The following is a 72,089-nucleotide window of genomic DNA, read 5'->3' on the forward strand; positions in this document are numbered from 1 at the left end:
ATGAGGTAAATAATCTTAAATTAAGCTTATAACCACCAAAACAGGAGAAATATTAGATTTAACTACATTTAAGATCATTTTACTTGATAAGACACCATTTTTGCTGTGTATTTTACTTACGTTCAACTGGATTTTTGTCTTCTAATGCAGTTTTCAAGATTGACACCGACTCCAGAATGCCCGGTCTGATTGTGAAATTGTGCTTGTGTACAGTTTTATCAACTGGACATGCAGGTTCCACATAACACTCGTTAAAGTGATTTTTTTCCTCCATATCTCTAGAAACCACCTGAGATACCTGACCAACTGGTTATCAGCACATTAACAGCCACATAAAACACCGTAACAATCACCTAGCAATACGCGAGCAACAACATAGCAACCGTCTCAAGTACCGAGGCAACCATCTGCCCCCTTTGCAATACGGGTGAGCTGCTAAAGCTCTGCAGTCTCTGCATTTTCATAAGTAAAATGTTTTCTAGTGCACTTCAAGCTGTAAACCAAAGCGCTGAGATGTTTCACAATATTAAAACTATTAAACTGTGCATAGCTCACTGAAGTTAAAGAGGAAAGTTAAGGCCAAAGCTCATTTTAAATGTTTTATTAGTGACCACAGAGCATTAATCTGAACCCCATATTGTTGCTGCCATAAAAGTTTTATTTTTTTGTTTTTACTGATTTTAAAGCTGCTTAAATTCACTTTGCTGCAGAAAACCGTATCTTAGCAAGTGAAGTGATCTTGAATCTAGTCGAGAAACTGGATATTTATCATTTTGAGATGTTTGAGATATTTGAGATGGTTTATTTTACTTAAGAGAGACTGTTAACTTTATTATTTGATTATTTGACTTGTGTCTAGAAATGTTGCACTTTTTTTGTGACTTTATCAAATAAAATGATCTCACTGTATTGGCAGATAATTGTAATATGTTTGAACCAAGCCAAATTATCTGCTAATACTTCATAACTGACTTAAAAGAGATAAGATAAATATCTGGAAACAAGTTAAACAATCTTACAAAACGCCCATTGCATGATGAGAAATACTGGATATATTAACTAGATTTTAGATCATTTCTCTTGCGAAATTACCGTTTTATTGTAGAAACATTGTTGTGATTGCGTTTTGAAGTCCTGCTGAAGTGAGAGAACGTGTGATTAAATGGAAAAGTGTGACATCACTGAGTTCATGTAATGATGTCATGAAGATTGGGGGAGTGGAGATTACGACAGACCTTTTATTTGAGTAACGCTGACAGATTTTAAAGTTACCGTTTCATTGATTTTCAGATTTTCTTACAGCAGCAACTACATTACGCAGTAAACTGTCAGACTGTAGTACTGTGTTTGTGTTGGTTTAGCACGTGATCAAACGGCGTTTCACCCAAACTGAGACACCTAAACCCCCACCAGCTGTTCCTCCCGACTCCAGGCTGCTCCATCACCCCCTCCTCTCTGCCATAAAACTCCCATAATTCCTAGCAGCCCGGGCTGTAAACCACACCGGAGCCGTTAATTAATTAATGGCCCTTCACGAATGCGCCGGCCTTGGCTCAGGAACACTGCAGAAGAGAAGGAACGTGGTGTTTGGCCGAGTGGAGGAGTAAAAAGAGAAAAGGGCAGAAAAGAGAAAAGGAGAGGAGGAGGAATGTAGAAGGGTGTGGATGAGTGGAGGAGAGAAGAGACCAGAAAGCCAGGGAAGACAGGAGTGTGGAACGGACAAGAAGTGGAGGATACAAGAGGAAGCGAAAGGAGAGTAAAAGTAGAAGACTAGAATGAAAAGGAGAAGAAAAGAGTAGATTAGAAAACAGAAGGGAAGAGAAAAGGAGAGAGGAGAGGAGTGGAGAACAGACGAGTGGACCGAGGAGGAGGGGGGGTTTGGCAGCTCCGGCCCAACCAGCCATCAATCAGCCCCCATCGCAGTGGTCCTGCCCAGCGGAGAGAGGGAGGGGCGAGAGAGCACACAGGGACGGAGAGAGAGAGACGATGATGATGGCGTTCGAGCGGCCTGCCCATACTCCTCCAGCCCTGGTGCCGCTGCTGGTCAGCGCCGGGGCGGTTCTGGTGTCTCAGTATTTCTTCAACGCAGCGGCGCAGGTTCCCGACCCCGCGGTAAGATAACCCTCGTTCTGACTGTACCTGCACTCCATTAAACGACACCCCAACACCTCGACACCCACCAGCTCTCACCGTGTTCATCACAACTGTGCGGCAATGTTACAATGTTCATTTAGAGGGTGGAGTATTGATGGAGGCTGAGGTCACAACATCATCTCTAACTGCATCATCTAAAACACGATACAGACACAAACACATTCAGCCACAGCGGCGCTACAGGCAGTAAAACATCACCGAAACAACGCAGACCTGCTTCACTGAGACGCTGTGACAGCACAACCGGCATGTGTGTACAACTAGAAATGCCTTTGTGTGGTGTTCTAGAATGGTTAGTGTTCTAGAATCATTTGGTGTTCTGGAATGGTCTGTGGCTTTCTGCAATGGGTTGGGGTGTTGGACAATTGTTGCCAATTTGTTTAGAGCATTCTCAAATTACTTGGCGCATTCTGGAATGTTTTATGGTGATCTGGAATGGTTTAGAAAGTTCTAGAATTACTGAAATTGTTGTTACATATGTTATTGGTGTGTAACTAGACACTTATTAGATATTAATACAAAGTGGGACCTCATTTACAGCATTCTGGAATTACTGAAAGCTCTCTAGAATGGTTAGATTGAGAATCACATAGAGCACCTGGAATCGCTGAAAGCTCTCTAGAATGGTTAGATTGAGAATCATATAGAGCACTCTGGAATCGCTGAAAACTCTCTAGAATGGTTATATTGAGAATCATATAGAGCACTCCGGAATCACTGAAAGCTCTCTAGAATGGTTAGATTGAGAATCATATAGAGCACTCTGGAATCGCTGAAAGCTCTCTAGAATGGTTAGATTGAGAATCATATAGAGCACTCTGGAATCGCTGAAAGCTCTCTAGAATGGTTAGATTGAGAATCATATAGAGCACTCTGGAATCGCTGAAAGCTCTCTAGAATGGTTATATTGAGAATCATATAGAGCACTCCGGAATCACTGAAAGCTCTCTAGAATGGTTAGATTGAGAATCATATAGAGCACTCTGGAATCACTGAAAGCTCTCTACAATGGTTAGATTGTTTCAGAATCATATAGAGCATTCTGGAATTACTGAAAGCTCTCTAGCATGGTGAGTGTTCTAAATTGTTAAGGTGTTCTGGAATGTTTTTTTTTGTTGCTGTAAACCATTGTTGCCTATTGGTTTAGAGCATTCTTGAATTAACAGGTGCATTCTCAAAAGATTTATAATATTCCTGAATGGTGTAGTTATAGAATGGATCCATGGTGTTCTTGAATGGTTCATAGCTTTTTACACTGTGTTTGTCTGTTGTAGAACAGTTTTGAGTGCTCTAGTATAGACCATTTGGAGCATTCTAGCATGATTTAGAGATTTCAAAAGACTTTCGAGTAGAGAACAGTCTAGACCATCACTGAAGAGCTTAGAGCATTCTAGAGTGACTCTGTTCATTCTAGAAGTGTTTATGGCATTCTAGGATGGTTTAGAAAGTTCCAAAATGGCTAAGGTGTTCTAGAATGGTGTATATCTTTCTACAATGGGTTTGGGTGTTGAAGTGTTTTTGAGTGCTCTAGAATCAATAGAGCAAGGGCTCTCGAACGTTTCCTCCTCAAGGCCCACCTATCTTTAAAAATATAATTTTTGGGAAATTTTCAACAGAGCTATGTTTGTGTACCAACCCTGCAATACATAACACATCAGTAAATATGAAAGAAAGATTAGACTAACGTATGCCAGAAATTCGGCAGAATTGTGGCCAAAAAAGTGGAATGTCAGGGGGAGTGTCTTTTGTTTCTAGAGACAAGGAGCAAAGTTTTTTTTCTTTTTTCTCAGTGATTTTTAGGACATTCAAAAGCCCCCCCCAGAATTGACCCAGTAGTTGAGAAATGCTGTTTTAGAGCATTCTGCTCTGGTTTAGAGTTTTCTAGAAGGCTTTAGATGTGTTCAAATCTGGATCACAAAAATCTAGAACAGGTAACTGGTTTAAAAATCCAGATTTGAAGGCCTCTGTTTTATTACATTCTAGAATTGTCTATAGAATTCTGTTTGTAGAATTTAGTGTTGTAGGTTCTAAGAATCTCTGGATGTTCCACAATAACGGTGAATAAAATGTTTGTTATTGTGATGTGAGATTCTCATATGAGCACATTATTAAGAGCAGCGATGACAGAACGGTTTAAATTAGTGCAGACGCACAGAAGCAGAGTGACCTAATTAGATGCTTCCCTGCTCTGAGCTGATCTCAGCTGGAAGCTCCAAGCTTCTCTATCCTGAACTATGAGCCCATAAAATACTTAAAATGTGATTATTCTGAATTGTGTTGTATGCAAAATACGTAAAAAAAGTAAAATAGCTACTGTAATAACAAACCTGCACCACCATAAGCAGTGCTATAAGCTATAGATTTTATGTACATATTGTGTAGCACTACTGTGCACTATATTCACCAAAAAAAGAAAAAATAAATGTACTTCACTTCTCTAGTGATTGGACTTCTGTGAGGTAATATTGTCTCAAAACAGTTTGTCCTGTATGAAAAGGACAACTGACAGTCACACCAGAATACGAGAATCAGATATCTTCATAAATGTTGTACTTTTAAGGGGTTTTGTTTGGCCATTGTGAAATTTTATATTACAGCTTGTTCTTGTCACTTTTTGCCTTCTGCTACATACAATAGCCTTGGAATTGACTGCAAACAGTGTGCAGTGCGCCACATTTCATTTTATTTTTTTTGCAGTTCTAGTACACCATTGTCTAGGTTTTATCCTTAAATGACTACTATAGTTTATGACTTGAGACATAGTATCTCTCCATATGCAACCACATTTATATGGTATTAGCGTTGTGAAAATTAGAATCCTGAATGCAGAAATCTAAATTTAAATGTTGTGATTTTGAATCTGTATCCTCTGAAATTGGATTCTGAACTGAAACTGAACCTTTAAGGTTGATAATATTCAACTGAACATCTGAAATTAAAGCTTTCAGTTTTTTTGTGAACACATTTTTCAGGTTCACTTTCAAAATAACATTTGTTTGTCTTGCAGGCAAAAACAGTCAAACACTGAACCTTTTCCCCATTTCCACCTCCTAGCTTGTACCTACACTCACTGGCCATTTTATCAAAAACATCTACCATACAGGTCTATTTAGAATTACTGTAGCCCATCTGTGGCTGCATTTTATTAACCCCAGCCCCATCCATCATTGAGAAGAGACCACCACTGAGCAGATATAAGGTGGGCGATGTTCCTCTCTCAGCACAGCAGTAATGCAGTAATGGTCATGTACAAGTGTAATGGCAGATTAGCGCTGCTTGAGTTGACAGTCGGCGAGAAACCTGAACAAAATATATTTGTGGTGTTTTACACTCACATCTTGTGTTAAAATTTCATTTTATGGGTGACGGCCTGCAGCATATCTGTTATAAAACATGCATTCTTGCCTGCTGCTGAAGAGATTTGACACCTTTTGCCTGGTAGACACCTGGATGTTATTTTGAAAGTAAATTTGTAAATGTGAATTAATCAAAACATTATTTAGAAGTATTGAATATGATATATTATTAACCTTAAAATGAATCTTGAGATTTGATATCTCTATTACACACCTTAAAATTCAGCTTCAGATTTGATATCTCTCTATTACAGACCTTAAAATTCAGCTTCAGATTTGATATCTCTCTATTACACACCTTAATATTCAGCTTCAGATTTGATCTCTCTCTATTACACACCTTAAAATTCAGCTTCAGATTTGATATCTCTCTATTACATACCTTAAAATTCAGCTTCAGATTTGATCTCTCTCTATTACAGACCTTAAAATTCAGCTTCAGATTTGATCTCTCTCTATTACAAACCTTAATATTCAGCTTCAGATTTGATATCTCTCTATTACAGACCTTAAAATTCAGCTTCAGATTTGATATCTCTCTATTACACACCTTAAAATTCAGCTTCAGATTTGATATCTCTCTATTACAGACCTTAAAATTCAGCTTCAGATTTGATATCTCTATTACACCCCTTAAAATTCAGCTTCAGATTTGATATCTCTCTATTACAAACCTTAATATTCAGCTTCAGATTTGATATCTCTCTATTACAAACCTTAAAATTCAGCTTCAGATTTGATATCTCTCTATTACACACCTTAATATTCAGCTTCAGATTTGATATTTCTCTATTACACACCTTAAAATTCAGCTTCAGATTTGATATCTCTCTATTACACACCTTAAAATTCAGCTTCAGATTTGATACCTCTCTCTTACACACCTTAAAATTCAGCTTCAGATTTGATATCTCTCTATTACACACCTTAAAATTCAGCTTCAGATTTGATATCTCTCTATTACAGACCTTAAAATTCAGCTTCAGATTTGATCTCTCTATTACAGAATTTGAAACTCAGTTTCAGATTTGACATCTCTATTACACACCTTAAAATTGTATATGGCTCTATTACACACCTTAAGATTCAGTTTCAGATTTCACATCGCTCTCTTGCACACCTTAAAATTCAGTTTCAGTTCAGAATTCAAGTTTAGATGATACAGAAATTTTCATTTAAATTCAGATTTTTAAATCAAATTCAAACTACTAATGGTATGAATGTAACTTGATACCTTTACTACTGCTAGACATTTGACTTTGTGCAAAGCTCTGCCTTCTTTAGTTACTGTTACTATGTCTTTCAAACTTTCATCTCAAGCCACCTGGTTGGATCTGTAGTGCAGGATTCGATGGTGAGGAGTTAAACTTTTGGCAAACCTCAATGGAATAAAGTGAAAAGTTTTCATCGCAAATGTGGGCACTAGTTTATCAAGCAAACCTTCTAGTTAGCTAGCTTTTCTTAACTTAGCTGCTAACTGGTGGAAACACTTTCCTGTATTGTAACTTTTAACCAACAATTTTCTACAAATACACAAGCTCAGATAAAGTTTAGCCTATCTTAGTGTCTGTTAATAGTTTTGGAATCGAGCTGCGAGAATCCAAAACTTTTTCAGCTTCAGGAATGAAATAAAAGCAGCTCCACCCTCCAGACAATCAGGATGGACATGGAGATTAATAATGGAGTCTCAATAAAATCAACTAAATTATGTGAATTCACGAACAAAAAAAGCATGTTAACAGGTCAAATCAATTTAAATAAACAATAATAATAATAAACAATTTAATAAATGTAAAGGTAATACAGACTGTTTACATGCAGTTATTCTAAATAGCATGTTTAACTGGACTGGCTGCATTTTTATAGCAAATTAAGAAAACTTAAAGATTTTTTATTTTTTAATTTCCTAATTTTTTTTTAGGAAATTTTCTAATTTTCCATAATTTCCTAAATTCTTTCAAATCCATTTGACATCACAAAGCTCAAAAGTAGCTTCCATATATGGACTGTATAAACTGGTCAGTGCTCCATTTTAAAATTTTAATAATGTTTCCATTGGATATCAAACCCTTTTAATTAAAAAGGCAATTAAGTGTTTTTTCATGATGTGTTTATGCACATATTTAATAGCAAGAACAGGAAAGTCTTGACAATGATATTGTGTAAATGTGCTTATGAACAGCGATAGGATGTAGGCAGTGGTTTATGGAGGAGTGTGAGCAGACTGCACTACAGCAGCATGTCAGTGATGTAAAGAGCCTTTCACCGGTTGGCACTTCATCTTCCAAATAAATTTATGTGCCATGTTAGTTCACAGGTACACACATAAATGAAATTGGGTTATTCTGAGCCCTGAAGCGGCTGCTTTCTAAAAAAAACACATTTCTGTGCACAATCCAGTAGCTGGAATGATGGATTTCAGTAATTGCATTTTTGAACCGTGTACAGGTCATAAAGCAGGACTTCACTCAGCGTGATAACTGGCTCACCAGCTGAATCCAGCATGTTTAATCAGAGACAACTCAGTGCTGCAGGGCTGTGTCCAGAACCACACCCTGCTCACGACTTTGTGGGCTATTTTAGGGCTGTGTCCAAACCTATGCATTATTTAATATATGGTGTAATATCTTGTGTGTGTGTGTGTGTGTGTGTGTGTGTGTGTGTGTGTGTGTGTGTGTATAGTTATATACACACACTTTACCACTCATTTCTGCTGCAGATAATCATGTTCCCGGCAAGGCACAGCACTATCCATGCATACCACTGTAATTTATACATTGCGCTATTTCTTGATTAATATATATGCTTGTATATATACACTCTTTTGTATTTTTAATGTTATATCTGGCATTCTTAGCGAGGAGCAAAGTAAGCTTTTCATTGTATATAAGGAACCTATTTCCTCTGTACATATGACAATAAACACTTTGAATGTGTGTACATATAAATGCGCCCTGGAGAATATGGCCTGTGCAAAGGTTATGGCACATTTTCTGTTTTACTTTCCCTGATGTGTTAAATTGATAAAGTGTAGAAATTGTGCACTAAAATTTGCATTAAAATGTAACAATTGCATTCTCCATAGACCATGTCTAAACTTATTTTGACTTTGAGAACAAACAAGGCATGGGACAGCGTCTATAGGTTTTTGAAAAGGTTCATGAATACAACATTAGAGGTTTGCGTCTTTTAAGTTGTGCTCTTTTGGCTCCAGATTAAACAGAACTTTGACTACATGCAGTCGAATCTTCAACCTCAATTTTCTCAGACGTGATGGCCTTTAAATACCATAACTTGGGTTCTGATTGATCCCAAATATTAAAAAATGTAGGTGTAAGAAATGTAACAAGCCCCAAAATCTTCACAATGTGCAGGGACTCTACAGTGCTCTGCATGTGCATCAAGGGTGCCAGTGCCTCCAAACTGGCTTCTCTAAGGAAAGTTTAAGACAAACATTGGAGTGGAGTTTCATGAGAGCATTTCAGGTGCGCTCCTGATTGCTGGTGATGACTGTGATGGTGATAACAGGTATTCTTCCTGCACACCCACCGGAGGCTATAGGAAGGCACAGGTGTGATAAACGTTCTCTGCATGAGGCTACAGAGTTAAACAACATGGACAAGCACTGCATCTTACCATTACACCGGGCAGGGGCATCTGCAGAGCCCCGTCAGCTGGTTTAATGACCGTCCTGCAGCGGGGCGCCAGATCAACATCCGAGGTATTTCTGCTTCGTCTCTTCAGGAGAGAAGCAGGTGCTGTGAGCGCCCATCATTATACGTCATTATAACTCAAGGCAGCAGAGCTGAGGTGGAGGTCAGGGTGGACCTGGCTAGCTGTGAATTAGCGTGTTAGCTCGCTGGAAGAGAAGGCCGTGTTGTATATATTTCGGTTTCAGCTGTGTAATTGCCCTAAATGACACTGTGCTCAATAATCCAGGTTGCGGGCAAAATTCTGGTTCTGGCAATAAATCAGCCGAAGTGTTTACAGCACAGCGGAAAAGCAATTACGCTCAATCGCCGTTTGTATCAGGTGCTAATTTTAGCTGCGGCTGAAACGCTGGCTAACCTGTTCAGAGCTCTGCTGCTCTGTCCTGTTTGCTCATTGCACCGTTTCCATTTGTGCGAATACACCTGCAATTTTATTCCTCCTCAAATAAGAGCTGAGAATATTCATCTTCTCTGCTTCATTTAGCATTAGCTAATATTTGTGTTTAAACAGTGCGAATACGCCCCGCCTCTCATTATTGGTGCTCCGGGTGTGCAGTCAGATGTGCTAACACTAAAAAAAAAATGCATATGCAAAAGTTTGGGCACCCCTGGTCTAATTCTGTGTCGTTGTTGATTTTCTAGTTAACACAAGACCAAATGTGCGGAGACGCACTGTTCGCTGATCTGAACAACCTCAGGGAACAAATTAAACCAGGCATCTGCAAAAGTTATGGTGCATTAAATACTTTTAAACTCAGCAAATAAATAGAACTTGTGTTGTAAACGTTGTAGAAGCGAATATCATATTTCAGGATAATCTCTGCAGAGGATCAGTTAGAAACTCAACAACAACGTGGTGTTTGACCGAGTGACCAAACATCTGTGCGTGGCTTTTTATGGAGCTGTATCAATCTGGGTCAGAGTACGTTTGCATGTTGTGAAAATTGAGAAGGTTTTAAAAAATCTGCAAAGGTTTTTATTTTCAACATTTTAATTAGTGTTCATGTTCTATAATAGAAACTTATATATTTTTATAGTTTGCATTTACACTGAAAATGCGTGGGTTTACTAAAACCAGCCGTAATTCATTTCTACATGGCCTGTCTTTGCCCTTTAGAACTGAACAGACTGTTTTCACCCTGCCTTTAAAATGGAAATTATATTTATTTATTTATTTATTTATTTAACATACATGTGTATATTCATTCTAAGATATTTATATATTTATTATTTGAACTGAAAAACCTTTTTACTGTGCCTTTAAAACTAATATGTACATGAGCTCTGTTCTGATTGGCTGTCCTGTGCTGTGCTTTATTCCAAAAGCATTCTGGCCTGAAATGTAAAACAAACTGTAACTGTGAGACTGAAATCTTCGGGACACGCCCCTTTTCACTTCATAAGGAGCGTCCAACAGTGGAGGCTGCATGCTGAGTGGGTGGGGCTAAACACAAAAGCGCAGCTTATTTTCCATAATATTTCAACCTTTTATTAAAAAAAAAAAAGACACGAGGACGGCGCGGAGACGACATCGGCTCCTCAAAAATGTGAACCATGCTGGATTTTGAGCTGCTCGCGCAGCAGCTGTTTGCCGTTAAGCTCCTCTTGCTTTGCAGGGCTCTTGTTAAAGTGCTGAAGCAGAGGTCAGTATGGGTCAGAGAGATAACACAACAGCTTTCTGTGCTGTCGATTGCCTCTCCTCTTCTGAAACGGACGTTGTTTCAGTTGACCGACTGGAACGACAGGAACAGTCAATAATGCTATCAGTCTTTGGGACTGGGACGCTGTTTTAATCTACTCTGGTGGTTAATAGCGCATCCAGGAGCTTCTATTGTTCCTTAAGTCAGCTTCCCAGAGGACACTCGCTTTCTAATTCAGATGCAACCTTGATTTGTGTTTGCGTTGGCCGGCTGCTGATAAGATGTGCACAGAAAATAACAAATTTTGCCCCTCACCCCAAATGTAGTCGATGGGATTTTACAGCCTACACACTTCCACATCTGTAGAGCAGATTTTGTCTGATATGAAAAAGACTGTAGAGTAACTCGGATACGTCATGTGGAGTTGTAATCTCAGACTAGCTGATGTGGTTTCTGACTCTGTGTGACACACTGATGGCACAGACCACATAAGCCAGTCTCTTAAGTCTGAGAAGACTCACGAACTTGGCTTTCATATATAGATGGATGTGTGATGCAGAATTCAGCATTCAGGACGGCTGCTACTGTGATGATATTAATTAAAATAGATTTTTATTCAATCAACGCCTGTCGTCGCCCAAGGACCGGCTCTTGGTTCCTCCTATAAAATTTCCAAGGTAAGAGTTCCAGACCAGTTATCCAGGCTTCGAGTGAGAGGTGAGACTGGATTTGGTCAACGGTCCAGCTGCCACATCCATCAAGAACCTCAGAGAGGACCACAGCCTGGACAGTTCTGATCTTTGTTTGTAGAGACAAATCGTTGCATATGAAGCTCCTTCATCTTTGTTCTGCCAGACGCTGATCTGTATCATATTTCTTGAGTGCTGCATACACTGTTGTTAATAATTGATCTGAGCAGGCCACAGCTGTCCATCACTTCACATCAATGGTAAAGTTCACATCTTTCCTTTTCTCATAACCTCAGTTTTCTTCATACTGCTCAAGAGACCCTTATTAGTCCCACTACAGGGAAATTTCACCTCCGCATTTAACCCATCCATGCAGTGAAACACCACATACACACTAGTGAACACACACACTAGGGGGCAGTGAGCACACTTGCCCAGAGCGGTGGGCAGCCCTATCCACAGCACCCGGGGAGTAATTGAGGGTTAAGTGCCTTAACCCTCAAGGGCACTTCAGTCACATACTATCAGCTCATGGTATTGAACCTTCCGGTCACAAGGCTGGGCTGGTTCCCTAACCTCCAGCCCACGACTGCCCGCATGTTGTGCTGAAGTTCCATCTTTTCACTCAGGTCTTTATCTTTCCTTATCAGAGCCTTACAGCTGTCCAGCTGTTTCCACCATGAGTGTTGAGTCCTCTGAATGTTGAGGTTATTGATGTTTCGTCCACCAATCTTGAATCCTCGATCATCTTCCCCCAGTCCTGCCTCTCTTATCATATGCGCAGCATACAACAATGGTGACAGTGGGCAGCCTTGTCGTGCTCCTCTTCCAATGTGGAACCAGTTTGTCCATTTTCGCTCATGACTGTGGCTTGTTGATTGGTATAACGGTTTCTCATTATAACACTGGGATGCTCTGGTGTTCCCATTTTCTTCAGGATGTTCCATTTTATGTGGTCGGCACAGCTGAAGCCTTTTCTGTTGGCTTCCTTCTTGAGTTCTGGCTTTTTGAATTACTCAGCTACTTTAATATATCAGCAGTGACAGCTCTACAGGCGCGTCATACAGTAACGGAAACTTTTAGAGATACCAAACACCTCCACACAGTAATTTGATTCCATTATTTTCCATTATTATGCTCGGAACCAAAGCGCATAACTAGAGAAGCAAACTTCAGACACCTAATAAACTATGATTGAGGGTATAATAACTGCACTACGGCAGGAAAACGGGGCAAATTATTTTTCTTTAACTGCTTAACTGACCTAAAGCTTTAGTAGACACTTCTATAACCTAAAATGGCTCAGTCTGTACTCACTGAAGTCCCTGCAGTCACTGAATATTAGAAAATGGATAGTTCCAGTCCTAAAATGTGATTGGCTGAGCTGTTTTCTAAGCCTTTGTAAAATCCACGATATACTGTACGTACACCTGTGACCGTCTCGCAATACCTGAACTATATATCCCTATGCAAGGGCTCGAAAGAACCCTTGTGCTCTTAATGGGATGATCTTTGACACTAATGCTGATCACATGGAGCACCAAGTGTACTGATGAAGTAAGAACGTGTTTTTTTTTTTGTTTAAACTGAGGGGCCGATAACTTATGTTCTTAACTAGAACCAGGCTCTTCATCTAGCTAACAGGCTAAAAGAGCCAACAGCCTAAACAGCGCCATCATTAACATCACAGGCTTGAATTAAAGCACTTACTGTATGATTTACTGTAAAACTGCAGATTAAAAGACTAAAGAATGTCACTTCAACGTCTTACAAGCTTCAAAATGTTCATTTTTCCATCAGAAGTTGTGTCAAACTCTACTGCATGGCATAAGTCTGGGATTTTAAAGGCTTAAAGAAACTCTATTTAAAATTAGCACACACTGAAACATTCACATCCAGCAGTCCACCCCAGGAACGTTTTACCTCGGTTCTCTCTGTTGTGGTTATTTGTCTTTCTTTTAAGTGCCTGTCTCTCCTGTAAGTCCATATCCTCTTCTTGTCCAGTCATCTTGTTGACCCACAACAAAAAACCACATAAAGCAAACTGATCTGAGGATCATTCACACCTGTCTGGGTGAACGCAGATAGAGGAGTCATTTTTAGAATCATTTTGCCAACTGTGGAATTAGACGTCCGCATTTAACCCACTCTAGGGGGCAGTGAGCACACTTGCCCGGAGTGGTGGGCAGCCCTATCCACGGTGCTTGGGGAGCAGTTGGGGGTTAGGTGTCTTGCTCAAGGGCACTTCAGTCATGGACTGTCAGCCGAGGGGATCGAACCAGTAACCTTCCGGTCACAGGGCTGGTTCCTCAAGCCATGACAGGAGAGGTGGAGGGAATAGTAATGAGGCTCTGGCAGATAGGAGATTATTTTGTCCTCCTTGTGTGATGTACAGTGGTGTGTCCCTCCCGGCATGACTGAGCCGAGAGCTGAATCTCTCAGAGACCCCCACAGGGAGAGGAATTTAACACATTTCTCCATTATGTGCCTCCAGTGGCCTGACTCTGGCTCTTTAGTGTGCTTTCTAACAGCACCCATTCTCATTCCTTTCTTTTTGTGATTTGTTCTGTTTCTGTGCTGGAATTGATTGTCCTCCCTCCAAAGCAGGTGAAATGACCACAGCAGCCTGGGTTATTATGGGATGGGAAGACACAGCTGTTTATATTGGCGTTTTATATATTTGTATATGGCTACTGTCGGAACAACATCTCGTATCTCCATTTTTGTTGTTTTTCAGTTTTTGACCTAATTTGAAAGCATCAGTTGTCCTTTACACTGCGTGTAAATTTCATGACAAACGGACCAAAGGACACGACCCAGAATGACTTGGAAAAAATGCTGGTTCCATTGACTTACATTCAAAGTAAAGCAGGTTTTTTCCTTCTCCTGTGAAGTTGTTATTTTGGAGATGCGAGGTTTTCTTCCAACAACAGCGATATGTTGTGGTAGAGGTTTGCATGGCCTTCGCTATAAATGAAGCCACCCACTTCAGTCACATAGCATGTCCTATTGCATGTTTAAAATCTAGTGCTGTTCTTACCCACGTACCCACTGCACAATGACCATTTGCATCGGACTAGTTTGAGCTGTGGTCCTTGTAGCCGTTATAGAGCAGCCCACACTAGAGGTCTGCAGTCCCACCAGTATCTTGAGGTGCAGAACTAATTTTCCGTGTTCTCCGCACGAGCGGGCGGGATACCAGCATGCATGAAGAGAAATCCTGCAAATTAATAAATAACCTAAATAAAGTAGAACAAACACTAAATCATACATGTAAATAATATAAAATGATAACAGTAAAAGAGTTCAAACGAATGAAGTCATTTTAAAGAGAATCAGCTGATTATGTAAACAGAAATTGCGTGTTTTCTCCTTTAAGAACAGACAGAACAACAAGAAAATATTAATGTCACCCAATTGACAGAGACAACAACAGTAACTGAGCCAAGGCCACATCCATCAGAACAGTATAGTTAAGAGCTAATAGATAAAAAAAACTAAACAAAGTCGCAGTTCACAAATAAACAGAGCAGCACAAACGCCAGCAAAACGAGTGAGCCAAGAGATGGCAGCGTGAATCCCGCCCCCTCTTGATCCAATCAGGCTCTCTGATTGGTTAAAAGGAGACAACAAAGAGTGACCTTTCAACCCACTTATATGGCAAAAGATACACTATATTTCCAAAAGTATTCAGTCGTCTGGCTTCACACACATATGAACTCGAGTGGCATCCCATTCTTAATCCATAGGGTTTAATATGATATTGGCCCACCCTTTGCAGCTATAACAGCTTCAACTCTTCTGGGAAGGCTGGGAAGGGTTAGGAGTGTTTATGGGAATTTTTGACCGTTCTTCCAGAAGCACGTTTGTGAGGTCAGACACTGATGTTGGACGAGAAGGTCTGGCTCACAGTCTCCGCTCTAATTCATCCCAAAGGTGTTCTGTCGGGTTGAGGTCAGGACTCTGTGCAGGCCAGTCAAGTTCTTCCACACCAAACTGGCTCATCCGTGTCTTTATGGACCTGCTTTGTACACTGGTGCTCAGTCATGTTGGAACAGGAAGGGGCCGTCCCCAAACTGTTCCCACAAAGTTGGGAGTATGAAATTGTCCTGGTCTGCTGAAGCTTTAAGAGCTCCTTTCACTAGAACTCACTGAGCTCCTGAGAGCGACCCATTCTTTCACTAATGTCTGTAGAAGCAGTCTGCAGGCCTAGGGGCTCGGCTTTATACACCTGTGGCCATGGAAGTGACTGGAACACCTGATTTCAATGATTTGGATGGGTGAGTGAAAACATTTGGAAATATAGTGTAGGTAAAACAGAGTGGAGAAGACGAGAGAGAGAGACAGAGAGAGAGAGAGAGAGAGAGAGAGAGAGAGAGAGAGAGAGAGAGAGAGAGAGAGAGAGAGAGAGAGAGAGAGAGCGCGAGAGCATGCGAGAGAAAAAAACACATGCTAACAGCACTCACGTAACACTGTGGTTTAATTCCTGCTTTGTGTTTACTGGGAATAAACAGTGTTTTGAAAAGTTACTCACAGTGAGCCTGATGACCGTGACTGCCGTGTTATTTCAGCTTAGTGTAATATATTTGTGAATAGACTGTCAGATATTGGATGCCGGTTTGCCTTGATGGAACTGTGTGAGCGGATGTGGGACAAAACATTTCGGTTGTGGGCGGGCGTGGCACAAATGACTGATTTTCTGCGGGAACAGGAAGAAAACTTGGGGGACTGAAAAAAAACTCTGATAGCCAAAACAAGTTCTTTGAAACTTTGAAAACACATTCAGATTTCGTGTAGAAGTTCAATTTAATGGAGGCTTAATTATGCATAGGCATCATAAAACATTCACGAACACGTTTTTCTCTGCAGCTCATTTGTTGCCTGCCTGTCTGTCCACATCCACAAGCCTGCCCCTCATAGCGAGCCATATTAACTCTCCTGCCCTCCGCAATAGGTCAGCACCTGTTGGATTACCTGCTATGATTGCAGTGCCACAGAATGAATCCCAGCCACAAATTGACCTTGCCCTGTGCAGACCTCAATATTAGGTCTGTCAAATGGTCAACACAATTAATTGCAGTGAATCACGTTATATTCTGCAGTCAAGTGCAGTTAATTGCATTTGCCCTGTTTGGTGGTGTATATTTAAACAGTAAAACATTAGAGAGAATTTGTTATTGCCAGTGACATAATAGTCGCTTGCAAATATGAGCTAAAGGTGAGCAAAGCAGATCATCATAGCCGTGAGGTAATTCACCATAACACACAGCCTTGAGTGCTCTCTGGCTTTCACACAAAGAATGAATGAAAAAGTAAAGCAAAGAGGACCTTGACTTTGGATCAAGTGCGTTTTAACACTGGCAAATCCTTTCATCACAAAAGTAGTGCCTTTCCCGCATTATGGATCGAGCCGTAAAACTGGATCTGTATCAGTTTGAGCTCCAGTTGAATATTTTCCAGATGAAGCTGAATGTGGTTTTGATTCACTCAGTCTGGAAAGCGTTTTTCAGCCCATCTTTGTTTGCTGGATTGGGTTCTGTTGGTTTCTGGGCCGGTTCCACTACTTTGTTTATTTGCTCAGCTGCCGACTAAACAGCCCGCTTAGGATCAATGCCGGTTTCTGAACTCGATGTAGTCCTGCAGTCAGTCTCTCTTCTTCAGAATCCGATCCAAATGAGCTGCAGGTTACATGTTAGCTTCTAGAAGACAGGTAATAAGTGTGTTTTCTGTTTTTTGTATGCATTTCTTGTTTCTACACTCATTGTCCACTTTATCAGCTCCACTTACTGTATAGCTGCACTCTGTAGTTCTACAGTTACAGACTGTAGTCCATCTGTTTCTCTGATACTCTGTTACCCTGTTCTTCAGTGGTCAGGACCCCCATGGACCCTCACAGAGCAGGTACTGTATGGGTGGTGGATCATTCTTAGCACTGCAGTAACACTGATGTGGTGGTGGTGTGTTAGTGTGTGTTGTGCTGGTCTGAGTGGATCAGACCCAGCAGTGCTTCTGGAGTTTTTAAACACTGTGTCCACTCACTGTCCACTCTATTAGACACTCCTACCTTGTCGGTCCACCTTGTAGATGTAAAGTCAGAGGTGACAGTTCATCTGCTGCTGCACAGTCTATGCTGGCCCTCCTCTAGTCCTTCATCAGTGGTCACAGGACGCTGTTTGCTGGATATTCCTGGTTGGTGGACTATTCTCAGTCCAGCAGCGACTCTGAGGTGCTTAAAAACTCCAGCAGCACTGCTGTGTCTGATCCACTCAGACCAGCACAACACACACTAACACACCACCACTACGTCAGTGTTACTGCAGTGCTGAGAATGATCCACCACCCAAACAGTACCTGCTCTGTGAGGGTCCATGGGGGTCCTGACCACTGAAGAACAGGGTAACAGAGTATCAGAGAAACAGATGGACTAATCAGATTTCTCAATGCTGGGAACTCTTACTCTGATTTCTTTTGGATTTCTCAGTCTGCGCATGAATGAAAACAGACGAAGGTTCCGGAAATAAGTGATCAGCGTCGCCATGAAATGCAGCAAAACACTTCGAGCGACGCTGAAACCAAATGCTTGCTTGATGAAATGAAGGATTTAAAATATTCTTCATCTTTTAGATGTACATCGATATGTTCAGCTAATGTGGCTCAATGTTTTTTTCAAAAAGGATGGAGTTTGTGTTTACATTCTGTTTATGTCACGTCTTCTTCCGTGAGTTTATTGGCTGGTTGTAAAACAGAAATCTGATTACTGTCTGACTCACGTAGACTCTGAGTTTCCCCATCATCGGAGCACATTTAAGGCACTTGGCAGACACTCTTATCCAGAGCGACTTACCATTTGATCATTTTACTCTTAGTGTAGTCTAAATTAGTTAGTGGTCATTTGAATTGACATTATTGTGCTGCACTTGGAACAACACTTGTCTTTTATATGTGCTTTAAAAATCAATGTGACCTAAAGTTGATAAAACAATAAAACTCATGTCTGTTTGCAAATATTTAACATCTTGACATGACTGCTGTCACCTAGCTCTTATTTTTTGGTACAACCCCAATTCCAGTGAAGTTGGGACAAAACAAATAAAAACAGAATACGATGATTTGCAAATCCTTTTCAACCGATATTCAATTAAATTCACTACAAAGACAAGATATTTAATGTTCAAACAGATAAACTTTATTGTTTTTTTCAAATATTCACTCATTTTGAATTTGATGCCTGCAACACATTCCAGAGAAGTTGGGACAGGGGCGTGTTTCCCACTGTGTTACATCACCTTTCCTTTAACACTCAATAAGCGTTTGGGAACTGAGGACACTGATTGTTGAAGCTTTGTAGGTGGAATTCTTTCCCATTCTTGCTTGATGTACAACTTCAGTTGCTCAACAGTCCGTTGTCGTATTTCGCGCTTCATAATGCGCCACACATTTTCAATGGGAGACGGTCTGGACTGCAGGCAGGCCAGTCTAGTACCCGCACTCTTTTACTACGAAGCCACGCTGTTGTAACACGTGCAGAATGTGGTTCGGCATCGTCTTGCTGAAATAAGCAGGACGTCCCTGAAAAAGACGCTGCTTGGATGGCAGCAGATGTTGCTCCAAAACCTGTATGTACCTTCCAGCATTAATGGGCCTTCACAGATGTGCAGGTTACCCCTGCCATGGGCACTAACACCCCCCACACCATCAGAGATGCTGGCTTTTGAACTTTGCACTGAAAACAATCTGGACAGTCCTTTTCCTCTTTGGCCCGGAGGACACGACGTCCATGATTTCCAGAAACAGTGTGAAATGTGGACGCGTCAGACCACAGGACACTTTTCCACTCTGCGTCAGTCCATCTCAGATGAGCTCGGCCCAGAGAAGCCGGTGGCGTTTCTGGGTGGTGTTGATATGTGGCTTCGCTTTGCATGGTAGAGTTTTAACTTGCACTTGTAGATGGAGCGACGAACTGAGTTCACTGACAGTGGTTTTCCGAAGTGTTCCTGAGCCCATGTGGGAATATCCGTTACAGAATGATGTGGGTTTTTAATGCAGTGCCTCCTGAGGGATCGAAGGTCACGGCATTCAGTGTTGATTTTCTGCCTTGCCGCTTACTTTCAAAGATTTCTCCAGATTCTCTGAGTCTTTTGATATTATGGACTGTACATGATGAAATCCCTAAATTCTTTGCAGTTGCACATTGAGAAACGTTCTTAAACTGTTGGACTATTTGCTCATGCAGTTGTACACAAAGTGGTGAACCTCGCCCGGTCCTGGCTTGTGAACGACTGAGCCTTTCAGGGATGCTCCCTTTATACCCAATCATGACGCTCACCTGTTTCCAATCAACCTGTTCAGCTGTGGAATGTTCCAAACAGGTGTTTTTTGAGCATTCCTCAACTTCCCCAGTCTTTCATTGCCCCTGTCCCAACTTCTTTGGAACATGTTGCAGGCATCAAATTCAAAATGAGTGAATATTTGCAAAAAACAATGAAGCTTATCCGTTTGAACATTAAATATCTCGTCTTTGTAGTGAATTCAATTGAATGTAGGTTGAAAAGGATTTGCAAATCATTGTATTCTGTTTTTATTTGTTTCACACAATGTCCCAACTTCATTGGAATTGGTGTTGTAAAGATGTGGTCTTGAGTGGTTCACAGCTTAGTTGTTTATTGTATGTATTTATATGGGAATTAATATATTTCTCATCTCACTATGTAGAACTAATCCTGTAAGAACTGTTCTTAATAACTGTTTTACTGTTACGCTGCTGTAGTGATATTACTGTGAGTGAAGAGGATAGCTGAACAAAGACCCGGGTTGCTAGGTGGTTGCTTAATTGTTGCTAGGCATGAGTTGTCATCCTTAGGGAGTTGCTAAGTGGTAGCTGAAAATGAATGGGAGTCTATGGAAGGAAAGAGGGATGAAAAACAACATATAGAAGATCGCAGGTCAGTGTGGCTGTGGATTAGAGCTTGAGGATCTGCCCAGAGCGAGGACATGTAGTTTAGTGGCTATTGGGCAAAGAAGCAATACAGTTTGTGTGGTGGCGAAAATGAAGGGGAGTCTATGGGAGAATTGCGGGATGGAAAAAAGCCAAATGGATGAGTGCGGATGAAAACAACATTGAATTCATGCTGGGGGCCTGGCCTGAGATAATGTATGTGAAACGGTGGTCAAGCAGATCGCCATGCAATTTTTCACTCCATTCATTCCTATGGTGAAAAAAAATCTGCAAAATTCCTTTGCTACATGGAAACCATGCATCCAATCAAAAAGCTGTATATATGCACGAATCACACAATCAGACCGTCTAATCTGGTCTTAGAACGTTGTTGATGTTTCAAACTGAAGGACGGGTCATGCAGCAAAAATCTGGCAGAAAAATAAAAGAAGAATAATAATATAAACTGGACAACGATAGTTTAACCTTAAAAACAACCTTTAAAACAAGGAAAACCACCTATGAGAAGCTTTCGACTGGTTATATGCATCCATCCTGTAACAGTCAGACAGGGTAATGAGATGCAATGCGGAAAATCTTTAATGAACAAAAATCCACAAAGCAAAAATCAGAGTAAAGAAGAGCAAAGAGTCAAAAACCACCAAAATACAGGGTAACGGCTCAATAAAGTCACCAAGAGTGGCAATACCTCGCGAGGAGGCAGCGTGAGAGTCCTGGTTATAAAGGGTGGCTGATGAGCAGATTGTAGGCAGGTGTGGGAGGAGTCAGCTTCTCAATATTCCAGAGAAGCTGATCTCTGAATGAAGGAAAGGCCAGTAGGTGTGACACATCCCCTGAGCTGATGGCAGTTGAAACCCACCCATTCACAATGAAGTTATAAGGAGTGTTTTAGCCTACAGTGCTTTTTGAGTGAGACACAATGCAGAACAGCCAATCAGAATAGCGCTCATTTGCATATATGACATTTTTTCCAGGTGAAAATACATTAGCAGATCCTCTACAGAGAATGATTTTTTCTGCGTATTTTTCTAAACATTTTAAGCCGTTTCTACTGATTCTCTGAGTTTGTCATCTTGAAAAACAAAGGCGGTACCAAATGTACCAAAACCACATTGTTTTATTTTTTCCTCCAATATGGTAAAATCATGGAATAAACACTGATTGTGTATGTAGTGTGTCTCTGTAGATGATATGTTTATCAACAACAACATGGACCATTCGACATTCAACCAGATGTGCACCCTTTTGCACACGACCGTAGATAAACATACAAGACATAAAGATACAAACTCCACCCATGGCTCTTTTTCAGTGTTCTTTAGAGGTTGTTTTCCATTTTAGCAGTTAAACAGGCCTGAAATGTGGGGTGGCTACAGCCCCCTCAGCCCCCCCCAGCCCACCCACTTCTGTTTTACACTTATTTACACTTAGAAAATCAACAACGTGGAATGTGAGCAGGGGTGCCCAAATCTTTTGCACTGCAACAGCATGTATAATGTATCTGGTTGAAAAATGAATTTTGAAAAATTTGGTTCATGAAACAGGAGGAAAATGAGAAATACGAGAAAAACGATACAATATAGTCCCTTAAACTGAAGCAAGGTGCACCCAAGCTTTGGACAGGCGGTGTAAATAAAAACCACCAAGCATACGGTTATATGGAGAACCGCACCCATCCAATAACACGGTGTCCTGCTGTGTCCAGTCACTCAAACCTAAGTCCTGGACACAGTGTTCGCCTCCATAACACTAAGCTAATGCCTTTTCAGTGTGCAGCTTTTAGTGGCTGGTGATAAATCCCAGCAGGACGTCGTACGGGTTCTGCTGCCCGTGTTTATTGGCCGAGATGCAGACGTCAATATTAAACTGCTTTCGGCCGAAGGGGAGCGGATCGTCTCTTGTGGCCATCACAAAGAGGACGGCATCCTGTTCCTGATGAACCGTGTATGATCAATCCACTGAGCTCCGAGATCTGCCACACTGTCTCCATCATGACCTTTCCTGGACCTGAACATTAACCTGCGCCAAAAACAACAGCTCTTTTCAACCGGACATTTCGGCACCTCCTTCAGCGCTGCAGAACATTCAGGGCTTTCCAGAGAATGGATACAGCCAAGCTCTTCCATTGGTTAGGACTTCAGGAGCTGGACTGAAGACCTTACACTACCAACATAATTAGGAAGTCACCGATTAACCAATCATGTTTGGACTTCCAGTATGCGAGAAAAAAACAATGTAGGCCGCATGTGACAAACACTCGAATGAACTCGTGGGCTGGAGGTCAGGGATCTGGCCCTGTGACCGGAAGGTTGCCGGTTTGATCCCCAGCACTGACAGTCCATGACTGAGGTGTCCTTGAGCAAGACACCTAACCCCCAACTGCTCCCCGGGTGCCGTGGATAGGGCTGCCCACCGCTCCGGGCAAGTGTGCTCACTGCCCCCTCGTGTGTGTGTATTCACTAGTGTGTATGTGGTGTTTCACTTCACGGATGGGTTAAATGTGAAGGTGGAATTTCCCCAGCTGTGGGATTAAAGAGGTATCACTTAACTCAACTGTAGCACACAAAATTCTACGCTGTAAAACCAGATTAGGAAAGTCAACTCAAATGACTTTACATTTACATTTATGACATTTGGCTGACGCTCTTATCCAGAGCGACTTACAGTTTGATCATTTTACAAAGGTAGGCAAAGGTGGTGTTAGGAGTCTTGCCCAAGGACTCTTATTGGTAACTGGTATGAGGAAACTGATTATTATACTTCATTAAATGTGTTAAATTTGTTTTGTTGATACAAAAATGATTGAGTGTTGGGGACTTGTTCTAGCTAGGAAATAACTAGGAATCCTAAAATAAATTCAGCACTATGCTCTCGTTTTGGATCGTAGACGTTTGTAACAAGGTCCAGAGTACAGTTGTAGTCTCTGTAGCTGAATCACAGTCAGCAAAGGTGAACAGAGTAACTCACCTCTCTCAACAATGAATTTCAAGACTGAACACAGACAGTGAAGAGACACACCCAATATGTAAATATATGGTACTAAGGAATGATGTGAGTTTTACTGGAGAAAGTTGCATTGACCAAACCTTTATCAAGTAAAGCTGATCGTCTAAACTAAACTGCAATAAGTTTGTTCAACTCAACGATTTGGTGGAATCGTTGAGTCTCAAATCATCAAAACTAAATTACGGGAAAAATGCATGAAAATCCAAGTCATTTAAATATAAACATCTATGCTGTTTATCATATTAAGCCACATTAAATTTTAAACTTCAAAATGTAAAAACAAGACATTATTGGCCTGTTTGTATTTGCATGTAAAATTAAATAAAAATAGTGAATATAACACATTTAAATAAAGTTGCCTCAACTCAAAATATGCTGACCAAGCAGTCTTGCTCAAAAGGACTGAGTTACTATTGCAACAATTCATTTTTGAGTTAATTAGAATTTTTCAGATTAAGTTCAAAATTCTGTAGTATTTAAGGCGCATTATTTCATTAAGATGTGCAGCGAGTTTTACAGTGTGACTGAACCCGACTGTAACAAACAAATGGGGGATTCACCTTCCTGAGCCTCAATTTAGCAACATTGGTTTTTAAATCAATTATCTAGAACGCCAAGCAGCACAGAAGAGCTCGTCCTCACAGTCGTGTGTGAAGGCTGAGGCCACATTTTGAAGTAAAAAAAAGTTTTTCTGCAATTTTAACTGCAATAATCTATACATGACTATCGACTATGCACATCAGTTGACATCCTTTACCTGTGTTCTGAGGATCTCTGAAGAAAAGCTCATGGTGAGTCCACTGTGTCTCTCAGTTCTCAGAGATTTTCTCATTCAGCTCATGATCTCATATGAAGCTCTTAGCTGACGTCACTGGTGTGACCGACTTTATTCTGAGGTCATTGTGAAAAAATAGTAGACAAATGGATTAAATTCCACATTTTAGTGGATGATCCAGGATTGACCACGATGTGGTTTGATGTTCTGTAGCAGCCATTTAGTAAAATGCATTGTTCATTAAAAATGTCTCTGGTGTTTCCTTTATTATGTGGTATCAGTAACACCAGTGACTCCTATGGGGAGCCAGAAAAGTGGACGTTTCAGTAGAATGACCCAAATTTCTTTTGATCGTGGCTGTAATTCAACCAGAAAACTCTGGCATCTGTTTTGAGTAGAACACTGATTGACATTTTCATTACAATTTCGAAGCATGCAGGGAAACGGAGGAAAGATCCAGGTGACGAGCCAGCGAATGATACAGATTGTTTGACATGAAAACATCTGTTCGACGTGAAATCACTACATTTCAGGTGGTGGGAAAAAGTGGAAAGAGTCTTAGAAAGAGATGAAGATGAAGGAGAACATGTTTCCTGGGTTCTCATTCCAAATGCATGTTGTTCATCTCACAAACACAAACTTTTCTTCAAAGAATCATCCCCCCACACACACACACAAACACACACACACACACACACACACACACACACACACACACACACACACACACACACACACACACACACTATCAAACTCCTCGTGCGAACTGCCCCACATCTTCACACAAAAGCTCAGCGTAATCCTGGAATTGGATTTACAGGTGACTTGCTGAGACGTACTGCAGAAAAGCAACTGCATACCTGTTTTGCCATTCAGTGGATTTTGTCTCAACATCCCATATCCCGAGTTCAATTTGTTCTAAGGTGGTTCTTGCTCATGTCCTCCTGTGCCCTTGGATGCTCAAAGAACTTGCAGGTGACAACGTTATTCAAGCTGGAACCAAACCTAAATACCATCTAAAAGGTTCCGTTTGAACTAAACCTGAAAATACTCATAAACAGGAGCCACCAGTCATTCCCAAAAGGCAGGTGTGGCTGCAGCGTTTATCTGATCCCAGTTGTAACTAAACAAAATTGTCTGATCTCGACTGTAGCCCACAAAATTCTGTCTGAACTCGACTGTAGCCCCACAAAATTCTGTCTGAACTCGACTGTAGCCCATAAAATTCTGTCTGAATCGACTGTAGCCCCTCAAAACTCTGTCTGAACCGACTGTAGCCCAAAAAATTCTGTCTGAACTCGACTGTAGCCCACAAAATTCTGTCTGAACTCGACTGTAGCCCCACAAATTCTGTCTGAACTCGACTGTAGCCCAGAAAATTCTGTCTGAACTCGACTGTAGCCCACAAAATTCTGTCTGAACTCGACTGTAGCCCACAAAATTCTGTCTGAACCGACTGTAGCCCACAAAATTCTGTCTGAACTCGACTGTAGCCCCCAAAATTCTGTCTGAACTCGACTGTAGCCCACAAAATTCTGTCTGAACTCGACTGTAGCCCATAAAATTCTGTCTGAACTCGACTGTAGCCCACAAAATTCTGTCTGAACTCGACTGTAGCCCCACAAAATTCTGTCTGATCTCGACTGTAGCCCCACAAAATTCTGTCTGAACTCGACTGTAGCCCCACAAAATTCTGTCTGAACTGACTGTAGCCCACAAAATTCTGTCTGAACTCGACTGTAGCCCCACAAAATTCTGTCTGAACTGACTGTAGCCCACAAAATTCTGTCTGAACTCGACTGTAGCCCCACAAAATTCTGTCTGAACTCGACTGTAGCTCACAAAATTCTGCCTGAACCGACTGTAGCCCACAAAATTCTGTCTGAATTCGACTGTAGCCCCACAAAATTCTGTCTGAACCGACTGTAGCCCACAAAATTCTGTCTGAACTCGACTGTAGCCCACAAAATTCTATCTGAACCGACTGTAGCCCATAAAATTCTGTCTGAACTCGACTGTAGCCCCACAAAATTCTATCTGAACCGACTGTAGCCCACAAAACTCTGTCTGAACCGACTGTAGCCCAAAAAATTCTGTCTGAACTCGACTGTAGCCCACAAAATTCTGTCTGAACTCGACTGTAGCCCCACAAATTCTGTCTGAACTCGACTGTAGCCCAGAAAATTCTGTCTGAACTCGACTGTAGCCCACAAAATTCTGTCTGAACTCGACTGTAGCCCCACAAAATTCTGTCTGATCTCGACTGTAGCCCACAAAATTCTGTCTGAACTCGACTGTAGCCCCACAAAATTCTGTCTGAACTGACTGTAGCCCACAAAATTCTGTCTGAACTCGACTGTAGCCCCACAAAATTCTGTCTGAACTGACTGTAGCCCACAAAATTCTGTCTGAACTCGACTGTAGCCCCACAAAATTCTGTCTGAACTCGACTGTAGCTCACAAAATTCTGCCTGAACCGACTGTAGCCCACAAAATTCTGTCTGAACTCGACTGTAGCCCCACAAAATTCTGTCTGAACCGACTGTAGCCCACAAAATTCTGTCTGAACTCGACTGTAGCCCACAAAATTCTATCTGAACCGACTGTAGCCCATAAAATTCTGTCTGAACTCGACTGTAGCCCCACAAAATTCTATCTGAACCGACTGTAGCCCACAAAATTCTGTCTGAACTCGACTGTAGCCCATAAAATTCTATCTGAACCGACTGTAGCCCACAAAATTCTGTCCGAACTCGACTGTAGCCCATAAAATTCTGTCTGAACTCCACTGTAGCCCCACAAAATTCTGTCTGAACTCGACTGTAGCCCACAAAATTCTGTCTGAACTCGACTGTAGCCCACAAAATTCTGTCTGAACTCGACTGTAGCCCATAAAATTCTGTCTGAACTCCACTGTAGCCCACAAAATTCTGTCTGAACTCCAGTTCAGTTCCGGTTCAGCTTCGGTTCAGCTCCAGTTCAGTTCCGGTTCAGTACCAATTCAGTTCCGGTTTAGCTCCGGTTCAGTTCTGGTTCATATTCGGTTTAGCTCCGGTCCAGCTGCGGCCCAGGTCCGGTTCATCCCCGGTTCAGTTCCGGTTTAGCTCCGGTTGAGCTCTGGTTCAGATCTGGTTGAGCTCTGGTTCAGTTCTAGTTCAGCTTCGGTTTAGCTCCGGTCCAACTCCGGTTCAGTTCCGGTTCAGTTCCGGTTCAGTTCTGGTTTAGCTCTGGTTCACCTCTGGTTCAGTTCTGGTTTAGCTCTGGTTCAGTTCTGGTTCTGTTCTGGTTCAGCAGTGCCATAAACTCCCAGCAGGAGATGCTGTGTAATCTGTCCCAAACTGTATAGAACTTCTTGATCTTGTCCTCCTCTAGTAAGACTTTTAAGGAGAAGATTTGTTGTTTTGTTCTACAGAGTGGAGCTGTGAGGTCGGGGCATCGTCCAGTTACCCATGATGCATTTCCTCACACAGCCGAGGAGGCTCATATCGGTGAATCTTGCTCAACAAATATTTGAGAAATGGCGTCTGAAGCCGAGCAAACCATGAAGAGAATAATCAGGCACTGACCGGTTCAGACCCATATCTCACGCTGCGGCTCCGCCCCCGCCTGGCTGTCCTGCTCTCTGTCGTCCGGGTGACGGTGCAGCATGGCATGGTTATCCTCTGCTGGCCCTGACCTTTGACCTTAGCCTTGTTTAATGAGAGATGTGAAATCTCTGCGCTGAAGGTTCTCGCTGTGTCTTCGGCTCTTTCTAACGATGATCTCCCTCTGCTGCTGTCTTAAAGGGGAATTCCCCCAATGTTTAAGATTCCCCCATAACTCCCTGTGTGAGGTGTAATCAGAGAGATTCAGAGGGTTTGGAGTGAAACGGTTCAGACGTCTTTACAGTGGTGGTGATGGGAACCAGGCGTCGCCATGACTACAACACAGATATAAACACTTTATTTACCATCCAGAACCACCAGAGAACCTACACGAGTCTTCTGAGTTTATATGGAATGTTGATGATGAGTCTTTTTATCCTTCTTTCTCTCTCTCTCTTTCTCTCTCTCTCTCTCTCTCTCTCTCTCTCTCTCTCTCTCTCTCTGTCTCTCTCTCTCTGTCTCTCTCTCTCTCTCTCTCTCCCTTTACAGACAGGTTTATTTACTCATTCAGTCATAGTTCTGACACACGCTGACTCTCCTGACTCTAACATGACTCTAATCCACAGCTTTTTCATTCAGCCTTTAGTTTGTTACTGTATCAGCGTCTTTGTTACAGCTCTGCTCAGATTTTATTCTCACAGGTTAATGGTCAGTGTGAGCTGGTAACAGCCAATCAGCATGAAGTCATTTACATAGTGCTACCTCATCATCACTCTATACATTTATATACTGAACATCAGAGCTGGTTCAGTATAAGAGCCATAAAGCTGAGTGAGCTGCTTCATTTCATGTCCCGTGAAAGCCATAAAACAGTAGAAGCTCCTCATGCCAGGAGACGTTTGGGAGGAACTTAGATCAGATAATGAACCTGCACCATGAACAGCTTGTACTTTGAGCGAACTCCTCGAGTTCCTGACCCAGTGAAGAGCCTGACCTAACGAGACTGTCTCGAGGTCTCCGGGATATAAACAAGGTGGAAACCATTTCTGATGTGGAGGAGTGCAGCAGTAATGTGAGTAGGAATTTATACACTTCTCTGATGTCTCCCACCACAGCTCCTTCCTACGGACCCCCCACCGAAGCCGGACCCCATCACCTCTGAGACTGTGGTCTTCTGGGGTCTCCGGTTATGGCAGGTCGTGGGAATCTTCTCCATGTTCATCCTGGCGATTAGTAAGTTCCTCATTTTTGACGTTTCAGAAGTGTTCATGGAAATTAGAGTGAAAACCAAACGTGCAGTTTTACCCTCTGAGGCCAAAGCTAGTAAACAATCAGCCACTTGGGTAGTCTTACACTGGAGCTACGATGCTAACATAGCTAACGGCTAAAGAAAGCTCATATCCCACCAATTAGCATGGTGCTAACAGCATACATTACAAGAGCTATGAGGCTACAGTAGGTAGCAACTAATGGAATTATGCTGCCTTCAAGTCCTCCTTGGAAGGTCCTGCTTATGTCTTCTGAGGTTGTGAATACGGCTTGATTTGTGTTCAAGTGGATTTGGTTTGAACTAAGCATAAATAAGCGTAAATAAGCATAAATAAGTGTAAATAGTGGGTTTTTGGTTTACTTTTATTTTTCTGTTCTTAAAGACAGTTTGTGTATATACATTATATCTGTGCTTCCATGAGTGTTAATGCTGTGGCTGATGAATAACTGAAATGTGGCCAGTTTATCAGCTCTCATTGGTTATTTGTTGGCTGATTAGTCTCTGTGCTGTAATGTGGTCTGATTAGTCTCTGTGCTGTAGTGTGGTATGATGAGTCTCTGTGCTGTAGTGTGGTCTGATGAGTCTCTGTGCTGTAGTGTGGTCTGATGAGTCTCTGTGCTGTAGTGTGGTATGATGAGTCTCTGTGCTGTAGTGTGGTCTGATGAGTCTCTGTGCTGTAATGTGGTCTGATGAGTCTCTGTGCTGTAATGTGGTCTGATGAGTCTCTGTGCTGTAGTGTGGTCTGATGACTCTCTGTGCTGTAATGTGGTCTGATGGGTTTGTGTGCTGTAATGTGGTCTGATGAGTCTCTGTGCTGTAATGTGGTCTGATGAGTCTCTGTGCTGTAGTGTGGTCTGATGAGTCTCTGTGCTAAAATGTGATCAGATTAGTCTCTGTGCTGTAGTGTGGTCTGATGAGTCTCTGTGCTGTAATGTGGTCTGATGAGTCTCTGTGCTGTAATGTGGTCTGATGAGTCTCTGTGCTGTAGTGTGGTCTGATGACTCTCTGTGCTGTAATGTGGTCTGATGAGTTTGTGTGCTGTAATGTGGTCTGATGGGTTTGTGTGCTGTAATGTGGTCTGATGAGTCTCTGTGCTGTAATGTGGTCTGATGAGTCTCTGTGCTGTAGTGTGGGCTGATGATTCTCTGTGCTGTAATGTGATCAGATTAGTCTCTGTGCTGTAGTGTGGTCTGATGAGTCTCTGTGCTGTAATGTGGTCTGATGAGTCTCTGTGCTGTAATGTGGTCTGATGAGTCTCTGTGCTGTAGTGTGGTCTGATGACTCTCTGTGCTGTAATGTGGTCTGATGGGTTTGTGTGCTGTAATGTGGTCTGATGAGTCTCTGTGCTGTAATGTGGTCTGATGAGTCTCTGTGCTGTAGTGTGGTCTGATGAATCTCTGTGCTGTAGTGTGGTCTGATGAGTCTCTGTGCTGTAGTGTGGTCTGATGAGTCTCTGGGCTGTAATGTGATCTGATGAGTCTCTGTGCTGTAATGTGGTCTGATGAGTCTCTGTGCTGTAGTGTGGTCTGATTACTTTCTGTGCTGTAGTGTGGTCTGATGAGTCTCTGTGCTGTAATGTGATCTGATGAGTCTCTGTGCTGTAGTGTGATCTGATGAGTCTCTGTGCTGTAATGTGATCAGATTAGTCTCTGTGCTGTAGTGTGGTCTGATGAGTCTCTGTGCTGTAATGTGGTCTGATGAGTCTCTGTGCTGTAATGTGGTCTGATGAGTCTCTGTGCTGTAGTGTGGTCTGATGACTCTCTGTGCTGTAATGTGGTCTGATGGGTTTGTGTGCTGTAATGTGGTCTGATGAGTCTCTGCTGTAATGTGGTCTGATGAGTCTCTGTGCTGTAGTGTGGTCTGATGAGTCTCTGTGCTGTAGTGTGGTCTGATGAGTCTCTGGGCTGTAATGTGATCTGATGAGTCTCTGTGCTGTAATGTGATCTGATGAGTCTCTGTGCTGTAGTGTGATCTGATGAGTCTCTGTGCTGTAGTGTGGTCTGATGAGTCTCTGGGCTGTAATGTGGTCTGATGAGTCTCTGGGCTGTAATGTGGTCTGATGAGTCTCTGTGCTGTAGTGTGGTCTGATGAGTCTCTGTGCTGTAGTGTGATCTGATGAGTCTCTGTGCTGTAATGTGGTCTGATGGGTCTGTGCTGTAATGTGGTCTGATGAGTCTCTGTGCTGTAGTGTGGTCTGATGAGTCTCTGTGCTGTAATGTGGTCTGATGGGTCTCTGTGCTGTAGTGTGGTCTGATGAGTCTCTGGGCTGTAATGTGGTCTGATGAGTCTCTGTGCTGTAGTGTGGTCTGATGAGTCTCTGTGCTGTAGTGTGGTCTGATTAGTCTCTGTGCTGTAGTGTGGTATGATGAGTCTCTGGGCTGTAATGTGATCTGATGAGTCTCTGTGCTGCAATGTGGTCTGATGAGTCTCTGTGCTGCAGTGTGGTCTGATGAGTCTCTGGGCTGTAGTGTGGTCTGATGAGTCTCTGTGCTGTAGTGTGGTCTGATGAGTCTCTGGGCTGTAATGTGGTCTGATGAGTCTCTGTGCTGTAGTGTGGTCTGATGAGTCTCTGTGCTGTAGTGTGGTCTGATGAGTCTCTGGGCTGTAATGTGGTCTGATGAGTCTCTGGGCTGTAATGTGGCCTGATGAGTCTCTGGGCTGTAATGTGGCCTGATGAGTCTCTGGGCTGTAATGTGGCCTGATGAGTCTCTGTGCTGTACTGTGGTCTGATGAGCCTCTGTATTGTAGTGTGGTCTGCTGCTTCTCTGTGCTGTAGTGTGGTCTGATGGGAGCGATGAATCTTTTGAAGGAGCCTCTGTCTTCTTTTCACAGTCATAACCCTCTGCTGTATCTTCAAATGCCGAATTCCTCGGACGAAGAAGGAGATCGAGGCCCGGAACGCTCAGAGACAGGCAGCTAAAACCTACGCTAACACGCTGGAGACGGTTCCTCCACTCAACGAGCTCACGGAAGTCCCAGGAGGTAAAATCACTCGCTCAGCCCTTCAGCCTCTCAGATAACTGATCTGATCTGCTTTATCCTTCTGTCTGATTCGGGCCTAAACTCTTTCAGCCGTGGTGATCGCTGATGATGAATCAGGACACTGACGTTTCCTCTGGAAGGAGTCGTTTCATTTAACGGTGCACATCATTTAAAAATGCTAACATGCGAATAATGAATGAACTCTAATGGAGACTAATAGGGACAAATTTAAAGGTATACATAATTTGAAAATGCTAATATGCTAATAATGAATAAGGCCTAGTTGTGGCTAATGGGGTCAAATGAAAGGGGTACTTCACCTGAAAACAACGACAGCGCTAGTAATGATGACATTTACACCAACAGACTTAAATGTAAAGATGTGCTTAATTAAAAAATGCATGCTAGCAAAGAATGAAATCTATTTGAGGCTAATTGGGTCAAAATTAAATGCATTCCTTACCTTAAAGTGCTAAAAATTGTGTTTTAAGTTGGAGATGCTGAAATTCAAATCTATATGAAGGTGAAAATGTACCTTGGATTTCTGTGTAATTTGGATTTCTGTGTAATTTACATCAAAAAGAATGTATAATGTTATTCAGTCTAGGCGACTCAACTCCAGGCACAAATATGGGCTTTGTATCTGATTCAACTTGTTGGTTATTTCAGTCCAGTGTGTAGACTAGAGAAAACACAGGCTTGCCAGCACTGGGATTGGGAACCTCAGCTATAATGTGTCAAAAGATGAAAGTTAATACTGTAACTGAGACGCCAGGCTGAGCACTGACTTATTCATATATGGCACAGAAACCAATTCTGTCTACTGTAGTTAATATGAGTCTTGAAATTGAACACTACGCAGGAGATATGATGGAATACGTTATATAAAATGATTGTTATATTAAAGGTGGGGAATTTTACAAATATTCAGGGCTGGAAACTGGCTCACACTCGGCATATGCTTTTCCTCTGGACATCTAAACCTGCTCATGTTTTAAGCCTTGGGTTCACTACACGACTTTCAAAGCCTGAACAGATTATGAAAAATGGATGTCTCACACTTTTTTTTTGGTAGATTTTGGGCAACTGAAATACTGGGGATAACACACAACTCAATTTTTAAGCTGCTGCTGAACTCACTGAACTCACAATAACTCACGAGAACTCGAAGCAGCAGGTAAACATGTTTAAATGAAGATCCTGGGTTTAATAATGTGTTCAGTTGGTATTTTTGTAAAGGTTGTAAAGGGTCAAACTCTATTGTGCTTGTGATTTAAACTCGGCTCATTAAACAGCTTTAGTTCGCTGTAATGAAAACACAGTGTCAACTTTAATGGTGCGCTGCAGACTTGAAAAAGACAGTCATATGGAAAAGCACTCCTGGTCAAGTTCCATGTGTTTGTTGATTTTACTAAGTGAAAATAAGTGAACACATCTTCGACTGAGGACACACTCCAGGTCGTTTTAATGCACAATTGCTATTTGAGGTTAACATGTTGGAAAAAATGAGACATTAAATATGACGTGCCAAACTTTTGCACAGGCCGTATTATAGTTTATTTTTCTCCACATGATGTTAAATTCAGTAAATAAACAGTAATTGTGTGCGGACGTGTCTCTGTAGAGGACGTGTAGCTTTCTCTCACTCAAACAACAATGTGGAATTTGAGCACTTTTGCACTTTTGCACACAACTGTATGTGTACATGACAAGACAGAACGACACAAACTCCACCCTATGAAAATGACGCAGATCTATTTCAGTGATCTTCAGTTATTATTTTACATTGGTTCTTCAGAGGTGAACAGTCCCGAAACATGGGGTGGCTGCAGCCCCCTCAGCCCCCTCAGCCCCCCCAGCCCCCCACTCCTGTATCTCCCCCTGCTCTCAGCTGAGCTCTTCTTCTTCGCTCTATCTCCTCCACCTGACTCCTCTGCTCTCCGTTTCTTCTCTCCCTCCTTCTCTGTAAGCTCCAGCTGACTCCTCCTCAGCGGTTAGGACTGTCTCGGAGCAGGTCCAGAGCCGAGAGGCCAGACAGCTGGCAGCCGTCCGCGAGGAAGACGAGCTGACCAATCACCATGGCCAACCCCAGAGCGGATAACTGATCTTCATCTGTTCCTTCTTGATCTATGTGACTCTCTCTCCCTCTCTTCCCCTCTCTCTCTCTCTCTCTCTCTCTCTTTCTCTCGCAACACACACTAACACACCACCACCACATCAGTGTTACTGCAGTGCTGAGAATGATCCACTACCCAAACAGTACCTGATGGACTCCAGTCTGTAACTGTAGAACTACAAAGTGCAGCTATCCAGTAAGTGGAGCTGATAAGATGGACAGAGATCGTAGAAACAAGGAGGTATGTATTTATATACATATAGAGCTTATGCAGAGTTTGCTGCTGTATTTTATTCACTGCAGATAAGGGCCTGGAAGACACGCTGAGATGCGTAGTCCAGTCTGAGCCCGTCCTCCCATAAACCTCTACAGCTGTGGACCTACAGCTGTTCTCTTTCCTCCGCCGTCCTGCGCAGTGGCTGTGCAGTTGTAGTTGTACATTTAGAGACGAGGTCACTGTTCAGTGTTTGGATAGTTTGCCTGTATTCACTGTGAATGTTGTCTGTGTGCTGCTGCTCTGTGTTAGATGTAGCACCACATCCTGGAGAAACTACGTCTCGTTCCTCTCCTCAGGAGGCATGACAACAAAGCTGAGTTAGACTCTGACGTTACTGCAGGGAAACAGCTCAAGAAAAGGACTTCATACAGCATCTCTCAGCGCCAGGAGCTGAAGTTTGTACGGCTGCCTGTGGATACTTTAAAAATGTGATGAGTGCTTACACTGACGGCATTTTATGGCCACTGATAATCCAAAAAAAAAAAAAAAAACAGTGGACATTGAGAATAAAGTCATAATATTTTGAGATAAAAAGTCGTACCATTTTGACAATAAAGTGCTAATATTTGGAGAAAAAAGGGGGCTAACTGTAGGGGGACTAACTGTAGGTGGACTAACTGTAGTGGGGCTAACTGTAGGGGGACTAACTGTAGGGGGACTAACTTTAGGTGGACTAACTGTAGGGGGACTAACTGTAGTGGGGCTAACTGTAGGGGGACTAACTGTAGGGGGACTAACTGTAGTGGGGCTAAATGTAGGTGGACTAACTGTAGTGGGGCTAACTGTAGGTGGACTAACTGTAGTGGGGCTAACTGTAGGTGGACTAACTGTAGTGGGGCTAACTGTAGTGGGGCTAACTGTAGGTGGACTAACTTTAGTGGGGCTAACTGTAGTGGACTAACTGTAGGGGGACTAACTGTAGGGGGGCTAAATGTAGGTGGACTAACTGTAGTGGGGCTAAATGTAGGGGGGCTAAATGTAGGTGGACTAACTGTAGTGGGGCTAACTGTAGTGGGGCTAAATGTAGGGGGACTAACTGTAGGGGGACTAACTGTAGGGGGGCTAAATGTAGGTGGACTAACTGTAGTGGGGCTAAATGTAGGGGGGCTAAATGTAGGTGGACTAACTGTAGTGGGGCTAAATGTAGGGGGGCTAAATGTAGGTGGACTAACTGTAGTGGGGCTAAATGTAGGGGGGCTAAATGTAGGTGGACTAACTGTAGTGGGGCTAAATGTAGGGGGGCTAAATGTAGGTGGACTAACTGTAGTGGGGCTAACTGTAGTGGGGCTAAATGTAGGGGGACTAACTGTAGGGGGACTAACTGTAGGGGGACTAACTGTAGTGGGGCTAAATGTAGGTGGACTAACTGTAGGGGGACTAACTGTAGGGGGACTAACTGTAGGGGGGCTAAATGTAGGTGGACTAACTGTAGGGGGACTAACTGTAGGGGGACTAACTGTAGGGGGACTAACTGTAGGGGGGCTAAATGTAGGTGGACTAACTGTAGTGGGGCTAAATGTAGGTGGACTGCCATAACTGTCTGTGAAACTTCATGCCCTCTTTAAATGGGGGGAGATGTAGCCCCCGATCGCCGTGTAGACGGCCCTGCCTGAGATTCTCCTTCAACAACACAGACAGACGGTTTCCTCCGAGTCCATCTGGCTCGTTGTTCTAGATAAACAGTTTCCTGCTCAGCTGTTTCAGTCGGTTCTTACATTGGTACCAGGCTGGTGCTGATGTGCAGGAGAGACGGGGGGGCTGAGTGTTTCTTTATGGGTGAATCCATATAAAGTAAAGCTCCAACTCAACAGGGCTGCCTTCCCTTTGCAGAGCCTATGGCCACAATATTGCGACTTTTCCTGGTATTACTGCCACTTTAAAGTCGGAATTCTTTTTTTTTCTCAAAATAGTATGACTTTATTCTCAAAATATCTTAACGAACTGCCGTAAAACACTGACGTACAAAAAACATTGAATCAGTGAGTGAGTCAACAAGTGAGTCAACAAGTGAATCAACAAGTGAGTCAACAAGTGTCAATAAGCATCAATAAGTGACTTAATAAGTGAGTCAATAGGTGAATGTAACTGAATCAAGAGAAATGATCTGCCAGAATGATCTGTTGTTTGACTATCTTGTGAAAATATTGATTTCAGATAAACCAAAATCTCTTTAAATGGTTTTGAATCAATGAATCAATCATGTCATCTCAGTAAAACATTGAGGGAGACCCTCACTGACAAAGTGGCTGAGTGAAAAAGTGCAAATTCGATCAATTGAAACAAAACAAGACTAACAAGAAAAACGGACCCTGTAACGTTTAGACTGATCTTTCTTTTTAATTTAAACAGAGTGGCACTAGACTTGTACGGATGTGCTTGATCAGGTTTGAAGCTCTTCACTTCCAAAGACATTTCAACAGTTTGACTGGTTTCAAAGTCATTTTTGTTTGATTTGTTTATTTGAAAGCAAAGTTACATCTAGTTTTGAGCTTGAATCTGTTCAGACATTCTAATCTGAAACGATTTTGTGCCAAATAAGGATTTAAGAAGCGCTAGTGCTAGTTTCTGCAAATTGTAGGTTTATGTGTTTATGTGATTATGACACCAGATAATACTGGTGTCACCTAAATTCAGCCACGATGATCTAAATCAATGGAATATTTGCTGATTTAAAGATGAGAAAATGATCTACAGCACAATCTTTAACCCTTTATCTTCATATAACATGATACAGTCCCACTTTGTATGAAGTGTCTCTAATAACTAGTTAGACATGAATAACATGGAACAACTCTGTAGTTACTGATTTCTTCAATGTTACAGAAGTACAGCCTGTGTAATTAGATCAACTTCAGTTTTGCCTCATTTAATATGCGTGTATCTTCTACACAGGAACTTTCCTGTAGTTTAGTGTTAAAGTTAACATATAATACAACAAGTGAGCAGCTCCTGTGTAGTTATTCTGTAGTTACTGTGTAATAAAGGAGTGGTAATATAGACTTTGCTTTGGAGGAAACGCAACACATTTAATTAAAGTCCATGAGGTTCCATGTTAATATAAGGGGCGTCTGCTGTTCCGTCTCATTACAGACTGGTTTAAAGCTGAAACTGGTTACAGTGTCACAGCAGTAGCAACAGAAATGCTGGCTAAATGTTAATAAAGCTGGCAGATACAGTGGAATAATGTCTTACTGTAAGTTATTACAGACTTCCTTTTACTGCTGAAAAGAACCCTGAAAAATTCTGCTGTTCCAGTCTGATTACAAATGTAATTACATCGTTATTATGGTTGTTATATGATAGAGAATAGCCTGTTACTATTAACCCCCTACTGCATGCATTATGATAGCAATTTAAAAATACTTTTCGATTCACTTTTCTTGCAATATATATATATATATATATATATATATATATATATATATATATATATAAAATAAAAGTAATAAAATAAATAATAATGCACGCAGGGGTCCTTGTTGGGTGTGCTGTGCTGGACAACCCTGTGACAATGGGAGGAAATCATACAGATCAATGTTCTCTGAAGTGGTGAGGTCTGGGTTGAGACTGGCTGAATCCATTCCTCTGCCCTACAGTGTTGCTTCTAGGCAACAAACCTACTTCTGCAAACTCTCATCTAAAAAGATACTGAAATGTTAAAAAAGAGGTTTAGACGTGTCCACTAAGAGACAGTATGACCAGCGATACTTTCTTATTGGATTACTCAAACTCTTCCCTTTATTACTGACCCTGCCACTGGGTTTGTTGCCCAGGGGCAACGTCGTGCAACAGAGGGTTAAGATACACTTGAGTAATTACGTAAAACTGAGGTTGATACGCAGGTATATTTACTTCTATAAATACTTCTGTAATCCGTCTGTAACAGTGAGTAAATTGTTAGTAATTACATTGTTGTTCATATGTAATGACACATTTATTACAGACACTTCATATAAAGTGGGACCCATGATGCTCATACGTTGCCCATTCTTTTCCAAAAGTAATGGTAAAACAAGTCTCAGCTCCAATGGGCCTTAATTCTCCTCTATTTTCTTCATATGGATGTCTGTCCATCCACTTTCTACTGTCTCTGTATGTTACAATGAATAAACCTTTATCTTTACCTCTGTGTGCTGTTCTCTTTACCTGCTGTTCTCTTTATCCGCTGTTCTCTTTACCCGCTGTTCTCTTTACCCGCTGTTCTCTTTACCTGCTGTTCTCTTTACCAGCTGTTCTCTTTACCTGCTGTTCTCTTTACCTGCTGTTCTCTTTATCCGCTGTTCTCTTTATCCGCTGTTCTCTTTATCTGCTGTTCTCTTTACCCGCTGTTCTCTTTACCCGCTGTTCTCTTTATCTGCTGTTCTCTTTACCTGCTGTTCTCTTTACCTGCTGTTCTCTTTATCTGCTGTTCTCTTTATCTGCTGTTCTCTTTACCTGCTGTTCTCTTTACCCGCTGTTCTCTTTACCCGCTGTTCTCTTTACCCGCTGTTCTCTTTATCTGCTGTTCTCTTTACCCGCTGTTCTCTTTACCCGCTGTTCTCTTTACCCGCTGTTCTCTTTACCCGCTGTTCTCTTCACCTGCTGTTCTCTTTATCTGCTGTTCTCTTTATCTGCTGTTCTCTTTACCTGCTGTTCTCTTTATCTGCTGTTCTCTTTATCCGCTGTTCTCTTTATCCGCTGTTCTCTTTACCCGCTGTTCTCTTTACCCGCTGTTCTCTTTACCCGCTGTTCTCTTTATCTGCTGTTCTCTTTACCTGCTGTTCTCTTTACCTGCTGTTCTCTTTATCTGCTGTTCTCTTTATCTGCTGTTCTCTTTACCCGCTGTTCTCTTTACCCGCTGTTCTCTTTACCCGCTGTTCTCTTTACCTGCTGTTCTCTTTACCCGCTGTTCTCTTTACCTGCTGTTCTCTTTACCCGCTGTTCTCTTCACCCGCTGTTCTCTTTATCTGCTGTTCTCTTTATCCGCTGTTCTCTTTATCCGCTGTTCTCTTTATACGCTGTTCTCTTTACCTGCTGTTCTCTTAATCTGCTGTTCTCTTTACCCGCTGTTCTCTTTACCCGCTGTTCTCTTTACCTGCTGTTCTCTTTACCCGCTGTTCTCTTTACCTGCTGTTCTCTTTACCTGCTGTTCTCTTTACCTGCTGTTCTATTTACCTGCTGTTCTCTTTATCCGCTGTTCTCTTTACCCGCTGTTCTCTTTCCCATCTGTTCTCTTTATCTGCTGTTCTCTTTACCCGCTGTTCTCTTTACCTGCTGTTCTCTTTACCCGCTGTTCTCTTCACCCGCTGTTCTCTTTATCTGCTGTTCTCTTTATCCGCTGTTCTCTTTATCCGCTGTTCTCTTTATCTGCTGTTCTCTTTACCCGCTGTTCTCTTTACCCGCTGTTCTCTTTACCCGCTGTTCTCTTTATCTGCTGTTCTCTTTACCTGCTGTTCTCTTTACCTGCTGTTCTCTTTATCCGCTGTTCTCTTTATCTGCTGTTCTCTTTACCCGCTGTTCTCTTTACCCGCTGTTCTCTTTACCCGCTGTTCTCTTTATCTGCTGTTCTCTTTACCCGCTGTTCTCTTTACCCGCTGTTCTCTTTACCCGCTGTTCTCTTCACCCGCTGTTCTCTTTATCCGCTGTTCTCTTTATCCGCTGTTCTCTTTATACGCTGTTCTCTTTACCTGCTGTTCTCTTAATCTGCTGTTCTCTTTACCCGCTGTTCTCTTTACCCGCTGTTCTCTTTACCTGCTGTTCTCTTTACCCGCTGTTCTCTTTACCTGCTGTTCTCTTTACCTGCTGTTCTCTTTACCTGCTGTTCTATTTACCTGCTGTTCTCTTTATCCGCTGTTCTCTTTACCCGCTGTTCTCTTTCCCATCTGTTCTCTTTATCTGCTGTTCTCTTTACCCGCTGTTCTCTTTACCCGCTGTTCTCTTTACCTGCTGTTCTCTTTACCTGCTGTTCTCTTTACCTGCTGTTCTGTCTGACCGTATTTGTTGAATAGAGATGATTCCTTATTCCTCCAAAGTGAAAGCAAATGTTTTTGATTATTATTAAAACTTATTGCTGAAAACCGACACGCTGATTCACAGACACTGGGGTAGGTCTTGTTTATGTTCTGTGATGAATAACGTTGCTGTCAGTGTAGAAAATATAAGACATCTAGAGGGCAGTAATGGTGTTATTATGCTCGCTTGCATCATATCTCCTCTGTCCTTTTGGGTGCTATATTTGTGGATCCATTGTCATTGTAATGGGATGCATAACAGCAGCTGCTGCATCTCTTCACTTTAGGTTGAAAATGAGAAAATCAGATGATAAAAAAAGATTTATATATACACACACACACACACACACACACACACACACACACACACACACACACATATATACGTATAGTCGTAACTGCAATTCACTTCCATTCTATTTAGTCCTTTTTTATTTATATATATGTTTGTACAACAGTCACTGCTTTAAAGTATTTTGTCCAGAAATGTGAGTCCAGGCCTCTAATGGACGTTTCTGAGTTTCTGAGGGAGACAGTCTCAGGACAAACTCCGTAAGAGCATTAGGAAGAACCACTGAGAGGAACCAGAACTCAAAAGTAGAAACTCCCTAAGAGCATGGAGAAGAACCACTGAGAGGAACCAGGACTCAAAAGTAGAAACTCCCTAAGAGCATGAAGAAGAACCACTGAGAGGAACCAGGACTCAAAAGGAGAAACTCCCTAAGAGCATGAAGAAGAACCACTGAGAGGAACCAGGACTCAAAAGGAGAAACTCCCTAAGAGCATGAAGAAGAACCACTGAGAGGAACCAGGACTCAAAAGGAGAAACTCCCTAAGAGCGTGAAGAAGAACCACTGAGAGGAACCAGGACTCAAAAGGAGAAACTCCCTAAGAGCAGGAAGAAGAACCACTGAGAAGAACCAGGACTCAAAAGGAGAAACTCCCTAAGAGCATGAAGAAGAACCACTGAGAGGAACCAGGACTCAAAAGGAGAAACTCCCTAAGAGCATGAAGAAGAACCACTGAGAGGAACCAGGACTCAAAAGTAGAAACTCCCTATGAGCGTGAAGAAGAACCACTGAGAGGAACCAGGACTCAAAAGGAGAAACTCCCTAAAAGCGTGAAAAAGAACCAGTGAGAGGAACCAGGACTCAAAAGGAGAAACTCCCTAAGAGCAGGAAGAAGAACCACTGAGAAGAACCAGGACTCAAAAGGAGAAACTCCCTAAGAGCATGAAGAAGAACCACTGAGAGGAACCAGGACTCAAAAGGAGAAACTCCCTAAGAGCATGAAGAAGAACCACTGAGAGGAACCAGGACTCAAAAGTAGAAACTCCCTACGAGCGTGAAGAAGAACCACTGAGAGGAACCAGGACTCAAAAGGAGAAACTCCCTAAAAGCGTGAAAAAGAACCAGTGAGAGGAACCAGGACTCAAAAGGAGAAACTCCCTAAGAGCAGGAAGAAGAACCACTGAGAAGAACCAGGACTCAAAAGGAGAAACTCCCTAAGAGCGTGAAGAAGAACCACTGAGAGGAACCAGGACTCAAAAGGAGAAACTCCCTAAGAGCATGAAGAAGAACCACTGAGAGGAACCAGGACTCAAAAGGAGAAACTCCCTAAGAGCGTGAAGAAGAACCACTGAGAGGAACCAGGACTCAAAAGGAGAAACTCCCTAAGAGCATGAAGAAGAACCACTGAGAGGAACCAGGACTCAAAAGGAGAAACTCCCTAAGAGCATGAAGAAGAACCACTGAGAGGAACCAGGACTCAAAAGGAGAAACTCCCTAAGAGCATGAAGAAGAACCACTGAGAGGAACCAGGACTCAAAAGGAGAAACTCCCTAAAAGCGTGAAAAAGAACCAGTGAGAGGAACCAGGACTCAAAAGGAGAAACTCCCTAAGAGCAGGAAGAAGAACCACTGAGAGGAACCAGGACTCAAAAGGAGAAACTCCCTAAGAGCATGAAGAAGAACCACTGAGAGGAACCAGGACTCAAAAGGAGAAACTCCCTAAGAGCATGAAGAAGAACCACTGAGAGGAACCAGGACTCAAAAGTAGAAACTCCCTACGAGCGTGAAGAAGAACCACTGAGAGGAACCAGGACTCAAAAGGAGAAACTCCCTAAAAGCGTGAAAAAGAACCAGTGAGAGGAACCAGGACTCAAAAAGAGAAACTCCCTAAGAGCAGGAAGAAGAACCACTGAGAAGAACCAGGACTCAAAAGGAGAAACTCCCTAAGAGCGTGAAGAAGAACCACTGAGAGGAACCAGGACTCAAAAGGAGAAACTCCCTAAGAGCATGAAGAAGAACCACTGAGAGGAACCAGGACTCAAAAGGAGAAACTCCCTAAGAGCATGAAGAAGAACCACTGAGAGGAACTGAGTGGGCTGATGCTAATAATACATAAATACAAAATGTCGAAATTGAAACTATAGCCACCTGGATCAGCATTACAGAAAAAAACATTTATTTCTGTAGGGTTACAAACGCAGTTAAATAAATAAATAAATAAATAAACACATTTAGTGTAATCTTGTCATGTGAAATGATCTTGAATTTTGTCAATATATCTAACACTTCCCATTGTTCTGCACTGATAATTAGATTATTTACCTTATTCTTAGACAATATTCACTTGTTTCAGAGAGACTATAGCAACGGCCTAGCAACACGTTAGCAAACATATGGGAAACCATAGCAACGGCCTAGCAACACGTTAGCAAACATGGGAAACCATAGCAATGGCCTAGCAACACGTTAGCAAACATATGGGAAACCATAGCAATGGCCTAGCAACACGTTAGCAAACATATGGGAAACCATAGCAACGGCCTAGCAACCATATGGGAAACAATAGCAATAGCAACAACATCTTAGTGACCACCTGGGATAACACAGTAATGGCCTAGCAACACATTTGTAATTATATGGAAAACTATAGCAACAGCCTAGCAACACCTTAGCATCCATATGGGAAACAATAGCAATGGCCTAGCAACACCTTGGAAACAACCTGGGATGCCATCGAAGGCTTTGTCATGCCAACTTTTTCATAAACGTTCTGCTCCTAGGTATTCAAAATCAGTGCAGTGGCAGCATTGAATTCATTATTATTATTAAGACTCCATCAAATTGCACAGATGTTTTTTTTTTGGTTTCTGCTATTTTGCTAAAAAAATACAAAAAAAGTTAAAAATGGCCGTTTGGTTGCATTTCCACACAGTGGCATCACTGGAGAAAAGCGCACTGTCTCTGTGAAGCCGCCCTGTCCAAAAACAATAGCTCCAGTATGAGCACGCTGGGCTGACCAGTGCCAAAATTATCCCGTAATTAGACCTAAATATGTTCTAATGGGGATTTGTAAGTGCTCCTTTGGGGCCGTTTAGAGTAGGAAATGCCCCTCGCTGGGTGCTATACGCTGCCTGGGTCACCGTGGCCCTGCCCTGAACTCTCTTTTCTCACTGCTATGCCAACAATGTCAGCGGGTTTCCACGGATATGCTGACTTGATTAATTAGGCCATGTGGGAAGAACAAATACTTTAAATAGGGGCTTTAGAAGAAAGAGCTGAGTGGCATTTGTGGCACTTACACTGACGTTGTTGCACAGCGTTCCATAGCAGCTTAGCATAAAAGTGAATGAAACAATCTTCATTATTTGTCATATTTTATATAAAATGTGGCTCGTGGTCTGTAAACATGTTACAGCCAGGCTGAAGTGCATACGGAAAGCTTTCGCTTGGAATATGTTCCCAATGGATTGTTGCATGCAGGTCACATACCAGCGCATAATCACTGTAACTGCTCTGTAATTACAGATTTAGCTCTAGTGAAGGTGTCTCCAGTGTGTAAGAGTGGGCTGTGATTCTGTTAGAACCTTTTCACTAAAGATGTGATTGTATCCAAATACGTTTTTGGAATTAAATGTGTTTAGTTCTCTACTCCAAACATTGTCAATGGCCTAGCAACACCTAGGCAACCATATGGGAAAACATAGCAATGGCCTAACAGCATCTTAGTAACCATGTGGGATAACACAGCGATGGCCTAGCAAAACCATAGCAACCATATGCAAAACCATAGCAAGGGCCTAGCAACACCTTAGCAACCATATGCAAAACCATAGCAATGGCCCAACAGCATCTTAGTAACCATGTGGGATAACACAGCGATGGCCTAGCAAAACCATCTTAGTAACCACCTGGGATTACACAGCTATGGCCTAGTAACACCTTAGCAACCATATGCAAAACCATAGCAATGGCCTAGCAACACCTTAGCAACCATATGGGAAACAACAGCAATGGCCAAGCAACACCGTTGTAACCACATGGGATAACAGAGCAATAGCATAGCAGCACCATAGCAAGACAACTAACCCCCAATTGCTGCCTGGGTGCCGTGGATAGGGCTCACTGCCCCCTAGTGTGTGTGTTCACTAGTGTGCATGTATGTGGGTGTTTCACTGCACGGATGGGTTAAATGCAGAGGTCTAATTTCACAGTGTGCAAAACACAGTTGGCAAAAAAAAAGGTTCTCTAAAAATGTTTTTTTTAAATTATTTTTTTATATTTATTTTTTTAGCAATTAGCATGATGCTAACTGCATCAAATCATCACCTACTTGCCGTGTGGAGGAGCGGTTAAGTAATGGATCTCAAAGCCTGTGATAACGCTAATTTCTGCTATAGGGTTCTAGTTACACGTTAGCACTAATGAACTTATTCTACGGCGGCTCTAAATTAAACTCAAACATTCATCGCCTGAAAAAGACGTTCCTTATGTTTGATATGAAACTTGATTCGATTACGACTCATATTCCCGGTGAGTGGCATATCCAGAACCTCCAGAAGGACTACAGTGACATTTTTCTCATAAAACTGGTCCCACAATTGGTTAATTCCTCTGTCGCTTCCTAACAATGTTGATAGTTGATCTAACATGTAAGGCCTTCAGTCCAGCTCCTGAAGTCCTAACCAATGGGAAAGCAGCTCAGGTGTATTGACCTAGATTCCGGAGATTGGATCATTTCCTGTTGGGTGTTTCGAGGTTTTAACCCTTTTGCTTCCAACTGAAACTCGACAATGAAATGAGAGGATTACTTTCTACTTTTTGACAGATACGTTGTTCTGCCATTCCACTTTAAACTGGAAGAGGAGAAACTCATCCATGAAGTGGGAAGAAGGAGCCCTTCCAGCTAATATTATAAGGATTTTAATGGAAAAGAAACAAAATTGATTTATTATTGATGTTTTAATTGAATCTATACAACTATATTATTATTATTATTATTATTATTATTATTAATTGTCTGCGTGGGGTTCCTCCGGGTTCTCTGGTTTCCTCCCACAGTCCAAAGACATGCAGTCAGGCCAGTTGGATGTGCTAAATTGCCCCTGGGCGTGAGTGACTGTCTGTGTCTGTCTGTCTGCCCTGCGATGGACTGGCGACCTGTCCAGGGTGTATCCTGCCTTCCGCCCGATAACCGCTGGGATAGGCAGTGTAGCGGCTTGGAATATGGATGGATGGATGGATGGATGGATAATAATAATAATGATGATGATTTGTTAATATAACAGCTTTCCACAGCTCAAGGTCACTTTACAGAGCATCCAAAACAGCAAGACACATAAAGAAAGCAAAACAAGAGGAAGGATGTAAAGGAAAGCGACCTCAACACATCAGACAAGCATTTTAACAACAGAGCAAGAGGAAAATTTTCACAGGAGACCAAAAGGAAAAAGCAAAATGAAGGCAGAAAGAAGCAAAGACTCCAAACCAAAGGAATGGAATGAATGGACAGAAACCAACACACACCACAGCTATGAAGTCACAGAAGATCAGCACTGAGTGGAGATGAACCTAAAATCTTCTAAACCAGCGAGTTTACACACTGGCGATAAGCAACATGGCGAGGGTTCATATCCGGCTGGGTGGTTTCTGAGGTCTGCGGTTCACCCTTCGACCTGACGGGCACTTCATATTTCCCGTTTTGACATCCTGAAGGCTTCGCGATGAAGCACCACACGTACCGTCTCTAACAGCGTGAGAGACACAGCGACTAACACAGCCTGTTTAACTGTACGGAACAAAGAGAGGTTGGAAAACATGGCCACATAGAAAGGAATTATGACTGTTTATGGTTCATAAAACCACACGAATGTAATAAGTGGAGCTCAGGGACAAAATAAATGAAATATAAGAAAAATACCATGTGGGCGTTTAATCTTCATGCTAAGCTACATCAAAGGCAGCATTGCTCCCACAGGAAAAGCTCAGCATTATGGTTTCACTGTTGACACTTGACAAGATCTTAACAGAACATAAAAGACAACATCAACGCAGTTCATGCTGGTTTCTCTGGTTCTGAGAGCAATAGAAGAGACAGAGAGAGGAACTGAAACATACTTGGCGTCATCCGTTCAGATGAAGGCGACCGTTTGGTGAAATATTACTTTTATTATTGCTGTTATTTCGCTTTCCGCTTAACCTTGAATGCGGTTGATTAGCAGGCCTGGCTTTTCCAGCAGGTCATCAGTAAAATAATCCCATTACTGTGTGAGAGAAGTAATCAGTACCAAATGACCAAGTAACAGCAACAGGGAGCTGAACGTGGGAATAATGGAGGGGACATGCCTCCTCTGGGATCATGCTTCCACTGGATCAGCGGGACAATGTGTGAAGGAGATGGATATTGAGGAAGGTGTACGTATGTGTTTCCCAGCTCACAGCTAAGGACAGACAGGTGAGAACGCAGCACTCCTCTTCCTCTTGGAAAATGAGTGAAGGACGTCCGGCCCCAGTCGGAGACGCCTTCTCAGGCTGTCTGTTTAATAGTGTTTTTGAAAGGATGTTTCAGTTGGTAAACGGGGCTGCAGCTAAAGATTATTTCTGAAATCAGTTCACCTTTAGACGTTATTATCTTCCTAACTCTCCAATCTATTTAGTCTCCAGGCAGACTTCAGTAGGGACTGAATTTAGGACAGTAGCTATTTAAGCAATAGGACACAAGAGGGAAATAACATCCCGTTACTGGTGGTAACTCCCTCCTCGAGTGCTCTACTGCTTTAATACAGCAGTTAAATAAATACGGTAAGAATTGAATAAACTGGCCGTGAACGCGGCGTTTAATATGTTTTAATGTTCAGTTCCTTCCTCCTAATTATAGCTCCTTAACGAGCAGCTTGGTGCTACGTCAGAGTAACGAGCTCCGCCCACTCGCTGCTCAGCCGGCAGTTCGTTCTCCAGCTCCTTACACTAAATTCCCAAACTGTCGTCACCACTGAGCAGCTTTTCAGTCGGCAGCTGTGACAGAAGAACAGCTGAACAACCTGGAATCAGCCAGAAATGAACCCAACACCATTCGCCAGACGTGTCTGATCTTCAGAGTCGGACCAAATCAGACTGAGCCATAAAACTAGCCACGTTTGCATGCAGCCTGATAATCCGTTAATAATCCTGTTATTATTCATATTGCAAAATGGTGCTTTCAGTTGTGAAACAACAGCCACAATATTCTTCATTTGTTCGTTATTTAACTTTTTAGTTTTAGTTTAGACTTTTTTACATCGACTGGCTTACATTACTGGACGTTCCTTTGACTGTGTTTACGTTTCAGCTGTGTACGTATTACTGGTCGCTTGGTATAAAGATACCATTTCTCTTGGTGTGGACGGGACCCTAGAGCACAGCTCATTTAGATATGTGCATCCTTGCTTGTAGTGAGTGTGTGTAGATTCTGTTCTTGTTCTTGCAAGAACTATTGCCACATTAGAAAACACTGGTGGGTTTTCTGGTGTGGTTATCTTCATAACTGGATTTTAAGAAGTAATTTCGTGAGAACGGTTGGTGAACGAGACCCAGTGCTACTTATTTTACCCCTTGTGTCTTCATTCTGTGTACTCTCCTTCACTAAACCCCTAAAATAAAGCAGCTTAATTCAATTTAAAACCACAAATCTATTTTGCATGAAGAAAACAACCAGCCATTCATCACAAATCTCTGGGTCTTCCCTCTTCACAGCGCAGAAAGACTGCATTTAATCAGTGGCGTAAGGGCCGGAAAATCGCTCTTCTACTGTTTGTATCTGTTCGGCCCGCAGGTCAGTCACATGCTTATGGACAAGAAGCCCTCAGCTTTGTTTTGAGTTCAGTTAGTAGCTCATATATTCGCAATCTTCTCATTATGTGTGTGGCTTTGTGGATTTTGTGGCGTGTGAATGATTTTATCACTGTCTGGTCAAAAATGACCCTGAAACTATCTTTCTACCCTGGTGGTGTACAGCTTTCATGGAAATATGAACGAAGGCAATGTTTCAGTTTTTCTAATGCCGGGGTCATTTGAGGAAAAGCCACCAAGTTTCAAGCTAGAAAAAGATGCTTTATGGGGTTTTCTGTGCTGTTAAACATTTTGAGCCCTTAAGAAGGTTGAGAATGCAATGTTTTGGAATATTATTGAATATTACTTATCTTACAACTAACAAATGTGTTAGTAAGGTCTTAAATCATTAAACATTCTCTCATACTCAGGTTCCAGGTTTCCAGAACTAAACATGACATGGATCAGTGTCAGAGCATTGCTGAGGTCTACTGGGGTATTACTCTTTACTTGTTTTAGTACTTTTCTCAAGTGCAATACTCTCATTCTAGAGCTAGATATCTTTACTGATTTGAAGCATAGCACATTTACCTGGCAACATGAGATCATTCTGCTGGATAAAATTATTAAAAACAAGCAAAAAACTTTAATATCTTTTAAAGTGTCTGTACAAAAAGATCAGATTTGTCTTGAATCGTGTTGCTTCCAGTGAAGCCCGTGTTCAGACGACTCTCAGGTGGGTTTGATCTGCTCATCAGAGGCTTCTGCACAAACCCGTTGAGTTCAGCTCGAGCGTATGTTGTCACTAAAGCAGAGAGAGAATACTAAGAAGTTCTGATCTTCATGTAAAAACAGCAAACATTCTGCTTGTTATGCTGTTGCTAAAATTTATCATCAAAAATTTTGCATTTAATCAGAAAAGAACGCAAAATAGAAGCATAATTCTGGTGCATTTAGCCAGTTTACCAGCCATAAACACTAAAAACACAAATATCCTGCGTTTCCTCTGAAAAGAAGGTGTTAACAGTGAGATTGTGCTACAGTAACAGCCTCTACTCTTCTGGAAAGGTGTAACACTAGATGTTGAACATTGCTGTGAGGATTTGATTGAGGTCAAAATATACCCCTCTAGCCCATGCTTGGTGATGGGAACCAGGGGTCGCCATGACTGTAACACTAATCTAGACATTTTACTTACTATACAAAACCACCAGCGAACCTACATGAGTCTTCTGAGCTTATATGCAATGATGATGATGGAAAATGATGGAAAATCTGGAATTTTTTCTGAGGACTATTTTGCCTCATAACATCCTGCATATTATGTACCCCTCCACCATGAATGCAGTTTAAGGCCAAAATCTCCCCAGTACTGTCATAAAACAGCATCTCAGTCATCAGGCAGTGAATTCAGAACCAGTTCATGTAGGAACTTTCTGTGAGGAGCTTTTAGTGGGACGTCTGGTTCCTATCACCACCACTGTGAACAGTTCTGACTCTAGAGCTTCGTGTTTCACACGAAGCCACTCTGAATGACTCTGTTTATGTCAATCATTTTATTTCGAAAATTCTGTGTTATTCAACATATATTGACTCTGCTGTAACTGATTCATGGAAATGTGTGGTGTAATTAAATGATTTTACTGAGTGTAAACCTGTATGGGGACATTTTGCCTTCCTCTGTTTGAGCTTGTTCTGCTATTGGCTTTGCATTGCCGCTACATGGCATCATTTAACCTCCTTAGGATGGGCAAAAGCCAAAAAAGAGAGAAAAATCCCATAAATGTTTCTGTGTTGTCAGTCTATGTCAAGCTAACGCACATTTTCCAATCCGCAGCGCTCCCTCTGCCTAAGTGCAACACTCAGGCAACAATTTAGCTGTAATTGGATGTTACGCCTGTGTGCATGATTTCCACAGCAGTGTACAAATATCCACGCTCGCGTGAACGTGAAAGGACGGATTTTAAGCTGCCCATACAAACAGCAGCTTCAGGCCCGGATTCATTCACTTCACTCTGCCTCACTGAATCTGCTCTGCATTTTCAATGGCACTTTGGAAATGTAGGACACTGATTAAAAAATTATATTATTCATTTATAATAGTTACATAATGAATCGCATTTCTGTTGATTTACATTCTGTATGTATTCTTCTTCATCTTCTTCTTTATCGTCTTCTTCTTCTTGATACACATTTTTTGTCCGTTAACACATCCCACAGTTTGTGAGATATCAACACCATTCCAGCTCCAGAGTTTGGTCTAATCAGGAATGTTTGGTGTGATTGGTGATGATGTTTGGTATGATTGAGAATGTTTGGTCTGATTGGTGATGCTTGGTCTGATTGGAAATATTTGGTCTGATTGGTGATGTTTGGTCTGATTGGTGATGTTTGGTCTAATCAGGAATGTTTGGTCTAATCAGGAATGTTTGGTCTGATTAGGAATGCTTGGTCTGATTGGAAATATTTGGTCTGATTGGTGATGTTTGGTCTGATTGGTGATGTTTGGTGGGATTGAAAATGTTTGGTCTGATTGATAATGTTTGGTCTGATTGGTGATGTTTGGTTTAATTGTGAATGTTTGGTCTGATTGGTGATGTTTGGTGTGATTATGAATGTTTGGTCTGATTGGTGATGTTTGGTCTAATCAGGAATGTTTGGACTGATGAGGAATGCTTGGTCTGATTGGTGATGTTTGGTCTGATTGGTGATGCTTGGTCTGATTGAAAATATTTGGTGTGATTGAAAATATTTGGTCTGATTGGAAATATTTGGTCTGATTGGTAATGTTTGGTCTGATTGGTGATGCTTGGTGTGATTGAAAATATTTGGCTGATTGGAAATATTTGGTCTGATTGATTGATGTTTGGTGTGACTGGGAATGTTTAGTCTGATTGGTGATGTTTGGTGTGATTGGGAATGCTTGGACTGAGTGGGAATGGTATGCTCATATAAAGTGCTGCGTCCATGAATTCAATGTTGTTCAGACCCACACTCATCTGTGGGTCCTATTCGTTTTTGCCCCCATGCAAGCCCTATGCTTTCCTTTACTCAGCAGTCACCAAACTAATCCTCAGCAATCCTGATTCGCGCTCCAATATGTGTCGTTTTTAACAGTTAATGTTAATAGTAAATGAAGGTGAATAGACACCAGTCAGTATCATGCAGATAGCATCATGCTAATTGTTAATTAATAGCTTTAATTGATCCCTAGACATTATGTCAATGTGTATGTTAATTGGTGGTTACCAAGTGACATCAGTTAATAGTAAATGAAAGTGCATAAACATCAATTAGCATTATGCAAATGACATCATGGTAATTTGTGGTTATTAGCTTCTATTCATTGCTAGCCATGTTAGCTTCTACCAGTGAGTGGAAATGAATAGACATCAATTAGCCTCACGCAGAGACATGCTAATTTACAGTTACAAACTTCCATTCATTGTTGGCCATGTTAGCATATTTAGTTGAGCCTCAAGGTTCTTCAAGGGCACTTTAGTAAAAAAAATGGTTCAATATGGAACCACGAACACTCAAAGAACCCCCTACATGATTAGAGTTCTTCGCATGGTGAAAGCGTCCTTCAGGTTGATGGAGAATGTGGTGAAGATCTATATAGCACCAAAAAGGGTTCTTCTACTGTTATGATGTCAACAGTGTATACAATATTAGAACTCTTTTTGATGCTATATTTTCAAAAAGGTTCTATGTAGAACCACCTTCAGCACGTTCTCCATCAATCTGAAGAACCATTTCACCATGCAAAGAATCCTGTAATCATGCTAAGGGTTCTGTGAGAGCTCCTGGTTCTATAAAGCACCATTTTCTTTAAAGAACCCTTGAAGAACCATCTTTTTTAAGTGTGTAGCTAAAGATGGTTTGGCCAGATAATCAGCCAGACGTGATTAGCGTTCTTGATAATTAGTCAGTCATTAACGGTGGTTATTTTTCTTTTCTTTTTTCCCCACGTTCAGCGGCCAAACCTGGCGAGAAGAAGGAGGAGGTGGCCACAGTCTCGGGGAAAGTGGACGGGGAGAAAGGAGAGAAGAAGAAAGACAAAGAAGGGAAAAAGGAGGGGAAAGGAACGAAAGACGGTAAAGGAGAGGAGAAGGGTGAAGCAGGCAAGAAGAAAGGAGAGAAAGGAGAAAAAGGAGAAAAAGGAGAGAAGGGAGAAAAGGGAGAAAAAGTTGCATCGAAGAAAGGCGACTCAGAAGGAGGGAAAAGTAAAAAAGGAGGAGAAAAAGGGGGCGGAGACGAGAAAGGTGGGGCCAAAGGAGGAGCCAAGAAATCGGCGAAGAAATGATTAAAGTTTGTTAAACTTTTACCAAGGACAATATTTATCCATCTGTTTATTTTGTATTTATTTTGATAAAACACGGTTCTGAGGTTGGGTTTTATAAGAAATGTATTTGTATATTTACATATTTATTTTTAATCTGTGAATGTAAATTAAAACAAATGCTTCTTGAACCATTCCTTAGGGTGGTCAGTCCATCGTCCAGCTTCTTTGTTTGGCGTGTCCGTCTCCTTTTCTCAGCGAGGTTCTGCTTGATCAGCTACACGTCCTTTCAGACCCACAGCGCTGAGTGGTCTTCTCACAGTGGAAGGATGGACAGAAACACCTGTGGATGTTTTCAGATCTGAAGCAGCTTGATCTTCTCCTCTCTCTCAGAGATCAAAGCTTTCAGTGCTGTTTATCCGATGAGGGCAGTTTTGGGGGCTACCAGCTCTTCCAGGTGGTTGTTAGGAGCCTCGTTTTCTCTGTAGCTTTCAATCTATTTTTAGACTCCAGTTTTGGAAACTCCTGTTTTTTCACTTATTTTCCTTTGATTTTTTTTCCTTCCTTATGGAACCTGATTATCTTTTTTTCTGACCTCCTTACAAATATCTCCTGAAACATTAACAGCTTGTACTTTATATATACTTAGATATACTATATATATATGTATATATACTTTAAATAATATACTTAATACTTAATATACTTAATTTATACATTATCTTTTCATGAGGGATACGACTTCACTTATATAATTGAAACTTGATAGAAATTTCACATAGATCACTGAAACAAAGTCAGCGTTTTAAGTATAAATGTTATTAAATTCATACAGCATTTATAATCCGAGCAGATAAAATGGTACCGTAACACTGACGGTGTGAATTTACTGCATAACTTATGGCTAAAACTGAAAGACAACAACATTCCTCACAGTTGATCAACACTGTTCACGTCTCACTGTATAAATTTCCATTTATTTCTTATTCACAATACGATGATCATCACTAAATACAATATTGACTTCATTATAAAACCAACTGTACAGGCATGTAATGCGTCAACAGCAGCCGATGGTGTGGGTACAGCATCCACTGTGTATATATTTATGGTTTTAGACCCATTTTAATGCTTCATTTACCCACTGAAAGGCAGGCGACACGCTCAGTTTGCTCTCCAACTGCTGTGGATATGAATATGTTTAAAAATAAACAAAACAAAAGCCATAATTCCCTGATATCTGGGCACACCAATGCTACTTTTAGAATCAACCGGGTTCATGTGAGGGGCAAAGTAGTGGTAGTTAGCAAAACAGAGATACATTTTTAAAAATACATATAATTTTTGTTTTCGGTCGCCTCACAGTTCTGAAATATGCTAATTATAACATACAGAAGAACTTTTTCAATTTTATTGAAATTCATATGTGTTATTTGTTTACTTCTTTAATGGTCAGATCCTTCACACGTCCACATTTAACCAAAAACCAAGATATAAACAACATTAAATTGACAAATGTGTGGAAAGTACCAATGACACATAAGGTGCTAATACTCAGAAGTAGTGTTTCAATTAAATAATTCATAAAAAACATCATAAATGATTATTTTTCACCTTAATAACAGGACGAGGGGCGGTAACACAGTTCGTTATATCAAAACAACAGAAAATGTACAGAAAAAGTCCATTAAAAGACCCTGAAGTGAAATAAAAAGTGTTTTTCCTTTCAAAGTACCTGCACAAAAGAACATCAGCGAGACATTAGAACTCAGAACCGTCCATATGGAGCTACAGTTTGAGAACTTTTTGGGATCTACTGTGAATTTGGTGTTTAGATGAGTGAGAAACTGAGCTGAAAGAGCTTCAGTGACACTGAACCGTGCAGATTTTACTGCCATACACTCTTAAAACTGATGGTTCTTCAAGGTTTTCTTTGCTATAAAATGGTTCTATGTAGAACCGTTGGCATGATTAAAGTGTTGTTTGCATGTTGGATGTGTTCTTCAGACTGACTGAGAATGTGCTGAAGGTGGTTCTATGTAGAACATTTTTGAAAATGGTTATAGCTTGACATTGTAACAATAGAAGAACCCTTTTCAAAATGGTTCTATATAGAACCACCCACAAGACATTAACCATCAGTCTAGAGACATATTCCATGATGCAATTAACCCTTTAATCAGGCAAAGGGTTCATTGATTTTTCATTACTCATGGTTCTACATAGAACCGTTTCTTCTTCCTAAAGAGCGCTTGAAGAACCATGTTTTCAAACATGTGTAGAAATGAAAACCTGTGGAAATGAATGTACTAAAGTAAGGACTGAGCGATATACTACTACATAAAACTGGCTGTAGCCCATTCTCTATCAAACTGCAGAACCTTTCACCATGCAAAGAACCTTTTAGCCATGCAAAGGGTTATTTGAGTGTTCTTGGTTCCATACAGAATCATTTTGTGTGGGGTAAAAAAAACATAAGACATAAAACGTACCATAACTTTTCCCCCCAAGCCTTTAAAGGAAAAATCTACATTTTTACATAATTCAATAGCCATTCAGAGGGTTTGGTGTGAAATGGTTCAGACGTCTTTACAGTGGTGGTGATGGGAACCAGGCGTCGCCATGACTACAACACAGATATAGACACTTTATTTACTGCCCAGAACCACCAGAGAACCTACACGAGTCTTCTGAGTTTATACGGAATGTTGATGATGGGAAATAGTGGAAAATCTGGAATAATGAGTTTTCTTTGGGGACTGTTTTGCCGCACAGCGCCCTGCATGTCTCCCTCCACCATGAATGGAGTTGAAGTTCTCTAAACTCTCATAAAACAGCGTCTCAGTCATCAGGCACTGAGTTCAGAACCAGTTCATGTAGGAACTTTCTGTGAGGAGCTTTTAGAGGGAGACGCCTGGTTCCTATCACCACCACTGTGAACGGTTCTGACTCTAAGTTTATCTAGAACTGATCATTTCACACCAAAGCGCTCTGAACCGCTCCGTTTCCATCTTAAACCACCTAATTGTACTGAACATTTTATACACACTACAAGTGCTTTAGGATCCACTGTGATTTTCAGTGTTGCCTAATTTTGTAGATTTAAAAAAGGAAAATAACTGTAAATATATCAAAGTCTGACACCTGGCCCAGCCCTAACTGCAGCACAGCAGAGCACTCATCTCTGGAAACCTTTTCGCTTTACAAGCCCACGTCAGTCAGAACAGCGTCCCTTCACAACCACTGCTGTTCTTTAGCTCAGAATCAGAATGGCAATTTATACGTGTCTGTAAACATTACGACGTGTGTAGACGTCTCTGTAATAAAAACTTGTACATGTGGACGGACTGAAAGCAGCAGAACTGCCGGATCATAGCGCACGACTGAAAGCAACACTGATACTGATTTCATTAAAAATATAAGACAAAATAAATATAATTCACGTATACATTTCATATGAAAATAGCTCAGATATAGCGGCAAGTCCTGAACAGGAGGTGCAGAATTCTAAACCGTCGACTCGTCATTTGGTTTTGGAACGTTTCGGGAATAAAACGACCAGCGTGAAGCGGTTATGAGGCACTCCATCTGAATCAGCATATCAAATATGCAGCTTATTAAAGCAAATGATGCCATCAGCACACAGCAGGGCAGCGTTCTCTCACAGAGAACCCTTCAAATCTGCAATCCTGATGTCTTCTAAAGTTTTGAGTGGATAGTTGTAGCTTCCAAACTTATAAACATTCAAAAGAACACGAGAACATACTAAGAGATTTTTAGAAACAATAAAGAATAGCTTGGGAACACGTTCTTTACCAGCCCTAGAGCCGAAAAAGGGTTCTGCTACTATTAAACAGAAGAAGAACTCTTTCTGGAGCTACACAGAACTATATACAACACATTCATCATCAATCTGAGGAACCATTTCACCATGTACAGAACTCTTTAAGCATGCAACTGGTTCTACGCAGAACTCATGGTTCTAAATAGAACCACTGACATTATTGACATACTGCTGAAGAATCAACAATCAAGTGTGTAGATGATTGTTTTGAGTAACATGATGTTAAGTTCCAAAATAGCTCAATTAATTACATGCCCAACAGGTTCTAGATAAGACTGCGGAACGATCTCCAAAATGCCGTGAGAGTATTTGGTGTAAAATCAAAGACACTTGAAGGCATAAAAGTCTGATTGTCATGGTGACAAACTCATATCTCCAAAATAATAAGTTTATATTGGAAGGAAAAACGCTTCCAACTTTGAATGGAAGTTAATGGAACAAGATTTGTTTCTTTCAAATTTAGAGCGTTTCTATTGGTCTATTCATCATTAACATTGGGGTGTTTCTATTGGTCCATTCATCCTTAAAATTTGAGCTTTTTTATTCGTCCATTCATCTTTAAAATTTGAGTGTTTCTATTATTCCATTCATCATTAATTTTGAACATGTTGTTAAGAGCAGCTGGCATTTTCAAATTCTGCAAAAAAATAAAATAAATAATAATAATAACAAAAAAATGGAGATGTAATATATTTCTATATATTTAAACTGCACAAAAAAGCAAGGATTCTTGCTATGGTTCTACAGGGTTCTTATCATTTACTTTCCAGTCACATCATAGTGAAAATAATGAGTGATTTTGTTTTTGCCATTCTATTACTCCAAACAATTATTCCATTATGAGTTGTTTCACTATGTCCTTTATCCGCCTGATATCTGGAATCTGTTTGGAATTTCAGTCTAATTTAGTCACTGTTTCAGAACTTACCACCATTTTACCCAAAACAATTACACAGTACTGTACAATTTGTACCCCAGACTTAGTCAGTTAATATCTAGACCTTAAGGGAGTATAAAAGAAAGCAATATCTCCACTGTCTCCCTTTACTGTTCTCCTAAAAATAAAGGTTATTGAATGGTTTGATTGGTTTAGAACCTTTCTGTGGAAGTTCTTTAAACTTCAAAACGTTTTTGTTTTTTACACTGGTGCATTTTTAAATTTTCCAAATTTCCTCATAATTCAGAGCAGTTTAGTGTGAAACGCACTGTTCTAGATAAACTTACTGAGCCAGAACTGTTCACAGTGGTGGTGATGGGAACCAGACGTCCCCCTCTAAAAGCTCCTCTCAGAAAGTTCCTACATGAACTGGTTCTGAATTCACTGCCTGATGACTGAGACGCTGTTTTATGAGAGTTGAGAGAACTTCAACTCCATTCATGGTGGAGGGAGACATGCAGGGCGCTGTGCGGCAAAACAGTCCCCAAAGAAAACTCATTATTCCAGATTTTCCACTGTAGGTTTTCTGGTGGTTCTGGATGGTAAATAAAGTGTCTATATCTGTGTTGTAGTCATGGCGACGTCTGGTTCCCATCACCACCACTGTAAAGACGTCTGAACCATTTCACACCAAACCGCTCTGAATCTCTCTGCTTACACCTCACACACAGAGTTATGAACAATTTTGGAATTCCCTTTTAAACAAGCATACACTGGAAGGTTCTGTAGGCAACCAAAGTGGTTCTGCTCTGGCATCGCTATGAAGGACCCTTTTTGGCACCTTCATGTTTGAGTATAGCACACTTACAGGCTGAACTGGACAGACAGCTTGGCAAGAATTTGTGAAAACACAAAGCTCAGCCTAAAAGACAAAATTAGAGTTCTACTCAGGAACCGCAGCTGGCAGGCTGAGGCTTTGGTACAGCGATTCCTGTCTGGGACTTCAAGGGACACAATGAGTGTCTGGGCAGCTCAAGGCCAAGAAAAATTTCAGAAAGGTCACATTTTCATTTAAAGAACTTGGCCGGTGGCTTCAAAACGTACCAGGTTTGTTCTAGTGGAGCTGGGCAGAACTAGTCATCTGTGGTCTGAAAAACGTCAGAGTCTATTAGAGCAGTCCCAGGTAATAGAGAGCCATGGCTTCACAATCAATGTTAAAGCGACAGCTCAGTAGAACATTTTCCCTTCACCCCAAATGTAGATGGATGAAGAAATTCTTTATTTTTTTGAGCTAAAGGCAAAGCTAACAATGGAAGCTTCCACCCCACCAATGCATGTTTATGAGATAAAACAGACCCCCCAGGTTAGCAAACTTCTCCTCCATCATCTCATGCTCACCTCAGTCCATGTTGAGTTCTATCTGATCTCTAACAGACCTGATTATGTGGGTTCTAACACTATTCTGGTCCATGTTTGTAGGTAACAGTGTCAGAAACCACACAATCCAGTCTATTAGACATACTGAACACCTGAACACCTCCACACGGTTTGAGGAGAGCATGTGATGATCTAGGCCTGCGGTTAACACCATGCTAATTGGTGCTTCTATCCCCTGTAGGCTACTTTAGTGCAAAACTACACACAGCGGTTCTTCAAGGGTTCTTTAGTAAAGAAAATGATTGTACATAGAACCAAGAACACCCAAAGAACTCTTTGCATGCCTAAATGATTCTTTGCATGGTGAAATGATTCTTCAGACTGATGGAGAATGTGTTGCATATGGGTCTATTTAGCACCAAAAAGCTTGAAAATGTAACAATAGAAAAACCCTTTTTGGTGCTCTTTAGAATCCTTTTCAAAAAGTTTCTATATAGAACCATAGGCAACACATTCTTCATCAATCTGGAGAATGCTTTTACGATGCTAAGATGTCTGTAATCATGCAATGGGTTCTTTGAGTGTTCATGGTTCTATACAGAACCATTTTCTTTACCATAGAACCCTTGAAGAATCTCTATGTGTGTATGATGAGAACTTCAGTTGGTACCTTGTGATCCAACTTGGACTCGATACCGAAGGCTTGTGAAATTTCAGCCTGAGGAAATAAACAACAACAACAAAAAAAGCTAAAACTGATTGAATTTCAAGCATCAATCTTAATGCAGTAAATAAATTAAAGCGTTTAGTTTTGCTACAGTCATGAGCAGCCAATGTAATCATCAGGTTCAGTACAGCTTCAAATAATAAGCTTTCAATTACAGAGAAACCTTCAGTCCGACGGACAGAATGAAGCGCTACATGCAGTAAACGTGGTGTTTCAGCCCAATGACCACAACTGGCAGTTAGCGGTGCACTGATTTTTTGCTGATAATTTTCTAAAAGGTCCATGTTAACTACAGTTTCAGGCAAAATAGTGCACTTAAGCAGCTTTTTTTCTATGCATATTTCAAATTTCCTGTTAGTGTATTTTCTTATTTTGCTTTTTGTTTACTTCCTTTTCTTATTTTATATGCTTTGTAAATTAGTTATAATTTAATTATAATTATATTCTTAATGCTTGGTATTATTCATGACCAATCATGGAATCAATACAGTAAAAGTACACTGAAATTAATGTACACACAATAAACATTAAAAAAAAAACAAATGATTTTTCAAAATGCAGTTTCTTCATTTCTGTCCTTGAAACCTCATAGCAGGTGTAAAGTCACAGAAGTCTAAAGTCATTAAGGCCCATCTTTTAAGGTCATTATTAAATTTTTCATAATAACACTTCTTGTATTTAAAAATGGTCAGAGGAGATTAAAAATCTAGTTAGGCCTACGTAAAGTTATCCATTTACTCTTGGATAATGAATGATAATCTGGGTGGTCTGAGGGAGGACAACAGAGGCATACAGTCAACAGAGTTCCAAAAATATAAAGTGTGACTGGACTAATATCTGCGGTAACGCCTTCTTTTACAGTCCCTTAAGTTCTAGGTATTCACCAGCTAAGTGTGAGGTACAAACTACAAAGTACTGGCTAATTATTTTAGGTGACAAGGTGGTAAGTACCAGGGTAGTCTAGATTAATTACACTGAAATGTCTCACAGGTTCTAGGTATTTACCAGCTAAGTGTGAGGTACAAACTCCTAAGTATTAGGTAATTATTTTGGGTAAGAAGATTAATTGCCAGTAAGAAGATTAAGTACCAGGATAGTCTAGATTAATTATGATATGTGGTGATAGACAGATATGTACTATTTAAGACTCTACAGATCTGAGTGACCTGAGCTCCTACTCACATCCTGTTTATTCGTTTGAAGTTCCAGGTAAATACATTATATCTAGCACCCATGTGTCAAACACAAGGCCCACAGGCCTGATCTAGAACCTGTGAGACTAAATACTAAACCGTACTGTAAGAGAAAGCAGGGACTCTTTCTGTGGTTTTACTGGGTTCTCAGCGCAAAGTTCAGTAAACTGCCACTTGTAATGTGGGTGTAAACAGACTGTAAGAGAACGCAGGATTCGCCACAGTGGAAATACCTGTTAATTCCTGCACATTACAATGAACAATATTGTACGAGAATGTCTGAATTCCTACACCTTGCTGTTTCTTTGCCTAGTAAGGTGGAAATTTATACCTTACCCTTACTGGGTAATACCTAGAACGAGTGAGACATTTCAGTGGAACTAATCTAGACTATTCTGGTACTTACCATCTTCTAACCTAAAATAATTACCTTGTACTTTGAGTTTGTACCCCACACTTACCTGGTTAATATGCAGAACTTAGGGGACTGTAAAAGAATGGGATACCATCCCAGCTGGCCACCAATGTCAAAAGACGTTGACATCTGGTTGAATGTTGGTCGTGATGTTGGATGACCAAAATCCAACATTCAGACAACGTCTAATTTTGACGTAGAATAATGACGTTAGCTGACATTGATATTATGTTGGTATTAAGTTGTGATGTAACGTAACCAAAATCCAACGTCTCCAACATCGAGGGTTGACGTCAAGCCGACGTTGGGTTTTGGTGTCAGTCAGATTTTCATTTTTAGCCAAAATTCAACGTCTGCCCAACGTTGGAGACTTTCTGATGTCAAATTGACGTCCTGTGCCTGCAGGGGTATCTGCTTGCTAACCTGGTCGTGTAGGTAGCATGCATGCTCGCTAGTGCAATTGCTAATTTTGCAAAAACTTCAAAAGGACTAGCTGTCACACAAGCTAGCTAACATACGTGCTGTGTAAACTACATGCTAGCCAACCATTCCAGTTCGCTTGCCTCTTTCCTCTAAACACTGTGGTTACTGCCTGAAACGCTTTAGCTCTGTAGTCCAGACTCAAAGTTCTTCTACGATAAAGACTGGTTATTTGCAGCCGTGTTGAACCTGAGAGGTTTTAGTAGAGTTTACTTTGCTACAATGCATTGCCTGCAGCTAAGAACGAGACTAAATTAAAATTCCTTACTAAAGTATTCAGTATGTTCAGTACAAACATATCTCAGCTGATCTTTGACTTTTGGGGCAAGGAGGGAAATTATGACTTATCACTTTATTATCACTTTAACTCAAACACCCAACAGATTAAGCTCATGAGAAGCTCAACAATGTCTTATTCAATGGAGATGAGATGAACCTGAAAGCTGACCTGCTTGTTTTTCCTTCAAAATGCACCACATGTTCAAATATACATACAGTATATTACATATTAGCATTACAGCTAATCCGCAACAGAATTTCTCAGAAAACAAAAGAAAAAAAAGTCTGATTTTTATCCTCCAAATGCTGCTGGTAACGTCGGCCTGGTCTCCATAGTTCCTTTTCGGCCATTGAGGACCTGAGGGCTCGTTTAAAAGACAGCCATCGTCACATTTGACCTTTAGCCTTAAGCCTTTAGCCATTATTTTTAGCTGCAGGTCAGCAAACTCCAGCTCTGAAGGACATCCTGAGGAATGAAGGCTCTTCTTTCGCTCTTTATCTCAGTCTAAAGCTTACAATAAACACGCAGCATCCATTTTCTTTGCTGAAGCTTCCAGAGTCATGTGACTTCTGCAAACGGTCCCAGTCACATGACCACTGAAAGACCCTGACTTGACCCCAGCTAAAGCTCCCAGACTCAAATGACCTTAGCAGAAGCTTTCATGGTCACATGACCTCAGCTGAAGTTACCAAAGTCATAAAACCTTTACCGAAGCTCCTGGAGTGTGACCTCATCCAAAGTTCTGGAAGTCACATGGCCTCTACTGAAGCTCCCAGGGTCACATGACCGTCTCCCTCTCCTCCTCCACCAATGGTGTAGGTTTGTTGTCCTCCTGGACACTCTTTGACGGCTCCTCCTCCTGGATGTGGACCTCCTGGCCGGAGGAGGGGATTGACTGTTCTGAAACAGAGCCGTTCTTTACGTAGCCTGGCAGGTTCCGGTGGCCGTTGGTGACCGGCCCCAGCCGGGTGGTCAGGTGAAGAGCCAGCGGCCCGCGAGCCGTCACGTTGGTAACACTGGTGTGAGAAACCATTGGCCCATAACTGTACGTGTTACTGCCACTGCGGGCTTTTCTCTTAAAGTCCAGCGCTAGGGTCCTCCTGCTCCACGACTTCTTAATCTCTGCCTGGACCTGAAGAAAAGACAGCAAACATCTCCAGCTCAGACAAATATCTCTTTTACACCACACTATAAATAAGCCTACTACTAAAAATAATTTGGTAATTACTATCAATTATTTAGTATTGAATACAAATTATTCAGTATCTGCTGAATTGTTCAGTATTTGGTTCAATCTATACATTGTTTACTATGTATTATTCAGTAACTACTATAAATTATTCAGTATCTACTATGAATTATTCAGTATCTACTATGAATTATTCAGTATCTACTATGAATTGTTTAGAATTTACTGTGAATTATTCAGTATCTATTATGATTTATTCAGTATCTACTATAAATTATTTAGAATCTACTGTGAATTATTCAGTATTGACTATGATCTATTCAGTATCTACTATGAATTATTCAGTATTTACTATGAATTATTTAGAATCTACTGTGAATTATTCAGTATCTACTATGGATTATTCAGTATCTACTATGGATTATTCAGTATCTACTATGAATTATTTAGAATCTACTGTGAATTATTCAGCATCTACTATGAATGATTCAGTATCTACTATGAATTATTCAGTATCTACTATGAATTATTCAGCATTTAGTTTAAACCTTATCTACTTTGTATAGTTCACAACCTATTCTGAATCGTTTAGTTTGTCAGTATGTTCAGTATGTTATCTATTATGTTTCATTTGGTACCTTGTATACATTATTCAGTATCTGTGTTATTGAGTATCTACTAATGAATTATTAACTAAGTACTATAGATTATTCAGTAGCTACAAAGAAACTGGAGGATTTTTGGTGTGAGCCCCCTTCTGTTAGCCTTTACTAGTAATAACTGTTGACCTGTAAGGGTTGAACTGAAGAGTTTTTAATCCTGTAAATGAACAGGGTCTATATTACTCTTTCGTTCTTCACCTCACAGCTTTATTATAACTCAGTTTGCACTGTTTTCCATGTAGTTGCTGAATAATACGGCCGTAAAGATGTAAGGCTGGGATCCTGAGGAGTGAAAGGATGTGTGTGAAGTATCAGACAGCCTCTGTGATTAATGAGACCAGAGGATATAGTTACTATTCACTCATTCCCGTTTCCTTCAGGACATCCAGGCAGTGATGATCTTACCTCTCCATTGCAGAAGCAGTATATAATAGCAACAAAGAAGCCCTGAGGAAGATAAAAATGGAAACTTCAGTAAGCGGAGGTGGGAACATGAAAGAGATCCTTCATGATATATCTGAGCGTAACAGCCCCAGTTGATGGTCTTTGTGACAGAGGGAGGGAAGGAGTTTAAAGCAATACCTGGAAGGAGTTGAAGAGCATTTCGTAATGCATCTGTATCTGCCAGGGCACACCGGACACCTCTGTGTACGGCATGGCCATGAACACGATGTAGTGGACGCCAAACAGCGGCATCAGGACCAGTGTGGACTTCAACAGCTTCCTGTAAACCACAGTGAGACATGCACAGTTCATACATGCACCCTCGGCCTGTACACACTTAAAATGATGGTCCTTCAAGGGTTGTTTAGCGGTTCTTTGGTTCTATTTAAATGGATTAAACAGTTCTTTCCATGGAGAAAGGTTCTCCAGATCAATGGAGAGTGTGCTGTAGATGCTGTAGATACCAAAATGGGTTCTTCTATTATTACAAGCTCAACATCATAACAATAGAAGAACCCCTTTGGTGCCATACAGAATGTTTTGGAAATAGAACCATCTATTCCACATTCTCCATCAATCTGAAGAAACATTTGATGATGCAAGGAACCCTTTTACTTCTTCAAGTGTTCACGGTTCTATATAGAACAGTTTTCTTGAGTAGCAAACCCTTGACGACTTGAAGAACCAACATTTTAAGAGTGTATGAGATACAGTGCTTCACAGTAGTTTTGGTGGTTTGATCATATCTGAAAACATATTCCATCACATTTGTAACACAAAATGTGTTCAAACAGTGTCTGGTTTCCTGGCTTAAGCTTACACATTTAAAAAAGATGGTTCTTCAAAGTGTTCTTCAGTGAAGGAAATGGTTCCATATAAATTGATTAAATTAAATGGTTCTTTGCATGGAGAATGTGCTGTAGATGGTTCTATGTAAAACCGTTTCGAAATGGATTCTATGTTGCACTGAAATGGGCTCTTCTACTATTACAAGCTCGACATCATAACAACAGAAGAACCCCTTTGGTGCTATACAGAATGTTTCTGTACCACATTCTCCATCAATCTGAAGAACCATTTGATGATGCAATGAAAGAAGTGTTCATGGTTCTTTAGTTAAGAAATTGGGTCGATATAAATGGATTAGATGGTTCTTTGCATCATACTTTCTTCAGATTGATGGAGAATGTGCTGTAGAACAAATTTTGTTTATATATATATATATATATATATATATATATATATATATATATATATATACGGATTTCCAGATCATTTTGATTCATTTCTTTTGGTCCATTCATCATGAAATTTACACACAATGTAAAGATCAACAGGTACTTTCAAAATGTGCCAAAAACTTAAAAACGACAAAAACGGAGATAGGAGGTTTTGTTCCGACAGCAGCGACATGCCATTCTACACTTTAATGAGCCTCATTTAAAAGCATAACATTAAAACACAAGTAAATATAAATATCATCTTCCAAGGTCCTATTTTTGGCCTCGCTCCCACCTGTACTGCTGCCTGCTGTTGCATCGCCCCGCATTGCTTTCTCGGAGCTTCGTTGCCAGAACTCGAATGATGTTCAGGAACAGCAAGAAATTGACCTTCAAAAAACAGAAACGAACAAACACTCAGTAGTTTAATTATGCAGTTCTAACCAGTCTCACGTTCCGAGACAGGCTTTACACACTGACAGAGTCGGTCAAAAGTTTGGGTACGAAGACCTTTTCACAATTTTTGGTTTTTGGATGAAAACAAATATACGCAAAACATCAGCACCTATATTAGGACTCCATAACACAAAATAAAGCAATACTCAAACACTTTTGAACCGATTTGGAGATGATTGCACGATGACATGAAATTTTATGAAGTAAATGATGTTGCACTGATATTAACTAAACATTCGCTTCATTTATAACACTTATTACACTTCATCCCCAAGCACTGGATCTCCTAACCCACAGGCCTGGTTCAGAACACTGTATCTCAGTCCTGTGGAAGATACTGATGCCCTGTTTTGAACCTAAGTAACAATTTTCATCCATTTGTTTTCAGTTTGATACAAATACGTGCACAAATGTCTGCGTCTGAATAAAAGTAGAAGCCTCCTCTCTTCATAAATGCCCTTGCTTTTAAATGTAGTTGAGCATCAGAAGGAAATGTGCTGTCATTTATCAGTGTTACGATCAATTATTTTGATTTTGAAAAGTTTCTATAAAGGAGTCCTTATAGGCTCGATTACTCAGGAACAGTGATTCGTATTAGTGTTATAACTGTACGTCACTTTATTCTGAGGCACTTAGTATCAATACAATGTCATTTACTTCATAAAACATCTGGCTGTTCACCAGCTGTTGATGCATTTCTTCATGGTAATGTTATTCAGTGCTCCTGCATGTGCCCTGATGACCCTGTGAAGATGTGAAGGAGCCCTCAGATGAAGCTTTACTGGACATTTACACAATGAGACGAGTCTCTGACGCTCTGACAGAGTGCACTGGTGCGTAATGTCACTGAGAGACAGTATAACACTAAAACTGTATTTCCAACATAAATCTTTAAAAACCTGTGTTCACACTTCAGCATGTCTGAGTTATTTCAGAGCTGGGGCAATAAACTCACCACGATGGCTGTCAGAATGGGGATTTGAACAATCCATTTCAGGTTGCCTGCACTGAGGTCCCAACACCTGCACCCAAAACAAACACACACAAACAGAGAGATCTGTCAGAAAGAAGGGTCATACATATAGAACATCCCATATATACAATATATATTTTATACATATATATATATACACTATATTGCTGAAAGTGTTCACTTGTCTGCCTTCACACAAATATGAACTTGAGTGACGTCCCATTTTTAATCCATAGGGTTTAATATGATGTCGGCCCACCCTTTGCAGCTATAACAGCTTCAGCTCTTCTGGGAAGGCTTTCCACAAGGGTTAGGAGTGTTCATGGGAATTTCTGACTGTTCTTCCAGAAGCGCATTTGTGAGGTCAGACACTGATGTTGGACGAGAAGGCCTGGTTCACAGTCTCCACTCTAATTCATCCCAAAGGTGTTCTATGGGGTTGAGGTCAGGACTCTGTGCAGGCCAGTCAAGTTCTTCCACACCAAACTTGCTCATCCGTGTCTTTATGGACCTGCTTTGTGCCCTGGTGTGCAGTCATGTTGGAACAGGAAGGGACCGTCCCCAAACTGTTCCCACAAAGTTGGGAGCATGAAATTGTCCAAAATCTCTTGGTGCTGAAGCTTTAAGAGTTCCTTTCACTGGAACTAAGGGGCCGAGCCCAACTCCTGAAAAACAACCCCACACCATGATCCCCCCTCCACCAAACTTTACACTCGGCACAATGCAGTCAGACAAGTACCGTTCTCCTGGCAACCGCCAAACCCAGACTCATCCATTGTGTTCCCAGATGGGAACACGTCTCCACTGCTCTAGAGTCCAGTGGCGGCGCTTTACACCACTGCGTTCCACGCTTTGCAATGCGCTTGGTGACGCAAGGCTTGGATGCAGCTGCTCGGCCATGGAAACCCATTCCATGAAGCTCTCTACGCTGTTCTTGAGCTGATCTGAAGGCCACATGATTTTTGGAGGTCTGTAGTGATTGACTCTGCAAAACGTCTTTCACTAATGTCTGTAGAAGCAGTCTGCAGGACTAGGGGCTCGGCTTTATACACCTGTGCTCATGGAAGTGATTGGAACACCTGAATTCAATGATTTGGATGGGTGAGTGAAAACTTTGTGTATATATTTAAGCAATAGAACACAAGAGGGAGTGTGTTATTGTGAAATATGATCTACGGCGCCCGAATCACAGCCATGATGTTATTGGCGATAACACACTTGTTGAGCGTTCTACTGCTTTAATACAACAGTTAAAAGAATACAGTAAGAAGCAAGTGTGCTCACTGCCCCTAGTGTGTATGTGGTGTTTCACTTCACGGACGGGTCAAATGTGGAGGTGACCTTTCCTCATGGTGGGACTAATAAGGGTCAGTTAATCTTAATATGTACTTATATATGTAAGTATCTATATGTAGTAACAATTTTCTAAGCCTGCGTCTAACTCTAAGCATAATCTTAAGTGCAGTAACCAAAATAAAGTGGTTTTGGTATTACAGTAAAAAAGAAAAATCGAGCTTTTTATTTCTTTTTTTTATCATTTCATCTCACGCTGAGAATCGACCACTCTCTCTGTTTGAGAAGCACATTAGGGCTGCAGGGTCTGATTGATGCTGCTGCCATTTTGAGTTGATGAGGTCATTTTGGAGTGACGTTTGTTCAGCGGTGTGTGTTAGGATTAGGGATGTGTGTGTGTGTGTGTGTGTGTGTGTGTGTGTGTGTGTGTGGTTTCCACGGTAACTGGAGCACTCACTCAGTGTCGGCCAGAGTGGCTCGGACGCTGGCCCACACGGTCACAAACATGGCTGGAACACCTGGAACACAGCATGACATCCCTGGCATTAAGAAAAGCTCCCATCCCTGAAACACCAACTTCACAGGGAAAACAGTTTAACTTCAGTACACAAAAATATTATTTTACAGGAGTTTATTCCATCACTGTGATGAATTTTAATTGAGTAATAGGACATCAGTTTGCCCTCTGGCCACTTTAATGGAAACTCCTACTTTGTGCTTCCACTAACTGGACACTTTATTAGAAACACCTTGTGCTTCCACTAACTGGCCACTTTATTAGAAACACCTACCTTGTGCTTCCACTAACTGGCCACTTTATTAGAAACACCTACCTTGTGCTTCCACTAACTGGCCACTTTATTAGAAACACCTACCTTGTGCTTCCACTAACTGGCCACTTTATTAGAAACAGCTACCTTCTACTTCCACTAACTGGCCACTTTATTAGAAACACCTACCTTGTGCTTCCACTAACTGGCCACTTTATTAGAAACACCTACCTTGTGCTTCCACTCACTGGCCACTTTATTAGAAACACCTACCTTGTGCTTCCACTAACTGGCCACTTTATTAGAAACACCTACCTTCTACTTCCACTAACTGGCTACTTTACAAGGTGGAGGGGTTTCTGATAAAGTGGCCAGGGAGTTTATTTAAAACCTCAGCTGTCATCCGGTTGCTCTGAAGCGAACTGGCTCCACTGCATCCACATTGTATGCGCTGTGCACACACATTTCGCACAGTGTGTACAATGCAGGCGCTGTGGGGGGCCAAATATCCGGCGCTGCTCATCTTCCAGCTCATGTAGCAGCCAAATAGATTAACCTCACTGACAACACAGCCTTTGAAACTACACACCAGGCTTTAATCACTGCTGCTGGTAATTATGGTCTCACAAAATTAAGGCGTAAGTTACAAAAAGCACTTTGACAAGGATACCTGGATCCCTGAGTGACCCTACAGCCCTACAGTGATCACAGTAATTGCGGTAATTTGCTTTCTTAGAGCTGTTCTTTTTCATCTATTAAGACTGAATGCATTATATTCCACATATTAATGTGCAGCTTTTTTGTTCTGGTGAAGACGCAGCAGATCTTCAGAGGCTCCTATGCTGCCATCCGTCATGACGAAACGACAAGATCAGAGCATTAATTTGCTTTGAAGTCAGAAGAGACTGTTCCAAAATGCCCCCGTGACTTCTAATGCTGTTTCAAAACACATGAAAGAGAGGAACTTGCAGCTCCACACAGCTTTTGTTGATTTAAGGAATGATATTAGTATGCTTTCAGGTGCCCACTACTTATTAGCTTTGTAGCTCCAGAGCAAAAATTAAGGAAGCAGACATAACCTTTTATTCTCCAGGGTATATTTTGGTTTGTCCATCTGAATTTATGTGACTAAATCATAAAGCAAATTATTCAGTAACAAAAATGAAATGAATGTAAATTTTTGTTTATTTATTTTGTAAAAGCCCCTCAAATGAGCAGAACGTGTGTTTTATGATCTCCACACATCACTACATGCTCACAATTCACTGCTTTCCAGAGCAGATCACTGAAGAGTCTGTTTATAGTTTAGAGCCCAGATTTGGGGAAAAACGGGTCGACTTTCAGTAGAAAAACAAAGTTCAGCTTCTTTTATTATAAGGGTTTAAAATGACGTCACCGTCTATTAGACTGGAGAGAAGAGCTACAGCCTCACACGACGCCCAGCTTCTGAATGGAGCTTATGGAGTATGAACGTTATGAGGAACATGACTAAGTGCGTTTTGGGCCCACCGGTGGTCTCAAGGAGTTGAAGAGGCTAAAGAACGTGTATTGGCTGACTGAGTAAACTACATTTGCAGCATTTCGTCCCCCTGGAATTTTGAGGTTCTATCTGACGCTTTTGTCAAAATTGAGTTATTCATATTTTCATTCTATGAAAACTTCTTAACAGTACGTGAGGTGTTTTTTTAAGTTGAACGCATTTTTGAGCTCTTTTTATCTAGAGAACAAAGAGCTTCTGTCTCCAAAGTCAAACTCTAACTCAGTTCTATACGGTTCTATCTGTGATTATTACAGTAGCTGTTTCTGTGAAACCTAAAGGAGACTTCAACTAATAGTTCGTACCTAAAACTGACCTCTGCACTAGATAGCATATTTAGCCCTGACCGTTACACTTAATCTGCAATGCTTTTTTGCGAATAAGAAAAAGATTTGTGTTAAAATGAAATAAATGTCATAGTAAATAAATGATTAGTACAAAGAAATGTCATAAAAAGCCATAGAAAGCATTAAATTTCACGTTCTTATAATGTAGAACACTAATTTTACGTTTTAAAACAAACAACAAACTGTGTTTCTTTGAAATTGTTGCTTATTTTCATCTTCTGTTGGATAGAGCCATAGAATTCCAAGCAGAAAGTGAGTTCCTAGGGTTAGAAGGTGCGATCTGCATTTGACCTGTTCCAAAAACGCATTTACAAATCTGGCAGGATTTTGATGTAGTACATTTCCAGTAAACTCAGGGTGTCGTGTTCGTGTATTAAAGAGACGTGTTCCACACATCAGTTTTGCTACTTGGAACGCAAAATCTTCAATGCTCGACGTGTCAAATCTGTTCAGAACACAGGCAGAACTTTAGAATTCCAAGGTATGACTTTGACGATGGCTATGATGATATGGCGTTTAATGTTTTCATCCAGAGTGACATACAGTGATTGTTTTACAAAGACAGGTGAAGGTAGTGTTAGGAGTTTTGGTCCAGAGACTCTTAATGTTGTACTTAAGATCAGGGGTCTTTAATTAGAATTCAATAAGGTCCAATTTCCTCAAGGTCCAGAACATCATAACGTCTAACCTGCATCATGACTCAGTGCCATATACTGTTTACTGAAGTAACCTAGTAACATCTTATACAGTCGACAACTGAATATCAGATCAAATAAAGTTCAGTTCAGTCAGATTTCAACAACATTTATAATCAGTTTTCTCTTTTTAGGTCACGTCATGTGGAATAACTTCTCTCTGACTCACTTTCTTCTCTGACTGCTGTTTCTCTCCTTGTCCCTCCCCTGAGTGGGGGCGTCACTCATTCGAGTCTCAGAGCTCATCGTAATGCACAGATCTGATTGGCTGAGTAGCGTCACGTGATATTTACAACGCAAGCGATTGGTCTGTGAGTATCCTGGGCCCCTAAAGCTACCATAAAGGCTAGAAAAGCTACAGCAATTAAAATAAGACCACCCCGTCTATATTAAATAGTTCTCCATAGTTTATTGGTTATAGTTCCAGGACC

The 72,089-nt window shown here is 41.2% G+C and overlaps 2 protein-coding genes across 4 annotated transcripts in view; one reads left to right on the forward strand and one right to left on the reverse strand.

Moving 5' to 3' along the window:
• The first annotated feature begins 1,719 nt into the window (after nt 1–1,719).
• On the forward strand, nt 1,720–34,348 carry tmie (transmembrane inner ear). 2 transcript variants are annotated; one of them, XM_037535667.1, is made up of 4 exons: nt 1,720–2,112; nt 28,986–29,103; nt 31,973–32,122; nt 34,093–34,348. In XM_037535667.1, the coding sequence occupies exons 1-4, from the start codon at nt 1,987–1,989 to the stop codon at nt 34,221–34,223; spliced, it is 525 nt and encodes a 174-aa protein (XP_037391564.1). In that variant the 5' UTR covers nt 1,720–1,986; the 3' UTR covers nt 34,224–34,348. The 2 variants fall into 2 exon arrangements, with proteins under 2 accessions (XP_037391564.1, XP_037391567.1); XM_037535670.1 differs by having other exon boundaries at nt 34,099–34,348.
• Nucleotides 34,349–59,597: 25,249 nt separating this feature from the next.
• pth1r (parathyroid hormone 1 receptor) overlaps nt 59,598–72,089 on the reverse strand; it is a 138,396-nt gene continuing 125,904 nt past the window's right edge. The window contains exons 8-14 of one of the 2 annotated variants that reach the window (XR_001859120.2): nt 68,767–68,827; nt 66,999–67,065; nt 65,883–65,977; nt 64,506–64,647; nt 64,329–64,370; nt 62,782–63,204; nt 59,598–59,695 (exon numbers count right to left, since the gene is read on the reverse strand). Coding sequence is in view for 1 of the 2 variants with exons in the window: in XM_017723825.2 (XP_017579314.1) it covers nt 62,851–63,204; nt 64,329–64,370; nt 64,506–64,647; nt 65,883–65,977; nt 66,999–67,065; nt 68,767–68,827 (761 nt within the window). In the remaining variant the exon portion in view is untranslated. Of the gene's footprint in view, nt 59,696–61,335; nt 63,205–64,328; nt 64,371–64,505; nt 64,648–65,882; nt 65,978–66,998; nt 67,066–68,766; nt 68,828–72,089 lie in introns of those variants that run through there. The other variant, XM_017723825.2, reaches the window with a different exon arrangement.

The sequence above is a fragment of the Pygocentrus nattereri genome, chromosome 2 (assembly GCF_015220715.1).
Source record: "Pygocentrus nattereri isolate fPygNat1 chromosome 2, fPygNat1.pri, whole genome shotgun sequence".
Taxonomy (NCBI): domain Eukaryota; kingdom Metazoa; phylum Chordata; class Actinopteri; order Characiformes; family Serrasalmidae; genus Pygocentrus; species Pygocentrus nattereri.

Excerpts from the sequence above, each read along its gene's own strand:
- tmie (XM_037535667.1), top strand. The coding sequence starts at position 1,987 with ATGATGATGGCGTTCGAGCGGCCTGCCCATACTCCTCCAGCCCTGGTG. Across the intron at positions 29,104-31,972 it reads CATGTTCATCCTGGCGATTA|TCATAACCCTCTGCTGTATC; the intron begins GTAAGTTCCTCA and ends TTCTTTTCACAG. Across the intron at positions 32,123-34,092 it reads GCTCACGGAAGTCCCAGGAG|CTCCAGCTGACTCCTCCTCA; the intron begins GTAAAATCACTC and ends CTTCTCTGTAAG.